General features: G+C 44.3%; 1 long non-coding RNA gene across 1 annotated transcript; it reads left to right on the forward strand.

The window, feature by feature from the left end:
- Nucleotides 1-12,045: 12,045 nt before the first annotated feature.
- On the forward strand, nucleotides 12,046-58,545 carry LOC144768517 (uncharacterized). Its single transcript, XR_013598558.1, has 3 exons — nucleotides 12,046-12,140; nucleotides 57,945-58,076; nucleotides 58,348-58,545. It is a non-coding gene; the product is annotated as an uncharacterized LOC144768517 (long non-coding RNA).
- The last annotated feature ends 13,544 nt before the right edge of the window (nucleotides 58,546-72,089 follow it).

Raw genomic sequence — 72,089 nt, forward strand, 5'->3', positions numbered from 1 at the left:
CCTCTTCTAATTTAAGCAACTGTTTGGCAGCGGTTGCTCAGTGGATGGCTACCTCGCATTTAAAATTAAATGGCGAGAAAACGGAGCTCTTGATGCTAGGCAACTCAGTCATTCCCAGCACTCTACCAGACTGGCCCTCGTGTATGGGCCCCCCGCCCCAACCTAAGTCCCATATAAAGAGCCTGGGCATTTGGCTGGACACTAACCTCAGCTTCCTGCAGCAAGCTACTACTCTGTCCGCCATATGCTTTTGGCTCATGCGTATGCTGAGAAAGGTGTTACCACTGCTCCCTTTTGAAGCTCGCAGAATAATGGTGCAAGCCATTATTTTGTCCCGTTTGGACTACGGGAACTCCCTATACTTAGGGGCTCCCACCTCTACAATAAGGAAGTTGCAGGTGACACAAAACGCTGCAGCCCGCCTCTTACTAGGCCTTAACAAACGACAATCAGGTACCATGGCCTTGAGGAAACTTCACTGGCTCCCCATTAAGGCCAGAGTGTTGTTTAAATCCCTGTGTATCATGCACAAAGCCATGTGGAAGACTGCCCCCACTATGATCTGCTCCCTAGCGGAACCCTGCCTTCCTCACAGATCTCTGCGATCCAGCACTGCTTTCCTAGCTACTGTCAATAAGATCAAACGCACTAGATGGGGTGGACGTTCCTTTTCCTGGAATGCTGCAAAGAAATGGAATTCCTTGCCCACTATCCTTCGCAGTGAACCTAGCCTTTTAAAATTTCGGAAGGATCTGAAAACTTACCTGTTCATCTAATCTTTCCTCCTCTCTCATTAGTATGACGGTACATAGCGCTACGAGGCCTCCGGGTTGTTTGCGCTTTATAAAACCCGATTAATAATAATAATAATAATAATACTCACACAGAAATGGACTACTAATTTAGGAATGCCCATCTCCGCGCTCAATATCTCCACCTTCTTCCATAACAACAACTCTTTAACTCACTCTTCTAGCATAAAACTTCAATCTTACAAGACTGTATGCCAGCTATACTACACGCCGCTTCACTTTTCTAAGTGGTCAGGGAACAATGCATTATCCGAACGTACAAAATGCCCAAAAAGTGACCTACTAGCAGCTGATCTGGTACATATAATCTTCTCATGCCCGGCTTTACAAACACTCTGGGACGAAATAGAAAAAGTGCTAAAATTGAAAAAAATATTCTGCGGTAAACTCTCTGCCGAGATGATACTTTTGGGAATACAACCAAATACTGCTATTTATAAGGACTTAGGGCCAGATGTAGGTAGGGTTTTACCGGTCGGTAACGGCCGAATTCGGCCGTTACCGACCGGTATTTGGCATTTGATATGTAGGGGCAGGTAAACAGGGAAAATCGGTAATTTTACTGATTCGGTAAATATACCGGTCGGTAAATTTACCGACCGGTATATTTACCGAATCGGTAAAATTGATATGTAGGTGGGACTCTTCTGAGTCCCACAAGGCCTACAAAATCGGTATTTTACCATCAAATTGTATTTGATGTTAAAATACCGATTCAGGTGTGCATGCACATGTGTGCATGCACACCTGTGCCATATGACAGGCAGACCTGCCCTTAGGGCAGGTATGCCTGCCATATGGCCCCCGAACCTTTTGTGGGGGTGCTAGAGGGTGTCAAAGTGACACCCCCTGCACCCTTGTCAAAATCGGTATTTACCGAATCGGTAAATACCGACCGGTAATGCCCCATTCATTCCTATGGGCTTCAAAGCCCATAGGAATGAATGGAGCATTACCGGTCGGTATTTACCGAATCGGTAAATACCGATTCTTAACGATTCGGTAAATGGAACATCTGGATGTTCCTACATACCCCCACTTCTTATTTACCGATTCTTAATTACCGAATCGGTAAAATTCGGTAATTAAGAATCGGTAAATAAGTTTTACCTACATCTGGCCCCTAATGTTTATTTTAACTTCCTGTGCCAGATTGATAATTGCTAGGGCTTGGATCTCAGACAAACCACCATTGGTAACTGAATGGTGCTTTTTGATAAATGAGATATATGATATGGAATTCTCATCCGCAAAAATTCGAGGGAATTGCTCTTTGAAGAAATTGGAAAAATTATGGGGTATTTTGTTCCCTACTCTCGAATGAACGACCCCTTTTTTTTTTGCTGTATTAGATCTGTGAATAGCTCCAATCTCCTTCACTTTACTATTTTGGGACCTGGATTTATCGCTTTTCCGTGTAGGATCTTTACTGTTTAGCTCTACTCTGACTATGACTATCAATGAACCCGGCCATTAACATTTGGGAATTCATATTTAATTGATTAACTTTTGGTTTAAAAGCTGGCTGTAAGCCTACACGATGAGCCTTAAGACGAAACTGATATATTTTTTTTTGATACACTGTAAATTCTTTGCCTATTCGCTATTTGATTAAGTCTTTAAGGAATTGTATGTACTATAATTTTTTATTCTTCGAAAATGCTTTATTTTTGTAATGAATGCTTGCTTGTGCTGTCAATAATTTTTTTTTTTTTAAAAGGAATATTAATGGCATCTCCGGTCAGCGGATGGAAGCTAAAATCCAAAGTATTTCAACGGAAATACATAAAATATTACTGCAGGAAACATGGGCAATAGACCCCTTTATGTTAAAACATCACACGGGTTACTTTGAACCAGCTGTAAAACATCAGAAATTTGGTCGGCCCTGTGGAGGATTAGCAATTTTTGTATCAAATGAACTTAATGCGAAACATGAGTTAATTTTCACGAACAATCCTAACCTTCAGGCCTTAAATATCCACTCTAAACCTGGAATAAATATTTCGAATAAAGTTTTAACTCTAGTAAATGTATATTTACCTCCGAACAGGTCTTTAAAGAATACGCTGATCAGTGCCTTAAATAATCTATTACTAGAACAAATATTGGATGAGCCTCTAGCTGACTATATCGTTACAGGGGATTTTAACGTCAATTTGCTAACACCCCTAGCACGAAGCGAATTTGCGAAGCGAATTTGTGCAATCTCAAAATCAACAATGGGCAATCCCTGACCCAATAATGGACCCTAATCACATTAGTCGATCTAATAAAATCGGGGTAAATTTGGTGAGGGATATGAAAGCGTTAGGTCTAAGAACATTGAACAGCAGATTTCCTACTGATTCTCTGCCGGCCTGCTCATTTCATTCAAAAAATTGCTCTTCCCGAATTGATTACACCCTGACGTCTTTATCTATATTTTATAAGGTGATATCCTACTCCTTAATCAAGATGATGGAAAGTGACCACAGCCAGCAAATCACGACATCAACATAACATGTACAACATCTAAATCTTTCCTGACAATTACTGGAGAAATCTGTTCTGCTAATTATACGAAACTAACATGGAAACCGGCAGACATGGACAAGATCACTGATGGATTCCATGGTCGAAAAAAGTTTAAATCCCATTGAACAATGGGAAAACTTTACACACAAAGTAGTCACTGATAATTTACCATCTATAATCACCCAAGAAAGGAAAAGCTCATATTGCAAAAAAGGGGAAGATGCAGTAAATACGATCTTTTTACCTCATGATAAAAGGAAACTTAGAAGGCAACGAAACAGACTGAGAAGACACCAAAAGAGGACTCAACAAAGATATAGGACCCTCATTGGCGAATATCAATTGTAAACTAAGGAAACTGATATGGAATGAAAAGAATAAAGCAAGACAGGACCTATGGACAAAAATATTCCATGCAAGCTGAATGGCAAATTCAAGGGAGTTCTTGAGACTTATTAATTGCTTATCTAGACCAAAGAATCTGGGAATTGGATCAAGTTTATCCAGAGAAAAATGGGTAACTTTTCTACAAACTCATCTCAATCCAAACCAAGGAACTTTGATATAACCTAATGTGGAAAGTTCTCTAACAAAGAATTGCAAAGAAGGAGTGACAGATGTGAGTATAACTCCCGGTCATGTGGCAAGATTGATAAAAAAACAAAAAGATGGCACCCCTGGGCCGAATGGCATTCCCTTTGCATTATTTAAAGAATCGCCCGACTTCTGGTCAGATCATCTTACAGCTGTTTTTAATGATGTGGTCGAGAGAGGGGAAATACCAACCTCGTGGAAAGGCTCGCTTATAATCCCAATATTTAAAAAAGGCAACTGGCAACAGTCAGAAAATTACCGTTTAATTACCTTGCAGGATTCAAATGCAAAGTTGTTTGCCAATATTCTTTTAACAAACCTAACTGAGTGGGCAAAAGAAGTGCAGGTAATACCCCCAAACTAAACAGGCTTTGTCGAAGGTCTTGGCACAACAACAAATCTTTTAATCTTAGCAATATTAATTGAAAAGGCAATAATTGCAAATCTACCTTTATATTTGTGTTTTGTAGATTTGAAATCTGCCTTCGACTGTGTTGATCGTGAGCTTCTTTGGACCAAGCTTGCAAAACAAGGAATTCCAGCCACGCTGTTAAAAATGATTAAACTTTTTCATTCTGATACTAGGGTTAGAGTGAGGATGGGTAATGGCTCAACGGTAACTAAAATTATTTAAACATCGAATGGGCTTAAACAGAGCTGTGTGTTAGCTCCCTTACTTTTTAACTTATTTTTATCCGATCTCACCTCTGACCTTAATGTTATTAATACCCACCCACCAAGGCTGGCTCAAACTCCGATATCAAACCTGCTATATGTGGATGATGTTCTAATGAGCTATACAAAGGTGGGGATGCAACGACTGATCGACGGCATATCTAAATACTCCAAGGAAAACGGTATGCACATTAATGATGCAAAGACTAAAATCATGGTAATCACCAAAAATGTACGTTTAAAGTATGTGCATACCTGGTTTTTGGAATGAAAAAAATTGGAACAAGTAAATGATTACAAATACTTGGGAGTAACTTACAGCGATAATGGTAAGTTTGTTCATCAGAAAAGTGAAATAACAAGGAAAGCGAATTCCATTACCGCCGCATTTAGATCTGTCCAGAAATCCATTGGAGATTTGTCTTACCGCCCTCTATTAAAATCAATATCTGCTAAACTATTGCCTTCCCTAACATATGGGAGTGAGGTGCTCAATGGGAGCGATGCAGAGATGATAAATACTTCGGTAGCAAAAACCTATCGTCATTTATTTTCACTCCGTAAGAATGCCTCACAATCACAAGTAAGGTTGGAATTTGGTCTGAACGACACATCTTGTGCAAGAAAAGGAAACATAATGAAGGTGTGGAACAGAATTAAAAATGATTATGACAACGAAATGTCCCGCCTTCTTTGGCAAGAAGCAAGCACCAACCGTTCCCTAACTATTTTCGCCTATCTAAAATCGGCAATCAAGGACTATGGTTTAGCTCCTATTTGGAACATCACGATCAAACAGGAGAGTTTTAAGAAGACAATAAACAAAATCACGGACTATCTTTCTTTGATAAAGGACAAAGATAATTTTACTAAAAGACACCATGCGTGGCCAATAGTAAATGGTTTTAAGAAAAAAAGATCCAAACCTATTTGCAAACATCATGGCCGAAAAAAAATAAACAAATCTTTATGAATGCTACGTTTGGTATCTATCCAGGTTCATGTCATTTGGCACCATGGAAAAGACCTGAAGAATTTGGGGCGTGTATGCTTTGTAAATCTGGTCAAGAAAACATCATACACTTAATGTGCCTTTGCTCGAACCTGGAAGTCGAAAGAAAAGCTGTTCTTAAGAAACTATTTAATGAACGTGGTATAAGGACCTGTAGACAGGCTCTTATGGCAAGCTTAGATCCCGAAGATTTAGCAATTAATTCAGCATTTGTGAAATTTCTTATATTGGCCAAGAAAAAGTTGGATGCTGGTGTTTGAATTTTTGTGTAATTACTGTCAAGTTGATTAATGGAACCATTTTTATGGGTCAGACTTCTTTTTATTGTTTTATGAGAAGTATTTGAATATATGCAATGCATCAGTATTTAAGTATTGTATACATTTTTATCCGTTTGTAAGATTTTAATTAATTAATCAAACAAATAAATAAACATGAAACAACATAAACATGAAACACACATGACACCTGAACCTTCGGGAGTCCTGTTTTCTTGTCCCAGCCCGTGCCCAGGGTTGGTCGTCATACCATTCTAGGTAATTATAAAATCCATGTGGGTCCGTCCTTGTATTGTCTCCCTTTCTCTACCTTGCCTATGTTGAAATGCTTAATGACAGTTCTTATCAAATCTTCGCACATTTCGCTTTCATTGTTGTTCTTCTAATTGGTCAAGCTTTCATTGAATTTTTGTGGACATTGACATTTACGAATTTTCTTAAAGTGTTTAAACCTTTCCCGAGTTTGTGGGTATTTTAAAGGTAAATGCAAAAGTTATTATAATACCTATTTGTGCTAACTCCTTTGAACCCTTAGGACTTTAGGTACCAGCGACAAAGATTGGTAAGTCAATGGTATAGGTCCTAGTAGGTAAATTAAACTTGGTAGGTGCAGGGAAAGGGTCACCTGTTCAAAGTGTTAATGTTGTTTTATGGGCCCAGGTGAGTATGGTAAAACGAGCAGGTGTACCTGCACGCCCTATCAGCTGCCACCAAACCCTGATCTGGGCCACACTCGAGTGACCTGCCAAGGAGGTGCATGCAGAGGGTTTGAGCTGCCTGTGCCTTGAAGACCATAGTTTGTTCTGCAGCCTATCTCCAGAGCCCACCGCCCCCCAGACCAAGCAAGCGCAGGACTGGCCTCTGAACAGACTAGTGTGTTTATATGTTAATCGATGGAGCCCTGTACCCTGGAACATGAAAGCAGGCATAAACACGATCCCTGTGCATGGAAGTGCTACGCCCCTCCCTGTTGCCCCTCCAAAGTGCACCCCCAGTCTTCTGCCCAGTGCCCACCCTCCTGACCATCAACGTAGCTTCATTTGCCTGCTCCAATGCTGCTGCGCGGAGGCGGGGTAGCCAAGGGGCCGTCGCAATGCCCACCTATACCTACCCAAACTAGAAAAGACATCACATGGCCTAGGTCATAAACATCCTCACAGGGGATGGGGAGGAGAGGGATGTGGAGACCTGGAGCCTATTCAGAAGGGGCAACCGTGCCATTTTTCCAATGGAGAGAGGGCACTCTGTCTCGTGATTAGGTGTCACCTGTGGAACCAGCACACCAAAGTTCTCATCTCAGCTATATCAAGCCACGAAACCATGTGACCCTTGACAAATAGCACCGGCACCCCACTGGAGGGCAGCCGCAAAGAGAGTAAAACATTCATAGCCCCTACTCCTCTGCGCATGGCTACAGCAACTACATGACCTACGGCGCCGAGGTGCCCGCCTTCTACTTACTCTCTGGGAAGTGTGAGGGGTGTGTGCGTGGCTCCGGGCAAGGCCACGGGGTGTGAGGAGGCTGGGCACGCTCAAGAGAGAGCCACACGCTGTCCCAAATCTGAGTCTCCTCCAGTACTGACCTGCGGGGCTGGCAGAGGCCGTGCACATCACTGCATGCAGGCAGGGGCCATCAGATGCCACACTTTTTTTCACAAACCTGCGTCGGCGGAGACAACTGCACGCTATCTAATTTTGAAAAGCGGAAGCCTCAGAGGCCCGGCCGGGCCCCAGCGTGCGCATGCACACCAACCATCTAATAAATGAAGAGGCCGTGGCATGCGCACACCATTTAATTCATGAAGTCTTGAAGAGAATTGCTTGCTGGCTCCGTTGAGTGGGGGTTTCCCCTGGAGCAGGGGCCGCCCACACTGCGGGGGTCTGTGTTACGCCCCTGAATAGACAGCCTGAAAGCACGCATGGAGTGCTTGCAAAACAAAAATGTTACTATTAAAAGAAATGCGTTAAAACACCCAAGACCTGTTCTGTAAGTTAATGTTATAAAAGCAGTACTGCTTTAAAATGAAGGTGCATATCAGCAACAGACGGCGTATCGCGAAGAAAAACTGAAATTTGGGCGGGAAGAGGGAGATTAACACAGACAGAAGCGGGAGGGAAAAGAAGCAAAATGGACAGGATATGGTAGTCGGCCTGAAAACACGCATGGAGTGATTGCAAAAAAAAAATGTTACTATTAAATTAAATGCGTAGACACACCCAAAATCTGTTCTGTAAGTTAATGTTATTAAAGCAGTGACAAGCGGAACTGCTTTAAAATTAAGGGGCATATCAGCAACAGACAGCAATAAATATCTCAAAGCGCTTTTATATTTATCGCCTGGTTAGCGCGTTATCAACAATGCGTTACTCCAGTGCAATAATATTACAGCATTATCCAGGGAAAAAGGCCAACGTCACTGGAAAACCAGCAATGTTGCATTCAAAATGGCAATAACCTTGATGATACGACCCTGCGGTCATATCAGCATAATACACCTCACATGTTAGGTATGCCTTAGTTACAAATTTAACAGATGTGAAGTTCCTGCGTTAAGGCATAGTTAACATGATGATTATTATCGCTAAGGCTCTTTGCTGATATCACAAAGCTGCCTTAGCGATAATTTCCCATGCAGTTTTCCCAGCCACCCCTACTTTGCATCTCATTTGTGATGTTTATCGCTGAGATGCCAGGCATTGGGAATTCGGCAGCTAACATGCGCTAATGAATGTTAGCGCTACCTTGTTGATAGGGCGTTAAAATTATTGCCGCTTTAACGGTAAAAAGTACCGCTAAAACGGCGATAATGCCCTTGATAATAAGCCCCTAAATGCGTTAAAAGACACAAGATCTGTCCTGGGACTTAAGTTTATAAATGCAGTGCTGAAAGCAGCGAGGGGGCAGGAGGTGAACAGCCAACAAAGACCGAATGCAGGCAGCCTTTGGTAGATTAATTGAAGAGAGGAGGACAAAAATAAAACCTCACAGAGCCACCAAATTCGCAGTCCCGAAGGGGTGAGTGTCACTTAGTGATGTGCGGGGAGAAACACACAGGGGAGCACATTAACAGGGGCGTGGGCTCCAGAGTCCACCAATAAAAACAACTGGGCAGATTTACAAGCCCCCGGCGCCACCAGTACGTCACTTTTTGTGACGTACTGGTGGCGTATTTAAATGCTCCATATTTACATGTACATGTACAGGCAAAGCCACCCTCCGTCGCTTTTCCTGTCCTTCTAAATATGGCCCTTTACACGCAGCATTTTACGTAGAAGGGGCGTTCCATGGGTGTTGCTGTGGGAGTTCCCACGCAACACCCAAGGAATCAGACACAGTTCCAGGTTTACGAGGAATCGTTAATCTGGAAATGCTTGTGAAGCGGCGCAACGAGGAGAAATGTTTTCATTTCTCCTCGTTTTTTCCTCTTTCAATGCGTGCTGCATTCTACAGCACGCATTGAAAGAGGAAAATGCCTGTAGTGATTGTTTTTGTGCAGGAAGGTGCCCCTTCCTGCACAAAAACAATCTCTCCATGACGCAGGCATCCCTGCACCATGGCGCAAGGGTGCCTGCGCCGGTGCATGGCAGGAGTTTGTGTACCAGCGCAGGGGGAAGCACAGAGATGCAACATATTCTTGTAAATATGTTGCATCCCTGTGCTTTGAAAGTGACTCAGTGCAGCGCGGCCAAATGGCTTGCGGAATGCACTGAGGGGCAGATTTATGTCGGTAATGCGCCCTGTTTGCGTCACGCAACTGCGGCGTAAACGTGGCGCATCCCTATGACCCATTTACAACGGGACGCATCTAGGCAGATGCGTCACGTTGTAAAGCCCTGCGCCACTTGTGGGCGTTCCGGCGCAGGGTGGGCGTTCCGGGGCAGGTGCGCCTCGCAAAAGTGGCTGAGTGAAATCTATAAGATTTCACTCCGTCACTTTCAGGCCAATGCTGCGTCAAAACCCTGCGCCTGCTTGAAGCAGGCGTAGGTCTTGACGCAGCATTGTAAAGATGGGGCACCCCCGAGCCTTGCTGGAGCTGCGTCGCGCCTGCGACGCAACTCCAGCAATGCGTCACCTTTACGGCACAGATGCGTCACGCAACTATGCAGTTTTTTCCCCATGGTGCACCGCATTGTAAATGCGGCGCACCATGGGTGGCGGAGCAGCAGCACAAAATAACTGGCGCATCCCTGGGGATTCGCCAGTTATCATAAATCTGCCCCTGAGTCTCTTTCTCTTAAATTTGCCCCAACAATTCTAAACCAGAAGCTGAGGCAATCGTAAAAGTAGTGCGCCGAAAGTAATGTATTAGGCTGATCGTGAGATGTTCCATGAATAAGGGCCAGTCTCCAGGGCGTGAACAAAACAGCAAAAGAAGGGACAAATGTAACCTAATCACCAACCAAACCAAGGTATATATTATATATCTCCTGTGCCTCTGTCCAGAACTAAAAAATGAAAGACTAACATTATTAAAAAGCTATTTAATAAAAGAGGGATAAGGACTTGCAGACAAGCATTGATTCGATGTCTTTGCCCAGATGATGTACCCATTAATTCTGCTTTGACAAAATGTTTAACAATTGTATCGAAAAAATTAGAACAATATAACATTGATTATTATAATGATCATATTCTCCATTAACTCTTAAACATATGAATTTGTTTTATTTAAACAGTTTTAATAATGAGTGTATATAATTTTTAAGATTTACCGCTATTTAAAATGGAATTTTAATGACGTATTGTAATTCAAATTTACATAATGGAGTATTTACCCTTTTGTAAAGATTTTAATTAATCAATCAATAAACAGCTACTACACAAAAAAAAAAAGGTAATTTTGAAAGGCACATGAAGGAACCAATCACTAGCCATTGGCGTGCTGCTACTCCATAGAGTATACAATGTCGAAAGACTAGGCTCCACTTAAAAAGAAATTTGAGCGGGTGCTGTTCCACAGGTCATCACTCGGAGTCCCTTATCAAGTCTACCAGGCATGACACTGTATATATACCAAGGATGACACTAGGAGCCAACAGGGTCATGTACAGAGTGCTCTGGTCACTACGACCTATATGTATTTAATTATAAATTGCCGGGGAAGCTGCTTGTGTGCCGTGTAGGAACTTGACTTCTATCGATATGAGAAAGCCTTCCAACATTAGCTTATTCCATGAGATCCTTTCCACCAGGGCTTTAAGTGGGAAAAAAACTAGAGGTGCTCTAAAAGGACCGGGGCAAACCTCAAAGGGTTGTGGCCTATCTAAGTAGGGGTGTGGTCTAAATAAAGATAACTAGTGTACAATGCGACTCTCCTGGCATGATGTCATGGCTGTAGGGACCAGTGTCCCGTATAGGAACAAGCCGGCCCGGCAGGGTACAGGCAAGAACAGTGCAAGCCTCCATCTGGGTGGGAGAGAGGAGCAGAGACCACTGTCCCCAGCGAGGCCGTTCAGGTCCCCTTCGGGCCACGTAGGACAGCCGAATGATACGCAAAGACACCAAAAGGGCCAACATGGCATCTAAAAGACCAGCTCACAACTGGCCCTCAGTCACAGGCCCATCCCTCCCTGCCTGAGTGCCTGCCTTATCAATCCGACCTTGGCCGACAGCAGGCGGACATCTAGAGCCCCATTTGGGGGGGGGGGCTACGTCTTCCTGCCATGGATAGAGTGGCTCCAAGAAGGGGTGAAATCACAACAAAGGCCTCATTAAAAAGTAAATGGTTTTTTAAAGACCTGTGAAGGACTCGGGTGTGGCTGCAATTACACGGTCGCCCGCCCACGACGCTCTCTCAGCCCGGGCTGACACACACGACGGGGGGCTGAAGCCCGGTGAGCCCAATGGATGTTGCGTTCCTGGCTGACAGTCATTCCAGACTCAATAAGCAGCCGGAGGCCGGTCAGTTCTAATGGTACTCAGTATCCCGTTAGTGCACCTGCAGCGTGCACAGTGCACTGAGGGATGGGGTCTATTTCAGCTTCTGTATCAGCTGTCACCACCCCTGCTTACACACTGATGCAGTATATCCCCCTCCCGCACCCCTGGTGACTGGACCAACCAGATAGATCCCAGGTCCAACAGAACAAGCGAGAAGCACCCCAAGAAGCCGGCCCCTCCTTACTAGACAGACGGCAGACACCCGGAGAGGATGGGGCGGGTGACTGGAAGAAACATATTTTTTCATGCACTTATTAAATAGGAAAGCGCATTGGAGGGAAAACGTAAATCCTTTTATTCTGCTCTATAAGGTAAGTGCAGGACGCAACCAGCACCCCAGGGGTTATTATGGCCGAGAATAATGAATAGTGAATAGTGAATTTCTTGCTTTGATTGGGTGAAAGCCGTGAATTGTGAGTGCAGCAGCTGAAGGGAAAGCTCCCTCCGCCCCCAAACCCGTCCCCCATAGCACTGAGCAGGAAGTAATTGAAATGTACGAGGGTCCTTGTGACCTTGAAAAATATATTCCACTTGTCAAATTAACACGACATCCGAGCATGCGCACACCAATGCCCGCATGCGTGGGGAAACATCATTAACAACGAAGGCAGTACTACGCGTAACGTTTACAACGAGGCACTTACCACGTAAACGTCTTTCCAACGCGTATGCCTTCAACGATCGTATTTACCACGAAAAAAAAAACCGAAGGATTAAAAAGGGGGGTTGGGGGGGGTCTCCCCCCCCCCCCCCATAAAAAAACGATCCCGCCGTGCCGAAAAAAACAGTGTCATAAGAGAGGAAGCGGAATAAACTTCCGCTTCCTGAACGACGTGGCAAAGAAGATGAGGGGAAAACGAATTCCGTGGTAACGCATGCGTGGAAAAGGCATGCGTTGCAACGGAATTCGTGGTAACAACATATAACCGCATGCGTGCTCCCGATATCAACAAGGACCTCTGCTATTTTTTACAGAATGTTGGATCTGAACAAAGATCCTCCATAAATTATAAGAAGTGTTGATTATCATCGCCACTCGCAGTGCGAATGAACTTCATCAATCTTGTAAATATGACAATTGTTATTTGGCTATAGTCCTTCTATTTATTACAAGAAATCTTAGGAACATTATGGTGCCTTTACATATGTAACTAAAAGCAGCAACAATATAACGCTGACACGCGCGCATATAGAATAAATACACATTCTCAATCTTACAAAAAAAGATTTTGCCCATGACAATGAAATGGAAGTGTTTGTGGCATTGCAGTGGCTTCTGGGTATGCAAATTTCCCAAAGCGGCTGGTTGTTGTCAGGTAGACTGCCCTCTAGGGACAGCGGATGACACTGCAGCTGCTGCTTAGTGGACGCGTTCAATGTTTCCCTCCTCACTCTCACCCTAAAAAAGAAACGGCGGCAAAGCCATTGGTTTGTCATTTTAATGCTTATTAATTCTTTGGAGGGGGCTCGGGAATGATTACAATATCTTTGGCTGAATCAGTAAACACCGATTGTAATGGGGGCAGTGGTGTTTACTTCATTTACAACATAAGCGCATCAGCGCCTCGTTGGGTGTATCAAGCGCTATACAAAAAGAATTACAATGCAATACAAATCCCAGCCAGGCTCAGCTGAGGAGCCCTTGCAGGTAGGGGGAGTAGTATCGGTCCCATACTCGGTCTGATTGGGTCAGATGAGCAGGAACCCGCAGTCCGAGCAGAGAAACTGGGGGCCTCATTTATGAGGCCGTGCGTGAGTTTTTTCGCATCTGATGCGTCACTTTTTGTGACGCATCGGCGGCGTAAAACATGCGTCGTGTTGCGCACTATTTACAAAGTGACGCATCGAAGCAGATGCGTCACTTTGTAAACCCCTGCGCTACATTTTACCTGCGTCAGGTATAATGTATGCAAAGGGGGCGTTCACACGCAAAAAGCCTCGTAATAGTGACGCAGTGAAATCTGTGAGATTTCACTGCGTCACTTTTAGGACGCTGGTGCGCCAAAATCTTGCGCCTGCCTCACAGCAGGCGTAAGACTGACGCAAGCCCTTTCACATGGGGCTTTCCCCCTGTGAAAGGACGCATTGCTGGAGTTGCGTCACTTTTGTGACACACCCCAGCAATGCGTGACTTTTGCGCTTACAGATACGTCAGAAATACTGACGTATCTGTAACTCCTTGCGACATGATGCGTCATATTATAAATATGATGCATCAATCATGTCGCAGGGAGAGCGCAGTGAAAAGTGATGCATCGCTGTTTTCAGGCAGCGATGCGTCACTTTTCATAAATAAGGCTCCAGATTTGGGGGCTCGGTCGAGGGGCTGCTGCAAGGGGGTGGGGCAACAATGCCACCATCCCTGGCCAGGATCACAAACCCACTTCTTCGCACTTTATAAACAGTAACAGGATTAAATGGAAGAAATCCTTGTTCACTGCTGCAACCCATGACTTCATGAAGGGCACAAACATAAGAAACAGAAATTTGGGCGGGAAGAGGGAGATTAACACAGACAGGGGCGGGAGGGAAAAGAAGCAAAATGGACGGGATATGGTAGACGGCCTGAAAACACGCATGGGGTACTTGCAAAACAAAAATGTTGCTTTTAAATTAAATGCGTTAAAACACCCAAGACCTGTTCTGCAAGTTAATGTTATAAAAGCAAAGACAAGCGGTGCTGCTTTAAAATTAAGGGGCATATCAGCAAGAACCCTGCGTACAATTATTGGTGTTTTATCGGCAGGAAACTGCCGCTAAAACGGTGATAATGGGCTTGCTAATAAGCGTTATAGAATTCCAATAGAAGCCCTGCACATCTAACCTTGGCTTCTATTGGAATTCTATAACGCATATTAGCAAGCCCATTATCGCAGTTTTAGCGGCAGTTTCCTGCCGATAAAACTGCGATAATTTTACGCAGGGTTCTTGCTAATATGCCCCCCAATGCATTAAAAGACCTGTCCTGGAAGTTCAGTTTATAAATGGAGGGCCCGATTCACAGAATGAACTTAAGACTCAATCCTAAACTTACTACTATTTTGGTATTCACAGAATGCACTTACTACTTTTGGCATTCACAGAATGAACGTACTACTTTTTGTATTCACAGAAGTTAGGATTTTGTCTTAAGTTTGTCTTAAGACAGACTTAAGACAGACTTAAGACAGACTTAAGACAGACTTAAGACAAAATCCTAACTTCTGTGAATACCAAAAGTAGTAAGTTCATTCTGTGAATGCCAAAAGTAGTAAGTGCATTCTGTGAATACCAAAATAGTAGTAAGTTTAGGATTGAGTCTTAAGTTCATTCTGTGAAATGGGCCCGATGTGCTGAAAGCAGCGGGGGGCAGGAGGTGAACAGCCAACAAACACCAAATGCAGTGCAGCCTTTGGTAGATTAATTGAAGAGAGGAGGACAAAAATAAAAACTCACAAAGCCACCAAACCCGCAGTCCCGAAGGGGCAAGTGTCACGTAGTGATGTGTGGGGAGAAACACACAGGGGGAGCACAATAACAATGGGGCGTGGGCTCCCGAGGCCACCAATAAACACAATGGCGCAGATTTACAAGCCCCTGCGCCACCAGTATGTCATTTTTTGTGACGTACTGGTGGCGTATTTGAATGTTTCATATTTACAAGTACAGGTAAAGCCACCCTTTCTGGCTTTTCCTGTCCTTGTAAAAATGGCCACTTTACACACAGCATTTTGTGTGGAAGGGGCGTTCCTTGGGTGTTGCTGTGGGTGTTCCCATGCAACACCCATGGAACCAGACACATTCCCAGATTTACGAGGAATCGTAAATCTGGAAAGGCGTGTGAATCCTACACCTCCCCAGGGGAGGCGTAGGGAGGCGCAACGAGGAGAAATGTTTTCATTTCTCCTTGTTTCTTTTTTCCTCTTTCAATCCGTGCTGCATTCTACAGCACTCATTTAAAGAGGAAAATGCCTTGCACCATGGTGCAAGGGTGCCTGCGCCGGTGCATGGCAGCAGTTTGTGTACCAGCGCAGGGGGAAGCACAGAGATGCAACATATTCTTGTAAATATGTTGCATTCCTGTGCTATGAAAGTAACTCAGTGCGGCGCAGCCAAATGGCTTGCGGAATGCACATAGTCACTTTCTTGTGAATTTGCCCCAACATTTCTAAAGCAGAAGCTGAGGCAATCGTAAAAGTAGTGCGCCGAAAGTAACGTATAAGGCCGATCGTGAGATGATCCATGAAATAGGGCCAGTCTCCAGGGCGTGAACAAAACAGCAAAAGGAGGGACAAATGTAACCTAATCACCAACCAAACCAAGGTAATTTAGAAAGGCACATGAAGAAACCAATCACAAGCCATGGGCGTGCTGCTACTCCATACAGTAGAATCACCATGTCAAGAGACAGCGCATGCGCTGCCTAGGCTCCACCTAAAAAGAAATTTGAACGGGCGCCGTTCCAAGGGTCATCACCAGGGGTTCCTTCCATGACGCTGTATATATACCAAGGATGACACTAGGAGCCAGCGGAGTCATGTACAGAGCGCTCTGGTCTTACGACCCATTTATATTTGTTTGTAATGATTATAAATCGCTGGTAAAGCTGCTTGTGAGGCCTGTAGGAGCCTGACTTCTAGCGATACGAGAAAACTTTCCAATATTAGCTTCTTCCACAAGATGCTTTCCACAATCAATCTAGGGCAGAAATTGTGTCTCCCTGAATTGAGCACCATAATGGTTAATTTTTAATATTTTTAGACAATGATTTGGACCTAGACTTTCACAAGATCCTCAAAAAATGTCCTCGAGATATCCTTTTTTGAATTTTTATTTGGATCTACCTGTCTAGCCCTCAGTCAACCGGTCAAGCCAGCTTTGCCACACCTGCCAGCCCGCCACACCTGCCAGCCTCGACCTCCGTCCCGGCCAACTCACTTGGCGTACTAGCCCAGGGGGTACTAGGCATGGCTTATCTTTTCAGCCGCCCCGGTCTGTCAGCTCTGCCCTCCCTCCAGCAGCTGACCAGCCCAGCCCAAAGCGGGGATCCAATCCACAGTCAGCCATTAGCCGGTCAGTCTGCCCGGAACCAATCTGCAGTCAGCCATTTGCCGGTCAGCCTGCGGGGAACCAATCCACAGTCAACCATTAGCCGGTCAGCCTGCGGGGAACCAATCCGGAGTCGCCCATTAGCCTGTCAGCCTGCGGGGAACCAATTTGCAGTCAGCCATTAGCCGGTCAGCCTTGCGCTGGTCGGACCCAGGAGGGTTTCACCACAGGGGGGTCAACTTATTTTATTTTATTTTATTTTATTTATGCGTTTTTATATACCAGAGACTTTACCCGAAGGCGTCAGAGCGCTTCACAATAGGAACAGAAAATTACAAATTAACAAATTACAAAAGCAGACGATAAGTTACATGAGGTAAAAGTGACAATTGTGAGCAAACAAAATACATGAGGTAGCAAACAGTGCAATACAGGAGGAGAGAGTGACAAGTGTGCAGGCTACAAGAGAAAACAAAGTACAAATAGAGGTAATATACTGCAATATATGCTAGAAACTGAGGGGCATATTACCAAGCAATAGCGATAATTATCGCTATTGCTTGGTTAGAGACAAAAATTTACCGCTGAGCTGCGGCGATTTTTATCGCACATAAACCTTGGTATTACCAAGGTTTATCGCAAATGCGATAAAATAAGGCCGCAATGCATGAATATCGCTGAAAAGTCCGCGATATTCATGCATTACCGAGCTAATGCTCTTAGCCATGTTATCCACCTACCATTGGATAACATTGCTAAGAACTGCTCAGGGCAGGTGTTAGCTTTTGGAGATATTCGTGCTTAGCGCAAATATCTCCAAAAGTTGATAATAGGAGATAGCGATGTTAGCGACTGTTTCCAGTCGCTAACATCTTGGCACACCCACTTTGCATGTCATTAGTGATAAATATCACTGACATGCAAAGTGGGGCCCAAGATGGTCGCTATCTCCTACTAGCTGTCGCTAACTGGTGTTAGCAACAGCTAGGTAATAGGGAGATAATTTTATCTCCGCTTTCTTGGCTTTTAAAGCCAAAAAAGCGGAGATAAACCCCCTTGATAATATGCCCCTGAGGCACAAGAACAAACGTTACGTAGGCAATGGTGGCACTTGTGCAAGTATCAAAAGCAAACAAAATGTGAGAGGTAGCAAACAGTGTGTTACAAGCCATGCCAGCCATGCCTTTCGGGCCCGCCGTTCTACCGAGGACGTCAGCCCGGCCGTGAATCATGCTTGACCTGCACGCAAGACCAGCCAGGCCCACTGACCTATGTAAAAAATCGCATAAACAAAGAGATTCTATCAATGTGTGGTGGTTTAAAAAATTTTATATTTATATTTTAGTGGGTGAAAAAAAGTGTAATAACAAACTCTCTCTTCGGGTGGTAAAGATGAGAGCACAATGTGCTTGTTAAAATACCCCTCACACACTAAAAAAATCCTTTAGTGTCATGCTTCATCATTGGGGTCTTCCCGTACCTCTACGGGGCGGGGCGTGCTACGACCTGACGAACTACGCGGGAGCACTTTTAAGGTGACAAGGGCTATGTGACAGTGCAAGGTGAGTGGTGTCAGTGAAGTGTAGGGACCTAATAATGTGTGGGAATTAAAAAGCTAAAAATCCTCTGGCTAGTGGAAAAAAACGATTTATTCACTTCCCTAGCTGGGGACGTTAAGAAGGGGGTTTTGAGGTAGAGCAATTAGCTGACTACCTGGTCTACATGTTTCGTAAGCAGTCCCCTACTGCTTACTCATCAGGACCTTCTAATGGCCCCTACTAGAAAATGCTCGGTTACTAAGTATGATAAGCCTACAGTCCTAAAAACTAGCAGTAAAAATCCACTGTCAGTTTTAGCTTCAGGGCATGAGCTGGCCCAAGGGAAGCAAGATAACATTTATCAAAAAAGTTGACCTAAATGTGGTCTCTGTAAAGAAAAAGGTAAAAAAAAGGGGGAAGAGAGAAAAGCACAAATTTATACAATTGTATCTATAATTTGTCTTTCAGCACCAATTAATATTAGTGCCACTAGTCCCACTTGTCATTCATATTAGCCCAACTGATAAAGAATATACTTGAGACTTTATGGACAAAGAGATGGTTCAATTTGCCATCCCCTAGATGCTCGTGTTTCTTGTTGACCGAACATCATGTAGCCCCCTGTAATTAGGGCTGGTTTCATCTCAACACACGCACGCTCATAACTCAATGCACACATTAGCACCACACAGGGATTTAAAACGAGGGACCCGATTTATGTTCGTGAAATTCAATTCCAACATTATTGTTTAAAAACAGTCATTAAAGTCCCCATTTGGCACACCCCAGTTTTTTCATAGGTTTGAATACATACTGCTGTGGCGCATGTTGTATGCCCCATGAGCTGACAGATGGTGGGTGTTCGCCGCGGTAATCTGTAAGAGAGAAGCCGCGCCCTTCACGTCAAAAAAACACACACACAACACAAACATATGGGTTGCTGTCTCAGGGGCCAATTGTTTAAAGACTTTGGTCAGAGTCTGTTACTCACAGTGTCCGCATAAGTATAATGCCTTACTCCTACCCGTACTGCCGCTCTGAAGATTAGTTGCGTCTGGAGTTTAGCAGTTATATCAGCTCCGTTAATCGCCGTGGTCGCGTTGGATGTGCTGGCAAGACTAGCGCGCTAACCCCAAAATGGCCGCCGTCGATGGAACAGAGGGTGGTGCATTCCCGGAAGTCTTTCTTCCGTTTCTATTTCGTTGCCGAAAGATCGGAGCCCAGACATTCTTATATATGTATATATGCTCTAGACTCCTTGTTAACTATTATCGGTCGATTAGATGAGTCCAGATGACAGTTCTAATGGTGTCTATAGTGGCTGACACTCGTATTTGGCATAAATATACAAAAATATACAACTAGCTTTTATGAAGCTGTATTGACACTGTAGGGGTCAGAATCAATAAAACGATCATGGTTGTGACGATGTCTGAGGTAACTGACCCTAGTGTAGAATCTGGCATTTGGCGGACTGATCAAGGGCTGAGTAGATTTATAAAAAATTATATTTATAAAAAGGTTTACTGCGGACATTGTGATTAAGGTGAATGAACTTTACAGCAATATTATAGTATTGCGTGGTATTTATTAACTGAATGGTGTTATTTAGAAAAAAGGGGGGGTTGTTTCCCTAGACCTAAGGGAGGTAAACTCCCCAGACGTGGCAGCAGAGCTGTATTTGGACTATATCTATGGTCATAATCAAACACGGCTTTATATCCATCGTTGGGCTCTTGGGGGTGGCCAAAGTTTTTAGTAAAACACATAGGGAAGGAAGTGCCCATCAGTGGACAGTAGGTGTACAGGATCTACAGCTGACCCCACGGTATTTCATCGTTTAACCCATGCTTATTGGACTGGACACGAAAAACCCATCTTTGTTCCTTTTCCAGTAGATGATTCTCGTTGTCAATCTGTTCTATCACAGTCCAGGTTATGTCCTCAGGTTTGTGCCCACTCTCCAGGAAGTGATTGGTTAGTTTTGTACTTGACTTCTTGCATTTGATTGTACTCTTGTGCTCACCTATTCTTGTCTTTACCGCCCTGCTGGTCATGCCGATGTACTCAAGATTGCAGGGGCAGGTGACTAAATATACAACATTGGAACTATTGCAGTTGCTGAAGCTTCTCTGCTCCCATTTTGTCCCATTGTTGAAAGTTAGTGTTTTGCTCTTTTTGGTGAGACAGCATACCTTGCATCCTCCACATGGGTAGTGTCCCTGTACAAAACTGGAGTTGCCTTGGGTATTAACCTTGATTTCCTTAGGTCTGGTGTGCACCAGTATATCTCTCACACTCTGTGCTCTTTTGTGTGAAAACATGGGTTTCGGGATTGCAAGACCTCCGCTGTTTAGAATCTTCCAATTCTTATTAATGATCTTGATTACTTGATCCGAACTCGTGTTATACGTGGTAACACATATGGGTCTCTGCACTTCCACTTTTGTCACTTTCTCCTCAAGGAGGCTCTCTCTGCAGTTGTTCCTGGCTCTTTTGTAAGCTTTATCAATGATCCTTTGAGGGTAGTTCCTCGTTTGTAGCTTCTTCCGTAAATCATTGGACTGTGATTTAAAGTTGGCAATCTCGGTGCAATTCCTGCGAAGTCGCAGGAACTGGCCGTAGGGTAAGTTGTCCCTCAGATGTCTAGGATGGAAGCTTTGGTACATCAAAAGACAGTTCTTTGAGGTGCCTTTAAAGTGTGTAGTTGTCATTAACCTGCCATTTTTGGGAAAAATGTTAAAATCAAGAAATACCAGATTGTTATTGGTAGTGACACTGTTAAAATAAAGCTTTGGGTCGGGGACAATCGATATTTGCCCGGCGGTATTGCCTCTGTGACCCTCTAGTTATTTAATCAATGAAGAGGCAGGCGCTGGAGACTGGAAAGCAGGAAACAAGGTTTTTATTCTCTCCGGAGGAGAACACGGCAAAACGGACAGCAGGTATCGTTCTGAGGTGCTCTAACTTATGTTTGAGGCCTGGCCCCTTATATACAGTGTTTGCGGTTTTTATTACAGTTTACATACATATGATAAAGCTTTGATGTACGGAAAGACATTCCCGGAATCCCCCCTTCGGGCCCGTTCCCACACACATTTACAGTTGAAGTCCCCACCCTAGTCACAACAGGTGATGAGTATCGCGCAGCTGGATATTCCGCCGATTCATGGAATGTGGGGGTCGATCGGATCTCATGGGGAGGGGGCTTTGATCAACCCGGGGATCCTTTGATGGGGGAAGCTTTCTATTGTGCGGGGAGGGGCAAGGAATAGTATCGGCAGAGCTGGGTGTCAGCCTGGGAACGGGGAAGACAAACGGGCACACGGGGAAAAGGGGGTTTGCATCTAAGGGCCGGGGATCATGAAAGGGAAGAAGGGAGGTGTCGCGCTGGGAACGGGATGAGGGCCTGGGGCAGAGCAGCGCCGAAGAGGGGTTTATGATTCAAGGCAGGTGCAAGCAGGGGGTTGGTCAGCGTGCAGGCTTAGTGAGGGCGAAGGGCTATGTCAGGGGCCAGCGGCATGCAAAAGGGTTCGTTCTGATCAGGGCATCTTAAAATGGCGGGTGCGCACGACAAAAGTGTGGCATCAGGGGAAGAGGCAAGATGGCGCAGATAATGTTCACCAAACCGTACTAATTTTCAACAACACTGGTAAATTTCAGGAACTCGTCTTGATAGTTGAGCCACGTGAGGAACTGCTGCGCTATGTAAAAAATCACCATCCAGCCGGTTTGACACACTGCACAGTGAGCCACCCAGCAGTCCAGACGTTCATCCACTAAAAACGTGTGACGTTACCGTCATCTCTTCCGTCACTGCTCGAGAGTTTCATCGCCACACAAAGTGCAATGATTGCATCCCAGCTGACCGTTCTCCCTCTAGGGACATTTAAGTGAACTGCACTTGATCTGAGCCAAATGGCTGCGAAGCAATCGCCACACAGAGGGGCATATTATCAAGGGGGTTTATCTCCGCTTTTTAGGCTTAAAAAGCCAAGAAAGCGGAGATAAAATTATCTCCCTATTACCTAGCTGTCGCTAACACCAGTTAGCGACAGCTAGTAGGAGATAGCGACCATCTTGGGCCCCACTTGGCATGTCAGTGATATTTATCACTAATGACATGCAAAGTGGGCGTGCCAAGATGTTAGCGACTGGAAACAGTCGCTAACATCGCTATCTCCTATTACCAACTTTTGGAGATATTCTCGCTAAGCGCGAATATCTCTAAAAGCTAACACCTGCCCTGAGCAGTTCTTAGCCATGTTATCCAATGGGAGGTGGATAACATGGCTAAGAGCATTAGCTCGGTAATGCATGAATATCGCTGACTTTTCAGCGATATTCATACATTGCGGCCGTTTTTTATCGCATTTGCGATAAACCTTGATAATTTCTGGCGATGCTTAGCGTTAAAAAATTCGTTGCTAAGCATCGTTAGCGATAAATATCGCTTAACGTTGGTAATATGCCCCATTGTTCCCAGCAAGCACTCATACAAAGCAATTATTATTATTACTAATCCGACAAGCTTTTTGGACAGATTTGTAGTAGTGCAGATAAATGATGTCCTGTTCCTGTAACAAATTTATATAATGAATTGAATGGATTTTATAGTCCTAATCGTGGTATATAAACTGCTTCCTTGGTAAGTGTTGGGCAGTGGCAGGCAGGGAATCAAGGAGACCGCTATCATTTCATGTTCTGCATAAAAATGCACATTTAAGTCGTTCCAAGCAGATGTTTCTGGCACGTTGTGTAACTATTTCAGGAAGCATCTAAAGGCGCCTAATTCGCCTGGATTCTGTCCCTTTATTTTCATGGTATGGATTGCACGTAGGTGGGAGGTTGTCATTTAATATCGAGTCTATATCATATGCGGGCTGTAAATGCACATATGTATGTGTGAAAACCATTAAAATCAGACCGCTTCGTCCCACTCTGTACATCAGGGGCCTCATTTATGAGGCCTTGCTTCAGTTTTGCGCTGCTGATGCGTCACTTTTTGTGACGCATCGGCGGCGTAAAACATGCGCCTCGTTGCGCCATATTTAAAAAGTGACGCATCTAGGTAGATGCGTCACTTTTTAAACCCCTGCGCCACATTATACCTGCGTCAGGTATAATGTATGCAGAGGGGGCGTTCCCCCGCAAAAAGCCTTGTAATAGTGACGCAGTGAACTCTATGAGATTTCACTGCGTCACTTTTAGGATGCTGTTGCGTCAAAATCTTGCGCCTGCCTCACAGCAGGCGTAAGACTGACGCAAGCCCTTTCACAAGGGGCTTTCCCCATGTGAAAGGACGCATTGCTGGAGTTGCGTCACTTTTGTGACACACTCCAGCAATGCGTCACTTTTGCGCTTACAGATACGTCAGAAATACTGACGTATCTGTAACTCCTTGCGACATGATGCGTCATACATTAAATATGACGCATCATTGGTGTCGCATGGAGTGCGCAGTGAAAAGTGACGCATCGCTGATTTCACGCAGCGATGCGTCACTTTTCATAAATAAGGCCCCAGATGTGTTAGCGCCGACTTAGCCCAGTTACCATGTGCTTTTTGTTGATTTAAGCATAATTCAGAAACTCTTTGAGAAGATGTGTTTGAACTGAGGGGAAGCCATGGTAGTAAGAGCTCCACGCCTCTTTGTACAACAAGAATTTCTACTTACCAATAGAAGTGAAATATTACCTCAGAATGTGACTGCTCGCAGCTGCTGGTTTCCACGGAGGGACCTTCTTCTGGTTCCGACGGCTATTGTAGAAAAAAGGGGGTGGGGGGTTGTTGTTTTTGGAAAGAAAGGCATGGGGCTGCCATTGTCTGCTTCTCCAGGGGAGAAAAAGTGCAAGCCGACTATAGTAAAAGCGTGCCGTGCTTGCAAAATTACTAAATAAGCAATACATATAAAAGGGGCAAGTTCAGAAGAAAATAAAGGCATGCGGTCACGCGCTGCCAAATAAAACAAGTGGCGCGCACGTCACGCCAGTGTGGGCACAATTCTAGCTCCTCCCACGGCCTATTGGTGTCGATTACGTGCTTGTTATGTTATGTTATGTTAAATGGCACTTTTTGAGCGCACTGAAACCCGAAGGTTTCCTGGCGCTTGCTGACAGAGCATGTGTAGAGTGACAAAGAGAGATTACCCAGAGAGAGTGAACAGGAAAGTTTTGAGAAGTTTCCTGAACTGAAAAAGGGAACCACTGGATTTAATGGCCTGGGGAAGGGGGTTCCAGAATTTAGGGGCAAGGAGAGAAAAACGACGGCTCCCGAATTTATTGGTTTTGAATTTGGGAGTGACAAGTAGGTGATGGTGAACTGAACGGAGGGAACGTGAAGGTCGATACAGAGTGAGCAGGGAGTTAAGAAAAGCGGGGCAGGGGCAGTGAAGAGATTTGAAATCCATGCAGCCCGTCTTAAAGGCTGCCCTCTCCTCAACTGGAAGCCAATGGAGCTTGCGGAGCAAGGGCTTCGCAGATTGCCACCTAGGGATCTTAAAGATAAAACGGGCCGCCAGATTCTGCATGACCTGGAGACGACACAAAAGAAATCGGGGGAGTGCGTGATAAAGAGAGTTAGAAAAGTCGAGGTGAGAGAGATCAAGGGACATGACGACCTGACACAGAGCCGCATGTGGAAGTAGGTGCCTGATCTTCCGGATCTTTCGGAGTTGGAACATGCACGAAGAGACCGTGGCACCCACTTGAGCTTTAAGTGACAGCTCCGCGTCGATCGTCACCCCCAAGCTCTTAACTGCCTTGACTGGTGTGGGAGGGGGACCAAGATCAAGGGGCCAGAACTGCGGGCCCCAGTATGCAGCACTCGAACCAGGGAGAAGCAGCTCAGTCTTTCCAGGGTTGAGCTTTAATTGGTTTTGATTCATCCATTGTTGGATATGGGTCATAACGGCGTGAAAGTTGTTGACCGCCTGTGGAGAATCAAGTGGAAAGACGAGCTGCAAATCATCCGCATAATTGAAGACTGTGACATCCCAATTATGGAGCGAGCAAATTAAAGGACGAAGGTATAGGTTAAATAATAAAGGGGAAAGTGAGGAGCCTTGGGGGACTCCGCAAGTGGTAGGAGACTTCGGCGCAGTGAAGGGACCCAAACGTACAGCTTGTGACCTGCCTGTGAGGAATGACTCGACCCACCTAAGAGCTGAGCCCTGAATGCCAGCCTGTCCGACACGGTGGAGAAGAATGTCATGATCCACCGTGTCGAACGCGGCCGACAGGTCCAGAAGTACAAGGGCCTGTGGTCTTTTTGCATCTGCATTCCCTCTCAAAGTATCCATAACTGCCAGGATAACAGCTTCCGTGGAATGGGCCGGCCTGAAGCCGGCCTGATTAGGCTCAAGGAAGCAAGAGCTCTCGATAAAGTTGGAAAAGCACCGGGTGACATGGGCTTCGAGAAGTTTTGACAAATAGGGCAGCAGGGATATTGGTCGGTAGTTAGAAAGTTCGGCAGGGTCCGCCCCTGGTTTTTTCAAGAGCGGCACGAGGATTGCTTCCTTGAAGGAGCTAGGGACTGCGCCAGAGATAAGGGATGCATTCAGGAATGGTAATATGCATTGTGGTAGCTTAAGACAAATGTCCCGCAGTACTGAAGGAGGGCAATGGTCGTTCGGTGAGCCAGATCTTACACGAGTAGCTAATTCCGCTAAGGCGGGAGGATCTATGATAGGGAGCTGAGTGAGGGATAGAAGATTATCAGGGGAAACATCAGGGAATGGTGACTGTGGGATAGGAATGATAGAGTCTTTTATTTTGATGATCTTCTCAATGAAGAAGAGATTGAGGGCATCACAGGTCTCCTTAGTCGGAGTTTGCGCTGAGAGGGTCCTATCATCAGTGGTCAGCTCGTTCATAATCTTGAACACTTCTCGAGATTTATTGGTAGCAGAGAAGATTCTGTCGGAGATATGCTCCGATTTAGCTGAGAGAATAGCTAATTTGTATTCTCTGCGGGCTGCCACGTATCTCCGTCTAGATGACTTAGAGTAATCCCGTCTCCATGTGCGTTCCAATTGGCGGACCTCAAGTTTTAGTTGCTTGAGGTTGTCAGAGAACCACCTGTTGGCGTTAGGATGTCTGGTGCTGGGGAACTTAATTAATGGGGCAAATTGATCACTGGCCCCTTTTAACCAGCTACCGATATCAGTGTCCATCCTATTAACATCATCATGGGTGCCGATAATAGGGCGAGTGGTGGCCAGGGTTGCTAAAAATCCCTTTGAATCGTAGTTGTTCCATTTGCGTGAGGAACCGCCTGCCATCAGGGGGGGCTTAGTCCACCCACTGAGAGTGATGGTAGTGTCAATAATATGGTGGTCCGACCACGCGCATGGAAATATAGAAGGCTGAGAAAGGGTAAGATGTGTAGTCCAAACATGATCTAATATGTGACCTTTGATTTGAGTAGGTGAAGAAATATGTTGAGTCATGTTCAGACTTGTAAGGGTCTCAGATAGTGCCGTGGCATGTGCACCTGCATTGGCATCATTAAACCAGTAATTAAAATCCCCGAAAAGGGCAAAGCTAGGATGTGAGGTCAGAAGAGCAGTCACCTGTTCGCATAAATTCTCGGAGAAGTCCGGCATAGAACGTGGAGGGCGATATAGCAGAGCGAAAGTGAAAGCCCCGGCTTCCGTTCCTAGACTAATGTCTAATCAGATTCTCTACTTGTGATAATGCAGAAGAGGACGAAGAAATAAGATGGAATTGTTTTGAGATGATAGCCGCCACGCCACCTCCAGGGTGACCAGGGGGCCGGTCAGCGTGGAGGATAAAATAATCTGGAGGGAAGGCAGCCAGGATGTCGGGAAGGGAATCCTCCGTAAGCCAGGACTCGGTCAGCAAAAGTAAGTCAGGTTTTTCCTGCGTCCACAAGATAAAAATATCTGTCTGGTGTCTCACCATAGAGCGGGTATTTAGATATAACACCCGAATGGAAGTGTGGTTCTCTGGTGGAACTATCGGAGGAGTGCGGGGCCATGAGGGAAGGGGGAGGTGCGAAGGATACCAAAAGCAGTGAGCTTCCCCATGGTGGATAATGAGGGTACATGGCAGGGTAAATTAAAATCCGAGAGTTGCCTAGCTGAGTATGAAATAAAATGACTAGCATCCCCTGCCCCTTGGCCCGGCCGGCCGCGGACGGGCGCAGACGGGCTGAACTCAGGCGCAACTCTGGCGCGCCTACGACACGCCCGCTGCGCTCATCCGCTGCGCTGACACATAGTGGCCGTTTAAATAGAGGAGTAACGAGGGGGGTGTGGCAAAGATCCAATGCGCCGGCCAACCCAACCCAAGATGGCGCCCGCTGAAAGCCCGCCCCAACAATCAGCCCTCAGCCGGCCGCGTAGCCTCTGTAAAGAGAAAGCAGGGTAAGTAACCTATTAACTTTGAAGTCAGGTTAGTTAGGAGTCACAATAATAATGGCCAAAGATAAAATAAACGCCGCTGCTCGCAATCAGCAGGACGAAGGGTAAAATGACACAGCAGCTCTCCAGCTATCGCGCGCTAGCCCTCTGCCACCGGGCAGGGTCGCAATCGCTGGGAGAAGGGAATGCTTGCTCCTAAATAGAGGATTAACGAGGGGGGTGTGGAAAAGATCCAATGCGCCGGCCAACCCAACCCAAGATGGCGCCCGCGGCCACTGAAAGCCCGCCCCAACAATCAGCCCTCAGCCGGCCGCCTAGCCTCTGTAAAGAGAAAGCAGGGTAAGTAACCTATTAACTTTGAAGTCAGGTTAGTTAGGAGTCACAATAATAATGGCCAAAGATAAAATAAACGCCGCTGCTCGCAATCAGCAGGACGAAGGGTAAAATGACACAGCAGCTCTCCAGCTATCGCGCGCTAGCCCTCTGCCACCGGGCAGCGTCGCAATGCAAAAGATTGAAGACTCCTGCTGTACAGGGACCTCACTCTGCGGGCTGTACATTTTGCATCTGACTACAGGGACACCTAGTAACGAGCTGGGGTACTGCACCCCACGCTTCTAACGCAAGGCTGCAGCCTGTTGTGCTCATTTTCCAAACAAAATGAGTAGATGAAGAAATCATTGGTGCGGGAGAAGAGGAAATGTTGTTATGTTTTCAGTTCCACATTCATGACGTTTTTAATTATGATGAGAACATTTTATTATAATGTAGTTTGGAAACTTAAGGGGGCATATTACCAACGATTAGCGATATTTAACGCTAACGAGGCTTAGCAATGAATTTTTTAACGCTAAGCATCGCCGGAAATTATCGCAGAGATAACTTGCTATTAGCAAGGTTTATCTCAGAGGTGATAAAAATCCTCACGCTAACTGCCAAATGAGAGATTATCACTGGAAAACCAACGATAATCTCTCAAAGTTTGGAGTTAGCTTGATGATAGGGGCTCACAAACTTAGCCATGATATCCACCTTCCATAGGATATCATGGCTAAGTCAGGAAAATAACAGGTGTAAAAAAAGCAGTGCTAACCGCGGTTAGCACTGCTTTTTTTATCACTAACCGGGTTAGCGAAATCCTTGATAATAGGAGAAATGTCGCTTAACAACATTTCTCCTATTATTTTTCTCGGGAACGCCCCCTTTGCATCTCATTAGAGATGCAAGGGGAAGCGTAGAGAAAAAGGGTGCTAACATGCGAATTTGCGTGTTAGCACCCTGTTGCTGATAGGGAGATAATTTTATCTCCGCTTTCTTGGCTTTTAAAGCCAAAAAAGCGGAGATAAATCCCTTGATAATATGCCCCAAGGTTCGTGGGTGGCACCACCCGCGAAGCCAGAAAGCACAAATAAATGGACATATTTGTCAACAGGTGAGAGAGATTTTGGGGTATATTATCAAGGGGTTTATCTCCGCTTTTTTGGCTTTAAAAGCCAAGAAAGCGGAGATAAAATTATCTCCCTATTACCAAGCTGTCGCTAACACCAGTTAGCGACAGCTAATAGGAGATAGCGACAATCTTGGGCCCCGCTTTGCATGTCAGTGATATTTATCACTAATGACATGCAAAGTGGGCGTGCCAAGATGTTAGCGACTGGAAACAGTCGCTAACATTGCTATCTCCTATTACCAACTTTTGGAGATATTCGCGCTAAGCGCGAATATCTCCAAAAGCTAACACCTGCCCTGAGCAGTTCTTAGCCATGTTATCCAATGGGAGGTGGATAACATGGCTAAGAGCATTTGCTCGATAATGCATGAATATCGCTGACTTTTCAGCGATATTCATGCATTGCGGCCGTTTTTTATCGCATTTGCGATAAACCTTGCTAATAGCAAGGTTTATCTGCGATAAAAATCGCCGATGTGCGGCGATAATTTTTGTCTCTAAACAAGTTAGAGACAAAAATTATCGCTAGTTGTTGGTAATATACCCCTGCGTGTATAACGCACTGGACACTCGGAACAGGCATGAATCCTTTTTTGCAGAGCCAAGTAACAAAACAATTCAACAAAAAAAAGAGAGGGGCGCCCTTTATGCAGCCAATCAACAAGAAGGCTAGGTTCCATTATAGGATATCCGTGCAGGAAATGACGTCTGAAGGGATAACAATCCTCTTAGAACTTTGCATGCCCAGAATCCTTTGCGAAGAAAAAAACAATGGTTTTATTCTCGTCTGAATGCATACGTTCTTTAAGAATAACATATGTTATTAATGCTACCTTAATTCATTATATGTAATGATGTTTTCGTAAGGTGCAATTAAACAACCATAATATCAGAGTGGTATAAGTTGTGTTCCAAACCTTCTTCTATGATGTTATTATTGTCAAAATGGTTTAGTTTCCCTCTCGTTTCTGGGTTTCTGTCACTGTACTGCGTGTGATGGTGTTGAACCTCATATATAGAGAGAAATTTTTGTAATGTCTCTGCGTGGTAGAGACTCGGTTCATTGATGATGAAAGTGGAGCTTTGAACGATGTGTATAGTTTAACTCGTACTGTAAGGTGCTAATCTCCCCGTGCCTTGATGTATAAACGGAACCGGGGGTCATGTAAGGCGCTCCAATACCTTCAGGTCGAATTCGCGCTATATAAAATATGCACACAAAAAAAAATTATAACATGGCTCTGCTATGTTTGTTCAGGTCTGACCTATGGCGCTTGTGCCCCAGGATCGTCTGTTGTATGTACTTTGTGGGCACTGGAGTATTGTTACAGAATTGTTTGCTTCTGCGCTTTCTGATTAGGGACTTTGGGGCAGATTTACAATAAAGTGACTCATGGGCATGTTACCAAGGGTGGCGATAGGCAATTATCGCCGGTTTAGCGGCCGTTTTCGGCCGCAAAGCGGCGATGATTCTATCGCTGTATTGGCAAGCTGTCGCTAACTGATGTTAGCAGCAGCTTTTAGGCGATAGCGAGCGGTTTGGGGCCCGCTTTAAATGTCAGCGATATTTATTGCTAATGAGATGCAAAGTGGGCGTACCCAACCTGTTAGCGACTGAAAGCAGTCGCTATCGCCTATTAGCAAGGCAGGCGTAGCGATGGAAATATTGCCCCTGTCGCCAAAAACTAACGCCTGCTCAGACCAGTTCTTAGCCATGTTATCCAATGGGATGTGGATAACATGGCTAAGATCATTTTGTTGCTAATGCATGAATATCGCTGTATTCTCAGCGATATTCACGAATTTTGCCGCTATCGCTGGATATTTTAGCACAATGGAGAAAAACGTTGCTAATAGCATGTTTTCTCCGCTAACATATCCAGCGATAAAAGCAGCGATAAAAAAATCGTCGCTAAGCCTATTTAGCCATAAATAGCGCTACTTGTTGGTAATATGCCCCTCAGTGTGGAACACATGCCATTTGGCCGTGCCGCACGGAGTCACTTTCAATGCACAGGGATACAACATATTTACAACAATATGTCGCATCTCTGTGCTTCTCCCTGCGCTGCCGCAAAACTGCTGCCATGCGCCGGTGCAGGCACCCTTGCACCATGGTGCAAGGATGCCTGCGTGGTGGGGAGATTGTTTTTGAGCAGGAAGGGTTCCCTTCCTGCACAAAAACAATCTAAAATGCCGTTTTTCAACTTCTATGTATGCTGCATTAGCATACATAGAAGTAAAAAAAGTCATTGTTTCAATGATTGTTTATGTGCAGGAAGGGAACCCTTCCTGTACATAAAACAATCATTAAGGTGATTTCCTCTTTTTATGTGTGCTACAGAATGCAGCACACATGGAAAGAGGAAAAGAAAACTAGAAGAAATTAATACATCTCTCATCGTTTCGCCTCCCTACACCTTCCCTTGCAAGGCGTAGCATTCACACACATTTTTTCAAGATTTGCAATTCCTCGTAAATCAGGAAATGTGTCTGGTTCTATGGGCGTTGCACGGGAACACCCACAGCAACACCCATGGAACAACCCTTTCACGCAAAGTACTGCGTGCTAAGGGGCCATATTTACAAGGAAAGGAAAAGTCATGCAGGGTTGCTTTTCCTGTCCTTGTAAATATGGAGCAGTAAAAAGGGCCACCAGTGCATCACAAAAGGTGACACACTAGTGGAGCAAAGGGGCTTGTAACTCTGCCTCTTAATTTCACCATTTTTAGGTCAAGCTTAGATCGACCTGTTTGGCAAACCCACTGATTGCTATTGGTTACTAATTACGGCATTCCGAAATGCTGGCTTCTTATTGGTACTTTTCTGTCAAAGTCCTTTGTGTGTTTACTTCTCTTTCCGATGATTTCAATCTGGAACATATTAGTTGGCCATTGTTAGACTTGTCAGCCCTTTGGGTGGTCCCTCCTCATTATTATTTATTTTATCCCCTTTTTGGCCTCTGAATTTTACCTGGGTGTCCACTATATATTTTTTTATCTGGATGTTGACTTTTAAGTCTCTGGGCGCCTTATTTACACTTATTGGCAGTGAGGTGCAGGTGCTCCTTTAAAATGGAGGTAGAGCAGTTACCCTCACAAAATGGTGGCCTGTCAACTGTCAAAATTTTACCTCAGAGTCATAGGCTAGCATTAGGTAGATCTCGAACCTTCTGGTCTTTTCTGGTGACGTGGGCCTAGGTTATACAAGGGAGTTCTTTTAGTCGGCCATTTTGGGTTCATGATAAGGCTGGCCGGAGTGCAGGCTGTGGCGTCAGGGGGATAGGGCCGTGAGTGGGTTGACTTCTCCTGAGGGTTGCTTCCTCACCGCTGCCACTGCCCCCCTACGCCCCCCTACTCATAGACCTGGCCCTGCCTAGAGATTCCCTGGTGATCCTTGTCCCCGGTGTCTCCACAGAAAAGGGAAGAGTGGTCGCTTTTGCTGAAAGGTTCTTGAGTAAAAGTTGGGGCTCTGACTGAGCGAAAAGTACTGCCCATGGGACCTGTGGGAGTGAGAGCTTCCTGGGGACACTGGTCGTTTTCAAGGGGGTGGGAAGGAAGAACAAGGAGACTGTGAAACTTCGATCCCTCCCACGTCCTCAAGTTATCCCCTCTCCTTTGCCAACTTGCCCCTCTCACCTGTTACATTGGGGCTGGGAGTGGCTGCGTGTGTGTTGCGACCCCCCCCTTCGTAGAGTGAGGAGCCACTAGTCTGCTGCCTCTTCCTGAGGTGAAGGTGACAGAAGCAATAGTGTGGCCTTCCAGCGTCCCCTCATATGCGCAGGCCCAGAGGAGGGCTTGATGGCTTTTCCGAGGGGGTGGGGCCGCACCACAGACGCTTCTTCCCCGGGCAGGACCAGTGAAGCGCGGCTGTGCGGAAGAAAGGTGCGGTAGCTGTGGTAACGTAGCCGAGCCGTATCAATTTCAGCTGCGGAGTACCATTGAAGCGTCCCCTTTGCAGCGCAGGCCCAGTGTGTAAGTCGGCCTTGTCTGTGAGGGGAAGGAGACGCTTAATCCAGTGACTGCCGGGGAAGGTGTGAACTCTCTCAGCTGCTCGTGTCGGCTGAATCCGAGACAAACAACACTAAACGTACAAGTAAGCCGGGAACTGGGGCCTAGTGTGGGACACAACAACGGAGGAATTGCCATGGGCTGGTGGATGGCCTAATTTCTGGAACCCAAGTGGTAGATGTCAGGCGGGCCAAGGGAGCTCAATTTGACAAGACAATCCTATTTGCATTAGGGACCTGCCATCCATAAGAACTGCCACGGGCCCAATTTTGATGCTTAACAGAAATTAAAACCTTACAAGGGCTAAACTCAAATTCCTGACTGACTGAATTCAATGGCCGTACTTGATTTGCCGAGAGTATGTAGTCCGGGTTCCTGCTATCTCATTGCATAGATCGGTTTAGTAAGAGAGATGCGCAAAAAGGTGCCCTAATTGTAGTATTGCAAAATCTAGTGCCTCTGAATAGATGTAATGTGTACGTCCTGTTAATTCTTAATTAATCTGCAAGAGAATCTGCTTGAAAACTAGCGTAATAAGCAAATGTATTAGCTTCATTTCTTCTGGAAGGAGTAACGAGATTCTTGAACCAAATGTAACATGAAGTTTTAATTGATGCGGATTGTCAAATGAGGAAATGCTCGATCTGTTTAAATGAAACATGCCAAACAGAATAAGCTAACCAAATCAATCATAAAGCAGTATTCGCTTATTTTACTAAAGAAAAGGTGTGGTGTCTTCTTTTAGTGGATGGGCGCTGGGGTACTGTGGTAAGTGTGATGCAAAGCATAGCACAAATTGCATTTGAAATAGGCCTTTCCACTCTGTGCCAGGCTACCCTATGTGGACTGGTAACTCCAGGTCCAACAGCCATCACACAGTACAGTGTCTTCTCACCTGGCTATTGAAGGTCAGCGAGCTCCACCCAATGGTATTGAAGCACTGTCCAAGAAGAACACCAGTTACGTTGCAGATGGACACATTCATTTTTGGATAGGCACAGGGAGATTAAGGGGCATATTTACAGGGGCTTTATCTCTGCTTTTTTGGCTTATAAGGCAAAAAAGCAGAGATAAAACTATCGCCCTATTTACAAGAGGGTACTAATATGCATAATCATATGTAAGCACCATTTTTCCCCAACGCCTCTCTTTGCTACCTTGCAAATATCACTGATGTTCACATTGTGATATTTACAAGGCTGCCCCAGCATTTTAGCACACATTAGATTTTGCAGAAAACCGATCTTTTCTTCAAAAACTAAGGGGCATATTATCAACAGCCAGCAATAATTATCACTGGCCATACATAGCAATAGAAATATTATTGCCAGCTATCGCTGAATATTATCGCCATGATAACGCTATATTTACAACGCATAGCTCTATGGCGATAATATTTCAGTGACAGCGGTAAAACCAGCGATGTTCCATTGAAAACAGCGATAACATCGCTGATACGACACTGTGAATGTATCAGCATAATCCATCTCCCATTAAAAGTATGCTTTAGTCAGGAATTTCAAAAAACACAAGACGATGGATGAAATGTTGCACGATAGCAAAACATTCACCCCCACTCACAGATATGGGTTTAATTCCTCACTATTTTGCTCACCAAGCCTCCCTAGTTCAAACACGGCCATATGCAAATCAGTCTTGACCCTGCGCCTCATGTCTTCCCTGGACCAGAATCAAGCATCCTAGAACCAGTTTCTGGCTATCAGTCATCTTCAATCAGGATCTCTTGACTCCAATGGTGTACTGAGCAAGGGACCCACATCTGGGCATACCCTTCACACATAGGGTGAACAGCAAAACACACAAGATGATGGATGGAATGTTGCACAATGGAAAAACATTCACCCCCAGTCACAGATCTGGGTTTAATCCATCGTTATTTTGCTCACCAAGCCACCCTAGTTCAGACATGGCCATATGCAAATCAGTCTTGACCCTCTGCCTCATGGGAACAGTCCAGACCGAACTACCAAGCCATGTCTTCCCCGGACCGGAATCAAGCATCCTAGGACCGGTTTCTGGCTATTAATCGTCTTCAGCCAGGATAGCTTGACTCCAGTGGCGTAGTGAGCAAGGGTTTCCAAAATCCTGGAGAGAGTCATTAATATCTCCTATTTTTAAGAAAGGAAATTGACAATTGCTGGAAAACTATCGATTAATAACCCTGTAAGATACTTAAGCGAAATTGTTCGCAGGGATCTTACTGTCAAGCTTAACAGATTTGTTAAAAGATAAGCAGATACTGCCCCCGAATCAAACAGGATTCAAAAAAGGTCTAGGAACTTCTTCAAACATATCAGGCCTATCGGTATTAATGGATAAGGCCATTTTAGCAAAAGAGTCCTTGGGCCTCATTTATGAGAAATGACGCATCGCTGCATGAAAGCAGCGATGCGTCACTTCTCAGTGCGCCTTCCTTGCGACATACCTGATGCGTCATATTTACTGTATGACGCATCATATCGCAAGGAATTACAGATACGTCAGTATTTCTGACGTATCTGTATGGCGCAAAAGTGACGCATTGCTGGAGTGTGTCACAAAAGTGATGTAACTCCAGCAATGCGTACTTTCACATGGGGCAAGCCCCATGTGAAGGGCCTGCATCAGTCTTACGCCTGCTGTGAGGCAGGCGTGAGATTTCGATCAACGGCTTCCTAGAAGTGATGCAGTGAAATCTCATAGATTTCACTGCATCACTTCTACGAGGCTTTTTGCGGGGAACGCCCCCCGCATACATTATACTTGACACAGGTATAATGTAGTGCAGGGGTTTACAAAGTGACGCCTCTGCTTAAATGTGTCACTTTGTTAATAGTGCGCAACCAGAGGCATGTTTTAACGCCGCCGATGCGTCACAAAAAGTAACGTATCGGAAGCGCAAAACGGACGCAAGGCCTCATAAATGAGGCCCCTTGTATCTTTGTGGATTTTAAATTGGCTTTCGATTGTGTAAATAGACACTGTTTGTATAAAAACCGAAAAGAGCAAGAAATTGAAGCCTCATTATTAAATTTGATTCAACTTTTGCGTACTGATACTTCTATTAGGGTGAGGATTGGAGATGAACGGACTCTAACAAAAGAAATACCTACGACTGGAGGATTATCGCAAGGGTGCGTTCTGCCCCATTGCTTTTTGACTTGTTTTTAGCAGATTTTTCAACCATGCTGAATGAAGTAAACACAGATCCCCTTGGTTAGCTGACAAGCAAATATACAATTTGTTGTATGTAGACGACGTTATACTTTTAATTCAAACTAAAATTGGGTTGCAGCGATTAATCCAAAGTAATGGAAATTACAAAAAATACAAGACTTTTACATAAATATAAATAGTCATTGGAACAAACCCAATTAGAGCAAGTTGAATCTTACATATATCTTGGTGTAATATTTAATGACAATGGAAACTTCCTCCCGCAAAAAAAGGATATTTACGGAAAAGCAAATGCTTTGGTAGCAGCATTTAGGATTCTACAGAAATCAATAAGCGACTTGTCTTATGGTCACTTCCTAAAGGTGATTTCATCAAAACTGATACCTACTCTGACATACAGCAGTGAGGTACTAAATGGGAAAGATGCAGTAATTATTAATAATGCGGTTGCAAGAACTTATAAAACCCTTTTTTGTTTGCCAAGCACAAGTGAAGCTTGAATTTTGGTTAAACAACCAGTTAAATGTGAGGAAAGGACAAGCTCTCAAAGTGTGGAACCGAATAAGAAACGATCAAGAAAATCAAATGTCCCAGCTACTATGGCATGAAGTAAATTATAATAGAAAACTGCAGGCCTGGACGTTTTTAAATGCAGTGATTGAAGAATTTAGCGTAATGCCTATCTTGGAAACTACAATTACTCAGGAAAGTTTTAAAAATACAATCCACAAATTACCTAATCATCTATCGCTGATAAGAGATAAAGATATATTTGTAAACAGAAAACAGGCATGGCCAATAATAAATGGATTTAAGAAAAAAAAGGTCCAAGAATATTTAGAAACATCGTGGTCATTAAAAACAAACATATCATTATTAAAGCACAATTTGGCTTACTGCCGGGTTTATGTCATTTGCCTCCATGGAAGAAATCAGAAGAGGATACCCAAATGTAGGTTATGTAAATCGGGACAAGAGAATATTATACATTTACTGTGTCTTTGCCCTGAATTAGAAAACAAAAGGAAAATTATACTTAAGAGGCTTTTAACGATCGTGGAGTAAGGACAGGTAGGCAAGCTTTGATAGTATGTCTAAGCTCTGATGATATATCTATGAATTCTGCATTTGTAAAATATTTGTGGAGGGTTGGAAGAAAATTAGAGGAGTATACATTGAAATCCTTATCTACTATATTTTAAATATATTGGGGCTTATTTACAAGCCCCTTGCACCACTTTTGCGTCACTTTTCCCCAGGGCACAAGTCCTAAAAAAAGAAGTGGGGGGACGCTGTCACCGGCAGTGACGTCACGAAAGGTGGCTTGCACCATCGGGCTCATTGCCTCCCCTCGCTCCCCCCTTAGATGCGATTGCATCTGAAAAGTCAGCGCGTGAGCAGCGTGCTGTGAGCTCCGATCTCATCACAGAGAGGTCAAAGAGTGAAGTCCAGCTGTTTGGCAGGGGGGACGGCATCCACCCGATAAAATAAGTGGGGGGACGCCGTCCACCCGTGCGGTATCCCAACTCGAGCCCTGCCTCTCCCATGTTAAAAGTGACGCAAAAGTGGCGCAAGGGGCTTGTAAATCTGCCCCATTGTGTACTGCATTTTAAAGTATAAGTTTGCATATTTAAGATGTGGTATCAATCATATATGTTCTTTTAATCTTTTATATTTTATCCCATTTTTGGAACGTTTGTAAGATTATAATTAATCAAACAAATGAAATAAATTGAAATTGAAATCCTTGTCTGACTGTACCGCAGTGTTCTTCAATCTGTGGGGCGCGACACCTTCCCAGGGGGGGAGCACACTCCACTTAAATCTCACCTTTGTTCCCGGCGTCGCTCCATTCTTCTTGTAGGATTCTGGTATATCTAAGGGGGAGGGAGTTGTGTTGAGCAGGCCGGCATCCAGGGCCTGGCCTCTGCCTGGCTTAAATCTTTCTTATCGGGCAGAACCCAAGCAGTTTGCTTAGGCCCTTTCACGGCCGCCAAGGTGCCATCTACTTGTGGAGTGCCTCAGGGATCCTCCCTGTCCCCTCTGCTTTTTAACCTCTACCTTCAACCACTCATTCACTCCCTGAAGAGGTGGGACATCACCGTCCTTAATTAGGCAGACGATCTGCAAATTATCTTCCCTCTCAACACCCCAAACGCAGCCACTGACTGTCAAGCGGTGATGCTATACATCCAACAATGGATGAACTTTAACCAGCTCAAGCTGAACCCGGGGAAAACAGAACTAATTCTCCCAAACAACAGCTCCACCTACTGGGGCCCACAGTTCTGGCCAGTGGAATTCGGCTCCCCACCCGCTCCAGCCAAGTCAGCAAAATGTCTTTGGGTCATTATCGACACTGAGCTCTCCCTCAAGCCCCAGGTGGGTGCTGTAGTGTCATCATGCATGTTTCAGCTCAGAAAAATCAGGAAAGTCTCCCACCTCCTCACACCTGAGGCTTTGATACAAGTCCTGATCGCCCTGGTACTGTCCCGCCTGGATTTTTCAAACTCTGTACCATGGCCTACCAAAATTCCTTCTATACAGGCTTCAAATAGTACAGAACCAGGCGGCCAGATTGGACTACAAGACCCCGAAGTGGCAGTCTGCGGAGCCATTACTTCGCAAACTCCATTGGCTACCGGTTGAACGGAGGGGTGCATTTAAGATCGGCTGCCTGGCATTCAAAGCTGTCTCTGGGACATCTTCCGCCTTTCTTAAATCCCTGGTTACCCTCTACCGTCAGGCACGCAACCTATGGTCCTCTCATCACCAGCTCTTAGCTACCCCCCTAGTTAAGCTTAAAAAATTCGGTGACCGCAGATTTGCTCACTTAGCCCCCAACCTTTGGAACCCTCTGCCTCTTCCGCTCAAATTCTCTAAATCGCTTCTGGAGTTTAGAAAACTCCTGAAAACTTTGCTTTTTACACAGTCTGGCTAGACCCCCGTGCCTACACCTCTCAGCATTCAATCAGCGCCAGGAAACTTATGGTGACAGAGCGCTATACAAAACACCCTTAAGATAAGATAAGATAAGGGAGGGGAGATCGATGGGGCAGGAGGTGCCCGTTCTTTTGTCATGTTAACTCTCCCGGGAGGGGGTTAATTCACAGAGCTGACAGCTTCAGCTGCAGTGGGAGGCACGGAGCCTTCTCTGCTAAAACCAAAAGCAAACAAGCAAACAGACAAGCTTTCGGTTTTAGCAGTGGAGACCCCTTACCTCCCACTGCAGCTGAAGCATTTCAGCTCCATGAATTAACCCCTTCCTGGGAGAGTTAGCTCTTCCCAGAAAGACAGAGGGGCAGATTTATGTTAACTGGCGCATCCCCAGGGATGCGCCAGTTAACATGCGCCACGGTGCGCCACTGCTACGCCACCCATGGTGCGCCGCATTTATGATGCGGCGCACCATGGTGCAAGGAAGTGAGGATGCGTGACGCATTTCTTGACGTACGGGCGGCGCATTGCAGGAGTCATGTCGCAAGTGCGACATGACTCCTGCAATGCACAGGAGCCACCTATTCTATGCATTGTGCGTCACCCTTACGCCTGCTTCAAGCAGGCGTAAGGAAGTGACGTAGAAAGTGACTGAGTGAAATCTCATAGATATCACTCAGCCACTTTTAGGAGGCGTTCCTGCGCAGGAACGCCCCCCCCTGCGCAGGAACGCCTCCTTATGGCGCAGGGCTTTCCAACGTGACGCATCTCTTAGATGCGTCACGTTGTAAATAGGGCGCATTGTTTGCGCTGCCGTTGCGTCACATTTAGTGACGCAATTGCGGCGCAAGGCCTTCATAAATCTGCCCCAAAGTTTCCAGAGTTCGAGTCTCGGCAATGAAGCTGAACATCCTGTGATTCTGGGCGAATCACAATCTCCCCGTGCCTAACAAAACAATCCAACTATCAAGTTTTCAAGTTTCAATACTTTATTCGACAGCATTGTGTTGTGGTTATTTCTGGATAGATGACAAGGTGTAGCCAAGTGGTATTATCATGTAGAGGTTTATTTGTAGTCCATAGTTGTTCCACAGACGATCTTAAGAAGGTAACTTAGTTGGTAAAGGGAATCCCACCAGGAGCTGCATGACTGCTGCTCAGCCCACTCTCTCCAACTGTCATTCTCTCTCACTAGCAAGCACTCTCACACATTCCAAACACACTGTCATCAGGCATCCTAACATTCTACGCATAACTCATTCATCCTTGCTGAGCAGCTGTCAGAGGGGATGTACTAAGATAAATTAGATTACTACATATCCTCTTCCCTTAGAGTGAACAAACAATAAAGATTGCAATAATGCACCAATACAAAGATAAATGATGAACAAGATACATAGTGCATTGTACATCTAAAGCTATAGATGAAAATTTAAATGTAGTAAAAGCTAAGGAAGAATTAGCACAGCTCAGAGATCAGAAGGCAAGGTAGATGAGAATTTAGAAGCTGCAAATGCCCACTCTCTCCAACTGTCATTCTCTCTCACTAGCAAGCACTCTCACACATTCCAAACACACTGTCATCAGGCATCCTAACATTCTACGCATAACTCATTCATCCTTGCTGAGCAGCTGTCAGAGGGGATGTACTAAGATAAATTAGATTACTAAACATTGTCATAAAAGCATTCTATCCCTATTCTAAACAAAAATAAATACTATACCAAATTTAAGATCAATTTAAGATACATATTAAATACAAATTGCTGGCGAATTCTTTGAGCTAAAAAGGATTTATACAATATAAAAAACAGGATATCTATACCTGGTACATAAGAGTAAGTCTCGCTTAATGCGACATACTATACTTCATTCTTGATTAATTGCAGTTAAAGTGCGAGTGCGAATAATCCAGGCCCATCCCAAATATTTGGCTAGGGCAATTGCAAGATTGGGAGCACAATTTGATTTTATTATTCTTAGTGCTTCTAGATATTTTCTTAAGCCCAAATTCTTGCAGACTGGTTTTAGCCATCTACTTCTTGGAGCAGCATACAAGGGGCATACAAACAAAAAGTGAGGAATATCTTCAACGTGAACCTTGCAGTAACAACATGTGTTTACATTACTTGATGACCACTTTAGAGTAAAAGCATTTAGAGGTAAGCAGCCAACTCTGAACTGGAAATACAGCTTTCTGTCCAGGGGTTTTGTGATCAAATCCCAATACTGTTCACAATTTGGGGTTAATTTGGACTCCAAATACTGGGCTGTCAATATAGAGGGTTGATTGGAAATTAAGACAGATTCATGTACCATGTCCCAATACATTTTTTTCAACGACGCCTTAGATGGAAAGGCGGAAGGGTCAGTAGTAATCCATAAATGGTCTAGATGCAGTTTTTGTAGCAGGTTCCTAATTTCTTTAAGCCAGGATATTTTATGGAACCGATCAGAGCTAATAATATCCATAAGAGCAGATGCAATATGGCCCAATTCAGGTGTAGTCTTTATGCGCCTCCAGAATAAAAGTGGGCGCAATCGGGCCATATCCAAGATCTTTTTCCTCCCAAGATCATATAGGAGAGGAATCAATGGAGTGCTCTGCGGGACCCCAACCAACCAGCGAAGAAATTTGTTCTCTGCAGTAGCCAAGACCCCCAGATTGGCGAAGCCCCATAGCTCTGATCCATAAAGGCAGGCGCCCAGCACTTTCATACTATAAATCTCCATAATAGGCTGGATGGGTTTTGTTAATGAAGATCTATGTTTTTGTGCTATGGTGCCAGCCAGCTGGTGGTACTTTAAAAACACAGTATCAATGTGTGATTTCCAATTCATACTGCCCTGCAGGGAAATTCCAAGGTAGGTGAAAGCGTTCACCTCTTCCAAAGCAGACCCATTAAATTTTTCCCTTGAATTGCTTAGCAGGGTTCAAATTCATAAACTTGGTCTTTGTGGTGTTTAATTCCAGGCCACGAATCCGACAGAAATCTCCAAATGCATCAATTGTCTTTTGTAATCCGCTAGGGGTCCGCGTGATCAGTAGAGTGTCATCAGCAAACATTAATACTGGGACCCGCTTCCCATCTAGCGTAGGAGCATCAGTTGGTGATTTCTTTAGATAGTCTACAACGCCGTTGATATAAAGAGAGAATAAGGTGGGGGCCAGAACGCATCCCTGCCTCACACTACGCTCCACAGGGAAGGAATCTGTGATGTCCCCCTGTTCACCCCACCGAATCCTGGCGTAGTTGTTTTCGTGCATACGCACTAACAGTGTCAATAATTCGGGGCTAATTCCAAGCTCACTAAGAACAATCCATAGTTTTTGTCGAGGTACTAAGTCAAATGCAGACTTTAGGTCGACAAAAACAGCGTATAATGGGCCATTTGTCAAGGTCACGTTTTTCCAGTAAAGGGTTAAAAAATGGAATACCTGGTCGACGGAGCTAGTTAGGGGGCGGAAGCCAGCTTGGTACGGGGAAAGGATATCCTTATCTTCTATCCAGGCTTGAATTTTATTTTGTATCATTCTTCCCATCAGTTTTTGCGCTGAATCGATAAGGCTGATGGTCTATAATTACTTGGTAAAGCCTTTTCCCCTTTTTTAAAAACTGCAATGATCTCCGCACCCTTCCATGAGGCTGGTAACTCAGCTCCTTGAGCGATGGAATTTGCAAGCCAAGCAAAATATTGGCACCAATTCGTCCGGTCAGATAAAAATACGTTTGCCGGTATTCCATCAATTCCTGGGGCCCTACCTCTTGTCACCCCGTCCAATGCTACATTTACATCCCCACATGTGAATACTTCATGGCTGTAAAATACCATTTTGGGGGGGCGGGTGGAAGCCCGCAGGCGAATTTTCAGCATATTGCGGTTTAAAGAAATCCACCCATTCTTCCTTGGCCACATGATTTTTTGGACACTCTGCAATTCCCCTCCTGCCCCATTTTAAGATGGCCCAAAACTCTTTCTGCTGTTTGGCTGCACACGCTTTTTTAAGATCTAACCATTGATTTTCATCCCATAACCTTTTTGCCCTAGCTTGAACCTTTCTATAGTCGTCCCTGGCCTTCAACACTCCAACTTTACTCCTCAGCGCCAGGCTGAGCATCTGCCGTGCCTTTCTACATGAATGGTCATACCATCCTTTATTTCTCTGTAGACAGGCACCCTTTCCCTGCTGAGCTTTTTTTAAGAAGAACCCCTGTATGTTAAGAAAGAATTTGGAGTGAGACTCTTCAATTAGTTTATTAAAATTAGGTTTATGACAATCTGCAATCCTGCAATCTGCTAACCTCTTTTACAACAACCTCCAATAGAGCCTGCATTTCCCCTGGCTTATCCAACAAAGTTGCCCATTTAACGTGGCGAAGGTTATTAGTTGAAATAATATCTAGTGGCATGACACCCCTCACAGAATTTGATAATATTACTCCTTGGTCCAATTTGAAGAGCAAAGACAACGGATTGTGGTCACTCTCCAATCTTGGTATCACTTTCATGTCTATCGTCTTATGCCAATCTCTGACATCTACAAGGAAGTAATCTATCCTACTGGTTGCCCTTGTGTTGTCAAAAGTATGAACACCCTGGAGATCTGAGGGGGTGCGGCCATTTGCTGCCCTCAACCCCCTAGCCAAACACAAACTCTTTATTTGTACTGCCACTTCGGACCATTTCTTTACCATAGGTAAATCCAGTTGAGGGATTCCCCATTTAGTGTCTTTCTCTGAAGATATTTCATTATCCTCCTGGCCTAGTGGTTCGAACGTTGTATTCATGTCACCCCCCACTAGAATGGTGACATGCGTTGGAAGATTCTCTAGATCATTATCTAGTGCTACTACCACCTCTGAGACTTTGCCCCCTAATGTTCCCCTAGCATAAATGTTATAGAGGGCCATCTCGTGGCCATCAGCCCAGGTTATCACAATTGGGAGTAAGTCACAATTGTTAACGGGTCTCGCTCTAGTAGTACATTGGAGTGATTGGCGTACCCATGTAGTTAGTCCCCCTGAGGGCCGCCCTTTTGGGTTCTTTTTCGCGGGAACAAAGAAATTAAAAAAACCCTGACGATAAACAGGATTCACTGCCCAAGTTTCCTGAAACATAATTACATCGTGGTTGTCAACAAATTTACCCCATTCTGGGGACTCTAGTTTATGGGAAATTCCCGCCAAATTCCAGGATAGGAATTTAAGACCTACCTTCGGCGGACTGGCCCTCTCATTCAATGATAATACATATTGGGCTTGCGGGAGTTGAGCCAGAATGGGTGGGAGGCTCGATACCCTGCAGTTTCCAAAGATACGGGGAGTAGGAGTCAAATACCCCTTGTTGTGAAAATAATCCCCGTTACAGCAAGGTGTCCTCAAGTTACTAGAGTTAGTGGCAATAAGTTTCTTACCAGTTCCAGTACCCCTCTCTTGAATCCCAGCTATGTTACCCTTAGCTATGCTCATCCGCCCTTTCAGTCAATCACACTCATTGAGATCGGAAAGGGCAGCGTATCTATTATCCGTCGGTATGCCCCAATTACAACTTTTACCAAGGGGTTTGCCTTTTCTTACCACAGAATTCCATTTTGTTCTGAGTACTGTGGGATTTAAAATGTTCCCTTTCTTTGCATAGAAAAAATCTAGCGTTAGAGGAACTATCTCTGTGGATCTACGCTGGGGAGGGTAAATGTTTGCTAGAATGTTTGGCAGCACTTCAGGATCAGAAAAGTGTAACACCACACAATCCCCTCTGCATTTTTTGCTACTACCCCCGATCCATTCTACTCTTCTAGCCTTCACAACTTCTTGTGCCAACTGCTCCATCCCCCCCAGAGAAAAGGCCATGTTCCTTGATAGCCAATGCAATGATTTATTTATTAGGGATGGTGGATTCTCTACTTGCCCAGATTCTAAATGGGGAACATTCGCCAGGACCAATACCAGGGGGGATGCCTCTACGATTAGTTCTACTGGTCCCTTCTCTATATTAGAATCCACCAGCCTGTCCCCTTGTCTTGGCCTTTCGAAATCACTGTTATTATTATCCAGTCCCCTAGGGCCCCCCCCCTATATCATTCAGCAGCATAGGGATGAGGGGAGTATTTTCCAAGAGTTCTAGCCTGGGGGTTGTCTGTGTATTTTTTGACTCGACTCTAAGTGTCCCCTGTTTAGCAATTTTTGCTGATTCCTCTAATGATTATTGCAAACTCCCTCCAACCTGTTCACCTCATCAGTGAGGTGATCTATTTTGCATAGGAGAGGTTTGGTTATGGTCTTGATTTTACTATCTAGGGCATTTAACAGTTTCTTAAATTGGTCTTCGTCCAAGAGTAACTTCCCCCCAGAGATTCCCCTTGCATCTTCTCCAGTGCTTTTTGGTGGGGATATATCTAGGCGTTTTTTACCTGAGTGAAGCCCGCCCCGTTTTGAAAGACTCTCCCCCCCCCCCCCTGGTTGCTCTTGGAGCTGGTACCGGTGCCGGGGGCTCCTCTTCTAGCAGTTCAATATCTTCGTCAGGTATACTCTCAGTGGCAGAGTCGGCTATGGCTACTAATAGCTGGGTTAAAGGGTTGTTCTCAGGTTGCAAAAAGACCTCATTGCTAGTGTCCAGGGCAGGTGTGTCAAAAGACATATTATCAAGTGCTGGCAGTACGGGAGAAAGGCTCAATCTCAGTGAAGATCTCCTATCACTGTTTATTTTCGCAACAACTTGAACCATATAATTGTCAATGGTATTAACAGCTTGAGTCGATTTTGACTTAGACATAATGGGGGGCTGTAACGCTAATTTCCCCCAAGTTATATCATACAGTGCTTTAGCACAGGATAACTTTCCTGTAGTTACAAAAATGGGTATGAAAAACTGGAAACTCACTAATGATTTTTTGGCCAGCGTTCCAGGCCCTGTCCCTGTCTCTTCCTGCCGATGAGGGCCGTAGAGGGCTCGCCCTTTGCCCGGGCTTAGCCCGGCGTCCCGCTCGTGTCCCGCGAGGCGATTCCTCTTCTGATTTTATTGGTGGGAGGGCGGCTGTGGGCGGGGCACGCAGGGGCCGCTGACCGGATGTTGGTTGGTCATGCAGGGACTCCTGGGAGAGTGAGTCCCTGCCGCGCGGCTCCCCTGCAGCCTCTCAGCACCTCAGCAAGCACAGGGCAAACAGGCAGCGTTGGTGGGCAAAGCTTCCACGTAGCGGCAAGAAGTAGCACTGATGCAGGTTCAGGTAGGAGCAGGCGAGAAGTCCTCACGGCGTCCCGGGAAGATTTTTAGAGGTCACCAGCTATCATGAAACTGTGGTGCTCATATTTAAAATCACCTAATTCCGCAAGGGGCCCTTTAAGCAGTATAAATAATTTAATAAACATTTTAAAACATGCATTGAACATCTGCCAAGCAGTGGACATAATTGTCAAATATTTGTGTGCTCTATTCCCATTGGAATGTTGCTTCCTTGCAAATACATTGTTGCTATTAGCTCTTCTTGTCGGTCTTTTTGATTTGAGAGAAGTAAGGCTCGGCTGCCAGCATATGGTGCGAAGAAACGTGTATGTGTTTGAGTGCGTGTGGTAGTTGCCTGATTGGAGTTTAAGTGTTACACAGTGAGAGGGTGGGATGCGGATGTTTCAAAGTAGTTCATACTTTGAGGGCGTGTTTGTTTTAAGTGGGAATATTGGGGCATATTATCAAGGGGGTTTATCTCCGCTTTTTGGCTTTAAAAGCCAAGAAAGCGGAGATAAAATTATCTCTCTATTACCTAGCTGTCGCTAACACCAGTTAGCGACAGCTATTAGGAAATAGCGACCATCTTGGGCCCCACTTTGCATGTCAGTGATATTTATCACTAATGACATGCAAAGTGGGCGTGCCAAGATGTTAGCGACTGGAAACAGTCGCTAACATCGCTATATCCTATTACCAACTTTTGGAGATATTCGCGCTAAGCGCGAATATCTCCAAAAGCTAACACCTGCCCTGAGCAGTTCTTAGCCATGTTATCCAATGGGAGGTGGATAACATAGCTAAGAGCATTAGCTCTGTAATGCACGAATATCGCTGACTTTTCAGCGATATTCATGCATTGCGGCCGATTTTTATCGCATTTGCGATAAACCTTGGTAATACCAAGGTTTATCTGCGATAAAAATCGCCGCACCTCAGCGGTAAATTTTTCTCTCTAACCAAGCAATAGCGATAATTATCGCTATTGCTTGGTAATGTGCCCCAAAGTCACTAAGGTAAATGGATCAACTGATGATAACTAGACATGAATAAACAAGACCTGCTTGTTGTTTCAAAATCTAATTTATTAACTCTATATTTCAAAGATTGAGCATTTTAAGTTAATCTTTATTTTATTAATAAAATATCAGCAGCTTTTAATTGAAGGAAAGGCACATTAATCTGGCATTTGTTAAAGCAAAATCAGATGACATGAAATAAAGCAAATAAAGGTTTCCATTCCCTAAATCCTAATTTCCCTGTCTAAACTCGCTTCACCTAAAAAATAAGTCATAAAAGTCTATAATCCTTACGTGCGCCAAAAGTCCGTCAGCACGTCACACTCTTCAGGAATCAGAAAATGAGCAAGTAAGCAGCCCCCACTTGTCCACGGGGCAATTTTTATACCTTTCTGTCTAACTAATCTCACTAAAAGTATATTTTTCTCTGTCATCCAGCGTTCTAATTGGCTGACTGATGTCAGCTCATATGGTGTCATCAACTCTCCCGAAGCCTAGATCAGACTTTTCTTAGAGTCCATTGTCTCTTATTCACAAGTCACGCAGCTTCCTCAAAACGAAACATTTTGCAAATCACAGACTGTGACTTCCTCAGCTTGGCAATCTTTGCCAGTTCCTGTCCTTGATTTGGTCCTTCCAAGAGCACGTATAATACAATTTTCATTTGAGCTTGCAAATATTTTCAACGTGATAAAAGTTTCCATGCAGGGCTCTTGCTTTCTCCGGACAGGACTCAAGACACCATCTTTAAAAACGCTAGGCCTTAAGCCTTTCCAATTCGAAACTAGTATTGAAACAAACACAAAACAATAATTAATTAAAGAATTAAGATTCATTCTGTTACCCACCCCCTTTGCTAAATATTAACCCATTAATCAATGTTACCTAGCACTCAGCACAAAGAAAGCAGCGTTTTATATTTACTTTTTCTTTTAGGCCGCAGAATCCTCCACGAGCTTTTGCCACACAAAAAGACGTAAAATACATCACATAAGCACACAAAATGAGCACATGACATTTTTATTCAGCCGCATTTAATACTGACAAAGACAATAGACAAGGTTAATTTATTTTTTTCCAGATACTTGCAGTTGCGGTATAAAGCACAAATATTAGTCCCATATGTCGTGTAGTGCACTTTTAATCTAGGTTGGTTAATATTTCCACTCCATGCTGTTAGTACTGTTATTCAATTATGGAAGTATAACTTTGTGAGTCAGAACAAAATATTATTCTGAACCTCGCTCCATCACCCCAAAACAGCTGGTTGTTGTCAGGCAGACCGCCCTCTAGTAACAGCTGAAGACACTGCAGCTGCTGCTTAGTGGACATCGTCTATGTTTCCCTCCTCACTCACTCTCTCACACACACACACATTCTCTCTCACACACACTCTGGGCCCGATTCACATAATGAACTTAAGACTCAATCCTAAACTTACTACTATTTTGGTATTCACAGAATGCACTTACTACTTTTGGCATTCACAAAATGAACTTACTACTTTTGGTATTCACAGAAGTTAGGATTTTGTCTTAAGTTTGTCTTAAGACAAACTTAAGACAGACTTAAGACAGACTTAAGACAAAATCCTAACTTCTGTGAATACAGGCCCAGCATTTTTTAGAAGTATTACTGTTCTGTAGTGTGAAGTTCAAGTACTTTGTGTTATACCTTTGTAACGAACCTGCACAGATGTCACTTTTTTCCTCCTATAATTGTACCGTTTGCTACCTCTTGTAATTTGTTTGCTCACATTTATCACTTTTCGCCTCATGTAACTTAACGTTTGCTGTTGTACGTTGTTTGTTCACTTGTAATTTTCTCCTCATGTGTAGTATCATTACTGTTCCTATTGTTGGGGAGCACTCTGAGACCATCGGGTAAAGTCCGCACAGCGCGCTGTATAAAAAAGCATAATATCTTTTCAATTTGGGCGGGGGCAGGGCGGGCATGAATCGAATGGAGGCCGAGGCTTTCCGCTTTAGTTTACCAATGTTACCATGATGGCTAAGGGACAGGAGGATCCCGGAGAGGGGCCGGGGGCTGGATGGAAAGGCAGCTGGGGGGAATAGACAGCACCAGGCAGAAGCTGCTTTGTGCGCGGTCAGGGGGTGTCGTTGCCTGGCTGAAAAAGGCGAGTGTTTGTTTGTACCGTGTGATTGCCCCCTGCTGCTGGCTGGGACAGGCCCAGTGTCGTGGTGTCGTTAGGGCTCGTGTGCTGCGCAGTTCGACTCACTACGTGGCTGCCTGCAGACAGACACTAACTCTCCGTCTCCGTTCGTTCCCTACCTGGCAGAACTGGACACAGGCCCAGCATTTGTTAGAAGTACTACTGTACTGTAGTGTGAAGTTCAAGTACTTTGTATTATACCTTTGTAACGAACCTGCACAGATGTCACTTTTTTCCTCCTATAATTGTACCGTTTGCTACCTCTTGTATTTTGTTTGCTCACATTTATCACTTTTCGTCTCATGTAACTTAACGTTTGCTGTTGTACGTTGTTTGTTCACTTGTAATTTTCTCCTCATGTGTAGTATCATTACTGTTCCTATTGTTGTGAAGCACTCTGACACCATCGAGCAAAGTCCGCGCAGCGCGCTATATAAAAATGCATAAGTGAACAGCAAGGTGTCTGACTCGACTGTAGGCTGCATAGATAGCCTTCGTTTCAATTTGACCTAACATCATTTTGGTTCAGATTGGGAATCGAATGCGTCAAAGCGCTGATTGTCCCAGCCCGGGCTGCTTATGTACTGGAGCCAAGGGGGGGAATTGTTGACTTGGAATGAGGACGTGTAGCGCCTTGAATCCTAGTTTGAGGGGCACAGTGGCGGGGTTCGAGATCCCCGGGGCCAGTTGTTGAGTGCATTCAGCTGGGGTCTTGGGTACTCTGTCAGCCTCCTGTGTATTTCAGCTCACTGTGAGACTGAGACATCCTGGCATCTGAGTCATTCTGTTCAAACTATGATAAATACATTCACTCCACTCACTGTGCTGCAAAGCGCACTGAAGTATCTTTCAAGGCGCACTGCGGCCACTAGCAGGGCAGCTGTTAGAAGGGAGAAACCTTGTGGTGTGCGAAGGTTTTGCTATAAACAGACAGATACCTTCTCTTTCTTGTTCAGAATTTCTTTTGATTTTTGAGCATTCACCTGTGTTACAACTGCCTGTATAACGATTTATGTGACCTTTTTTGTTTATTTCCATTGCAGTATATGCATTGATCATCTGGGAAAGCTGCAATAATACTCCCAAATCTATACTAATATAATAAAGAGAGAACCCAAACCTTTGGGGCGGGTAATCTCAGGAACCACAGCACCAATCACAACACCCAATACAGCGTTGGAAAGGGCAGTTGCAGCAGAAGGACATAGGCCATGCAGACACCCACCATATACATTTAAAAGATAAAAGAACCATGCCAGCAAAGTAGTCCCTTGCGGGCGTGTCTGCATTGTGCTGTGGGTGTGTGCTGGGGGCGTGACAATCTCTGGGGGCATTCCATCACGTGTGTTGTTTTTCTTCCCAGGTTCTATACATTCCTGCTCCCTTTAAATAGTAATTCAGTGGAGGTCCCATTCTCTCAGAACCACCCCAAGCACAGTTATGGGCAAAAATACAACTAAAAGGCCCTGCAAAGCATTATGGGATAAGATTAGCATCATTTTTAGCATTCATGAAAGGGTTTCAATGTTTTTAAATTTTACTCATCAGGGACATCTTGGGACAACGAGGTGAACTGCAGCTTGATGTGTAATATGTTAAATGCTATTGCATTTGCCTCATGGGGACAATGAGGTGAACTGCAGCTCTTTGTAGAATTATTTGGATACTATAATATTTAACCCTGGGCTTGAAACTTCACTACACTGATGGAACTTGGATTCACAAAAATGAACTTTTACAATGAAAACATTAGGTAATGAGAGAGCTGATGAATGTGGGGCTCCCCCTGCACCAAGCAGATGCCTTGAACACAAAGGGGCATGTTTCTGAAGGCCTTGCGTCACCGGTGCGTCACTTTTTCCCATGTTAAAAATGACGCACCGGTGGCGCAAGGCCTTCATAAATCTGCCCCAAAGAGCATAAACAAAAAGCACATTTTGTTGAACTTCAGGGGTGATCCCATCATTTTAGGACCACCCCAAGCACAGTTATTGGCAAAAAACAATCCCAACCAAAGGCCCTGCAAAGCATTATGGGACAAGATTAGCAGTGGCAGTGAATATTATAGTATCCAATATCAAAATAATTCTACAAAGAGCTGCAGTTCCACGGGTCGTCCCTAGATGTCCCTCACAAGTCAAATGCAAAGCATTGAAATTATTCTTACATCAAGCTGCAGTTCCACTGGTCGTCCCTAGGTGTCCCTCACGAGTGAAATGCAAAACCATTGAAATCCTTTCATCAAGCATTTGCATTTGACTCGTGAGGGACATCTAGGGACGACCAGTGGAACTGCAGCTCTATGTAGAATTCTTTTGATTTTGTATACTATATAATATTCACTGCCCACTGCTAATTTCACCCCATAATGCTTTGCAGGGCCTTTGGTTGGGAATGTTTTTTGCCAATAACTGTGATTGGGTTTGTCCTAAGAGGACGGGACCACAACTAAATCGTTCAAGATGTGCTTTTTTGTTTTCAAGGCATCTGTTTGGTACTCTCCCGAGGTTAGGGAGGATCCCAAAATCATCACATCTCCCACTGCTTACCAGTTTATTACTTACTACATCTTGAAAGTACTTTATGCACTTTAGCATAAAAAGATAGAGAAACTTATTTGCTTATAGCTGGTCATGTACAGGAACCTTCTTGCAGTTAATTGCAATTGTAGCACAGCACAATAGAAACAAACACTTGGGGGCAGATTTATGAAGGCCTTGCTGCATCTATTGCGCGATTTCACTCAGTCTAAAGCCTGCAGGCGTAGGTCTTGACGCAGCATTGTGGAGATGGAGCACCCCCGAGCCTTGCTGGAGCTGCGTCGCGCTTGCGACGCAGCTCCAGCAATGCGCCACCTTTTCGGCACAGATGCGTCACGCATCTGTTCCGTTTTTGCCCCATGGTGCGCCGCATTGTAAATGCGGCGCACCATGGGTGGCGGAGCAGCGGCGCAGGATGACTGGCGCATCCCTGGGGATGCGCCAGTCATCATAAATCTGCCCCCCAGTGTTTTTAGCTATGTGCTTTTGTGAAATGACTATCTGCATTTTAACATGTAGAAATACTTATGTCACCTTGAATATATGAGGATTCTGTTTTAATAATTGGAAATCTGACAGAAGGAACCCTACTTTAAATACCCCTGCACCCCATAATTATACCCCATCCTTACTCTATAAAATACCCCAACACCCTTAAACACTAACCCATTTTAACCCTATAAATATACTCTGTAACCCAAAACCCAAACCTATCCCTAAACCCTAAAAATACCCCTGTACCCCAAACCCAAACCTAGCCCCCAACCCTATAAATACCCCTGTACCTCAAAACCCAATCCTACCCCATAACCATAAAAATACCCCTGACCCCAAAACCCAAACCTACCCCATAACCCTAAAAAAAACCTGTACCCCAAAACCCAAACCTAACCCATAACCCTTAAAATACCCCTGTACCCCAAAACCCAAACCTGCCCCTGAACCCTAAAAATACCCCTGAACCCCAAAACCCAAACCTAGCCCAGAACCCTAAAATACCCCTGTATCCCAAAACCCAAACCTAGCCCTGAACCCTTAAAATACCCCTGTGCCCCAAAACCCAAACCTACCCCTGAACCCTAAAAATACTCCTATACCCAAAACCCAAACCTAGCCCTGAACCCCAAAAAAACCCTGTACCCCAAAACCATTACCTATCCCTAAACCCTAAAACTACCCCTGTACCCCATAACCCAAAACTATATCTGAACCCTTAAAATACCCAAACACCCTAAAACATACACCTCAGTACCCCAAAACATATACCCCTATACCCATACTTACCTTATCCAAACATAAAAAAAAACCATGGGCCTTATTTATGAAGGCCTTGCGCCGCCGATGCGTCACTTTTTCCCATTTTAAAAGTGGCGCACCGGCGGCTCAAGGCCTTCATAAATATGGCCCCATGCTTTTACCATTCATGCATTTACAATGAATTTCGTTGTAAATGTATGCGTGGTAAAAGCATATAAAATGTAATGCCATGCGTTATAATGGCATTGCGGAGTCATGGTACTTTTCGTAATGAAAGTATGCGGAGTGATGGTATGCGGAAAGAAAGTTGCGGAATAATGGATGTTTACCCTCCCCCTTAAGTACATTGGTGGCACGGCGGCCCACATCTCCAGCAACATACTCATATTTTTTCACCACAGATTCGAAAAATGGACAGGTCTCTCTCATTGATGCCCAGCACCGACATACACTTTTAGACACACCTCCCACCACAAGTTCTAGAATTGCGAACTTTAGAGATGGGGAGCTACGTTAGAATCTCGGCATCAGCTCAACATCCTGTGATTCCAGGCAAATCGCTTTGTCTCCCTGTGCCTACCACAAATGAATGTGTTCTTCTGTAATGTAAATTGTGCTCATGCCATGTTGTCGAGTTTGCGCTATATAATATTGCAAGGAAAATAAAGTAGGGAAACTCGAGTTCCCACACTACTGAATGCGCACTCTTAAGTGCATCAGCAGTGCACTGTGAATCGGAGCGTTTCTCAGGCCTGTCACAGATAAGAAATGCTATCAAAACGAAATCCTACGAAACAATATACTACTGGCCGGCAGCAATTCATACCCGGATAACGTTGGGACAGGCTGCTAGTATTTTATATAAAAGTAAAGTATCTCAGTGTGTTACTATAATGCTGCAGGGATCTAAGTATAGTCTGAAGGTCACGGGTTCAAAAACAGTTGGCGCGGCTTAGCATTTCATCTTTCCAAACATGATAAAATTAGTACGCTGAATTGGGTAATAGTGATTTCTGTTACACAAAGCCCTTTGGGGTTCAGATTATAACGTCTTAGGGACCTGCCCATTGTCAATATTATTTCTATTCACTATAATGTAAGGTAGTCCTCCGCAGAGCCTGAATATGTTTCCAAAATGATGATAGGTTTACAGAAAATGTGAGATTGGTATTCTAGAAGTGTGCCCAACACCTGCTGGGGTGGGACCCTGCCTCGCCCACACACAGAATGTGTGGCCACACAGCAAGAGAAATTAAAACATGATGGCTGCTTTTGTTTATAAATGCGAGTTTGAAATACAAGTGCCTTCACAACAGTCCATGATGCTCCACCGCTTTTTTTATTGCGCAGGTTTTATGTGCCCGAACCAGTGATTGTACGCACTCTGCAACAGATCTATTGGTAAGTTTGCAATTGTACTTTAAGAGGAAGTTGGCAGGCTTTGGAGGTTTTTTCAGCAGCATACATCAAATATTTGCTTCCTTTGACTCTGGTGATAGACTGCTGAGCAATCTATACTAATATAATAAAGAGAGAGCCCAAACCTTTGAGGCAGGTAATCTCAGGAACCACAGCACCAATCACAACACCCAATACAGCGTTGGAAAGAGCAGTTGCAGCAGAAGGACATAGGCTATGCAGACACCCACCATATACATTTAAAAGGTAAATAAATCGTGCCAGCAAAGTAGTCCCGTGTGTGTGTGTGTCTGCATTGTGCTGTGGGTGTGTGCTGGGGGTGACAATCGCTGGGGCATTCCGTCACGAATGTTGTTTTTTTCCCAGGTTCGATACATTCCTGCTCCCTTTAAATAGTAATTCATTGGAGGTCCCATTCTCTTAGAGCCACCCCAAGCACAGTTATGGGCAAAAATACAACTAAAAGCCCCTGCAAAGCATTATGGGATAAGATTAGCATAATTGTTAGCATTCATGAAAGGGTTTCAATGTTTTTGAATTTTACTCATCAGGGACATCTTGGGACGACGAGGTGAACTGCAGCTTGATGTATAATATTTTAAATGCTATTGCATTTGCCTCATCAGGGACATCTAGGGACGGCGAGGTGAACTGCAGCTTGATGTGTAATATTTTAAATGCTATTGCATTTGCCTCGTCAGCGACATCTAGGGACGACAAGGTAAACTGCAGCTTGATGTGTAATATTTTAAATGCTATTGCATGTGCCTCATCAGGGACATCTAGGGACCATGAGGTGAACTGCAGCTTGATGTATAATATTATAAATGCTATTGCATTTGCCTCATCGGGGACAACTGGGGACGATGAGCTCTTTGTAGAATTATTTGGATACTATAATATTCATTTCCCACTGCTAATCTCGTCCCATAATGCTTTGCAGGGGATTGATCTCAAATTCATCACCTCTCTCACTGCTTGCTGGAAGCTAATTTCACTTTTGTGAAATGACTATATGCATTTTAGCATGTAGAAATACTTGTTATTTTACCTTGAATATATGAGGTTTCTGTATTAATAATTGGAAATCTGACAGAACGAAATATTGCGGATTTATTGTACTACGTTCGCACCAATTGCACCCACCCCTACTTTAAATAGCCCTGCACCCCATAATCATAACCCACCCTTACTCTATAAAATACCCCAACAGCCTTAAACACTAACCCATCTTAACCCTATAAATATACCCTGTACCCCAAAAACCCAAACATATCCCTAAACCCTATAAATACCCCTTTACCTCAAAACCCAAACCTACCCCATAACCCTAAAAATACCCCTGTACCCCAAAACCCAAACCTACCCCATAACCCTAAAATACCCCTGTACCCCAAAACCCAAACCTAGCCCAAAACCCTTAAAATACCCCTGTACCCCAAAACCCAAACCTACTCCTGAACCCTAAAAATACCCCACTACCCCATAACCCAAAACTATATCTGAACCCTTAAAATACCCACACACCCCAAAACATATACCTCAGTACCCCAAAACATATACCCCTATACCCATACTTGCCTTATCCAAACATTAAAAAAAATATGCTTTTACCATTCATGCATTTACAACGAATTTCGTTGTAAATGTATGCGTGGTAAAAGCATATAAAATGTAATGCCATGCGTTATAATTGCATTGCGGAGTCATTGTACTTTCGTAATGAAAGTATGCGGAGTGATGGTATGCGGAAAGAAAGTTGCGGAATAATGAGTGTTTACCCTCCCCGTAAGTACATTGGTGGCACGGCGACCCACATCTCCAGCAACATAGTCATATGTTTTTCACCACCGATTGGAAAAATGCACAGGTCTCTCTCATTGATGCCCAGCACCGACATACACTTTTAGACACACCTCCCACCACAAGTTCTAGAATTGCGAACTTTAGAGATGGGGAGCTACGTTCGAATCTCGGCATCAGCTCAACATCCTGTATTCCAGGCAAATCGCTTTGTCTCCCCGTGCCTACCACAACTGAATGTGTTCGTCTGTAATGTAAATTGTGCTCATGCCATGTAGTCGAGTTCGCGCTATATAATATTGCAAGGAAAATAAAGTAGGGAAACTCGAGTTCACACACTTCTGAACGCGCACTCTTAAGTGCATCAGCAGTGTACTGTGAATCGCAGCGTTTCACAGGCCTGTCACAGATAAGACATGCTATCAAAACGAAATCCTACGAAACAATATACTACTGGCCGGCAGCAATTCATACCCGGACAACGTCGGGACGGGCTGCTAGTGTTAAATAAATGATTGGACTTAGGGGTTCACTTTCCTCTTTCATCTGCCCCCAGCACGTGCTTTTGATAACTGTGCCATTTAATGTCTTGCCTGGTTTTATCTGATTTCTGGTTTTCACGTTCCTGACAATGTTGGAGCTAATTACCCCGGCATGGATTTTAAGCTTTATTCTAAGGTTTATTTAGGCATTATTGGTAATATAACGAAACTGGTGCTCATGTAAAGCGCACTGATAGTGATACCCGATGTCTAGTTCGCTATATAAAACAAACAATAGAAACATCAGTTGTTGGCCTATATATGTAGGTGCGTTGGCAGTCTGGCAGACTATGTTTGTGGTCCCAGTAGTGAAATAGCAGCAGGCGGCAGCGCAGAAGGTTAATGTGCCTCCTGCAAAGAACATGTACCTGATGCAGATCACAAAAATGCACATGATGTAAATAGGTCAATGAGTCTCTGCTTTTGTCAGAGAGATCCTTTTGTTACTTGCAGTTTGTACGTTAAAATCGTAACATACAACAGTAAGCTATTAACTGTCATCTAAGAGCTGCATGCAAACTGCAAGAAAAGAATTTGAGCGTTATGTTTTTTGCCCACAGTCTTTGTTTCATTACCCTAGTGTTTCAAAAATAAATTGTTATCTTTTCATTTTCAGCACCTGGTAAAGCCTGACAACCTGAAACATTACCGCATTTTGGGGCAATTTTTTGGAAAACAACAAGAGGACCCCAACCTCCTTTGCTGCTCTTTCACCCCAGCTACTACCCAGCAAACACCAGTGTTAAAGGTAAGGAAACTGATGCTATATTTTTTATATGGGAGTTAGGGCTATGTATGTGGTCACTCTCAAGGCCCTCAAGCAGTGTCTGTTTCAGTGCCTCCAGCAACCACTATGGCACAGTGAGGCAGGAGGCAGTAAGGCTGTATTTTTAGCAGTCTTTTTGTGGAAAGGGGAGCTGTTGGAGATGTATTACGATACTGCACAAGATATATGTATTTATACTAAAATTTTATATTATTGCACTGCACCTTATACGTTGTACTTTGATTATTGACAGGTTTCTTTAATATATATATTGGGAAGGCCAGCAACACCATCATGAAAACAGTACAAGAGCTGATTGAAAGGTCATTCCAGGCACGGCCACTTGAAGAAAAACTACATTTAAAGCAATTAGGACCTCATCAGCCTGAAATTAACCTACAGAAAACTTCCCAGAACAGAGGGAAAATGGCAAAACGTACATTCTCAAATGCCTGGTACACAAAAGCTGATTGGCTTACAGGATGCCCTATAAGAAATTCTCTGTTCTGCTTCCCCTGCTTGCTGTTTGGTGGTGACTTTTCTTGGACACGTCAAGGAATCACAGACTTGAAGCATTTATTTGAAAAAATAAAGAAGCATGCATTCACAAGAAATCATATGGAAAACCTGACGAGACTGGGAATGTTGGGGGAAGACGCACCAATTGAGCAGCAGATAAATGATGCATATCGCGAAACCATACAAAAACACAATAAGGCCGTTGATAAGAACAGACAAATTCGATCCAAGATCATTGATTGCATTTGTTTCTGTGGTGCTTTCGAACAGGCATTGCGAGGCCATGACGAATCAGAAAGTTCCTCAAAACCAGGGATCTTTAGAGGCCTAGTGGATTTAATAGCAAGCATAGACAAGGATTTGGAAACACATTTAGCACATGCTACAGTCTTTAAGGGCACCTCTAAAACAATACAAAATGAACTCCTTGAGTGTATGCTCGAAATTATAAGAAGCCATATTGTGCAAGAGTTGCGAAACACAGACTTTGTGGCTATTCAGGCTGATGACACCACTGATGTGGCCACTAAAACACAGTCCGTCTTAGTGTTTCGGTACCTTGACAGTGACAGAAACGTTGTGGAGAGGTACTATGGTTTCACACATTTAAGAGACTCTAGTGCAGCAGCCATTACTGAAGCTATACTGTATCAACTGAACTTAATTTTTCCGGACCTGCCTCAAAAACAAAAACTTATGGCACAAAGCTATGATGGTGCGTCCGTAATGAGTGGGAGCCTTGGTGGAGTACAGAAACGAATTCGAGATGTGTACCCTAATGCTCATTTTGTGCACTGTTACGCCCACCAACTCAATCCTATTATGCAACAGGCAGTATCAAAGATCAGAGAGACACGAGTTTTCTTACAGGATATAGGAGGCATAGCAGCATTCTTCTCACGTTCCCCCAAAAGAACAGAAGCCCTTCAAAAGATTGTGGACAAAAGCGTTCCAAGGGGATCCTCAACTCGTTGGAACTTTCACATTCGTACAGTCAACTTAATCTTTGAAAATAGGGAGGGCCTTGAGAAATGTTTTGTCGCCATAGAAGCCAGTGAAGACTTTGATCACACAAGTCAGAATGAAGCCCATGGCTTTATTAGAACACTACAAGACAAAGAGTTTCAGTTCTTACTGTTTTTATTTCATGAAATAATGCCAGTCAGTCAAAATACTTTATTTCGATAAATCAATATCAAAAAAAGGCGCGGTACAATAAATACACAGTGTCAATAATTCATACAAAACAAAACACACATCATATCACATTCATAATTTGAAATATACTTCAATGATTTTCTTTAAAAAGTCAATCGTGTTAAAAGCAATGAAAGGAGTAAAATTTAAAAAATACATCATTAATTTCATAAAATCAACATTTATCACGATATAAAAAGATCACTCCTCCATTGTCCTAAAATCAACATTTATCACATTATAAATTAATCTCTCTTCTGTTGTCTTTACTCCCAATACACGGTATTCTTTGTGTAACAGAATGCAAATTTCATAGGGATGTTGTCAATCTCACATTTCCCACGAGCCTATTCTTTGAGCGCACAGCGCCCACCAAGTAACTGGCTACATGGAAGATGACACTAAGGTTATTTAATAGCTGCAGATGAAGAAGTGCCGGCCTGACCTGCAGAAACCCTGCCTTTTTAAGAACAGGCACAAGAAACTTTCTCCTCTCCTTTATGAAATGGCCACAAAACATTATGAAGTGCATGGTGTCCTGCGAAGAAAAATTATCGCAGGAACTTGGTAATGACTGTTCAGGCTTACACCATGTTGGGTATTGACCTAATATCAGATGTATCATATTTAAATGGAAGCGAGTTAAAAGGAACCTATGAAAGGGGCGGTTAACCAAGGTAAGATAAAATTCTGGACCAGGGGGATTGGCAACCAAAAGGTTAGCTCTTACAGTTGATTTTATGAGCTCCTTTTCCTCTCTTGCTGAGGTCAACCTCGTATACATGTCCCTTTTGATTATGGCTATGTCTTTATGTGTTATTAAATCTGGTGAAGAAAAAAGTTCAGGTCTTCCCAGTACGTTGAGCCCTTTTTTTTACATAGGTCAGCCACTTGATTTTATGTGCTTTATCATAATGCGTGATGTCGATGTGTTATACGATCAGTTACAACGAAAAGACTAGATATTGTCTTTGTGAAAGACGCTACCACTACATTTGTACAAAGCCTAAGGAAAGTGAGAGATGAGGTTGACGATTTAGAGAGCAAACTGCCGGAGCATTCTACTTTTCCAAACCGCAGGCAAAACATCACCTCTCTGGTTCGAATTGCAAAGGAGATATGTGACATTGTAATTGTGCAGGCACAAGAACGTTTTTCATTCACAAAACATTTGGTGAGTGCCACATTATTGCAAAGTCAAGAGTTTGCACAATATGATGAATCCTTCCCGGAGCGTGCTCTGAATCAGGCTGTGGAAGCATATCCTATGCTCAAAAAAGAACAGCTGAGAACTGAGTTGACTGTACTGTACAAAATGCCTGTGTACCGGAAGGCCACAAGTGCCTTGACTTTGCTGACTTTAATGCATAAACTGCATATGGAAAAGTCACTTACAGAGACAGTGTGTTTACTAAAAATTGTCATTACCACTCCAATGACAACAGCCGAAGCTGAACGATGTTTTTCAGCCTTAAAGCGCATTAAGAAATTCCTCAGGAACACCATGCTAGAGGAAAGACTCAATGCTTTGGCGATGCTCTCTGTAGAGAGCAAGCTAGTCCAAAAAATGCCGGACTTCAACAAAAAAGTTATTGACATGTTTGCTACAATGAAAGAGAGACGTGCTGATTTACTTTACAAAAAGTGAATGCTGCTACTTGTTTGTTAAATAAAAAAATATTGTGAGTGAGGTACTCAGAAATGCATTGTTATCTCTGTTTTTTAATGTTTTCTAGTGTTTATTCTACTTGGGGACAAAACAGATTTTACTGATCAAATGGCATATTATTAAGTACATTCTGTAGCACCTAAGCACTATAAACTGTGTGGAAAGACATGCGTGATAAAGTCACATGCTGGTTGTAATGGAACCGTGGTAAAGGTAATGCGTGGTTCCCAATGCTTTGTAAAGGCTGTTTCCCAACTGCTGTGCACCTTCTGCTACTCTTAGAGCTGAGATTTTCATGAAAGTCTTATAGTCTGAATTCAGCAGCGTAATAGGACGGAATGTATGAAGCTCTGTGGTTATAATTAAAAAGCAGCTACCTATGTTATGACATCTATTAATGTAATAACTGCACTTTCACAATTGCTTTATTAACCTTCCTGCTTTCTCAAATTTGCTTGAAAATGCACCATTTGTCCACGCTTTTTTCAAAATTTTCTCGGGGGGAAAACCCCCGGACCCTCCTTTGGGGGTTCGGGCTCACTCGCTGCGCTCGCTCTCTACGGTGCAGTATGATTATCATTTTACGCCTCACCACTTTCAAATGTCACCAGCCGCCCCTGCTGTGGAGACCCGCGGCCGCTCAGGGTGGGCTCTCTCGTCATAGTGACTGCACCACTGTCCCTCACTGACACCCGCAAGAATACACGCTAAGATGGACTGGTAGTCCCGGTGCCACAATAACGTGAAATGATCCAGAGGTGAGGCTGCGCAACAGAGAATGGGGCCCAGTGACAGCTGCGGGAATCTGCGGGAGGGGGAGCAAAGTGCACCGGCTGGCTTCCCGTTGTGGAGCTACTGCTGCGACCCGCGAACACTTAGAGACATACCACCGGCCCCTTCTCAGAATAGGTACCGGGGTCAGAACACCTGGAAATTGAGGGAAAAACGGCTGAGGGGACCCTGCACGTGAGGAGGTCTGGAGCCCGGGAGGCCAAGGAGCTCAGGTCCACATGCAGAGACGAGAGACCCCGATAGACTGGAGCCCCATTATCGGGTTACTGTGTTTGCTTGAGGCCAGAGAGAGACACTCACATGAGCCACAGCTGAGGCATCAGAGCTGAAGAAGGATGGAGGCATCCAAAGTGTTGACACTCGCTACTTGCCAATCGAAGGATAGATCACTAGTAAATTAGTAATACCCAGCCTGAGCACCAGAATGAAGGACTACGCGAGCCATAGCACGAGTGGACTGAGCCCCACTCCATTACCGACTGCCAGTGGGGCCTGTAGATCTCACAGGGTCACAAGCCTTGGGTGCGCTTCGGGTGGGGAACAGGTGAACCAGTGCCTGTTCCCCACCCGAAGCGCACCCGCTTCAGGTTCTTTCCAACGGCAGACCCGCCGTTTCACCGATTTACAGGCGCTCAAGTTTGGGGATCACCGTTACACCAGTGGTTGAATGTAGACCGTTTATTTGAATCCTTTTTACAACGCCCTTTTGTACTGGGATCTCCAGCATTCCGGAGCTTCTTTTTTCACACTTTTCAGAATTATGAGGACTTTCCATTGGACCCACCAGTCAGGTCGGAATTATCACCGGCAGAGTGACCTCACCAGACACCTACGCTTTACGTACAGCCCTGAAGAAGTCACAGGATACTTCCCACTGTTAAAAACACGTTAGCTGGTTGTGTTCATAAAGATAAAACTATTTGAAGAGATCATAAACAACTTGCGTGGATCTTATATACTAACATTTTGAATGCAAGAGACTTTGGCAAACAGTGCATTTACCTAGTACCGTGAGCCCGGGACTTTATTTTTCTGTAAATTGTGCGGGTTCCCACCCACACACACTTATGGGTTTTTGGGTACTTCCTCTCTCTTGGTTGCACCGTGCCATGCGGCATAGCGAATACACTTAACGCAAACATAGCATTGGCGCCAACACTTTCTGGTATATCCTAAACCCTATCTATTGAACATGTTATACCAAAACCAGGCAAACCACAGGATAGGTGTGGATCTTTCTGTCCCATTTCACTACTAAATATTGAAACTAAGATCTTAGCCTCCATTCTGGCAAAGTGATTTCTAACAGTTATTACATCCCTGATTCACAGAGACCAGTCAGACTTTATGCCTAAAAGGGCCACGCTCCTTAATCTCCTCAGACTTGCGATTTGGCTTGACACATTGACAGAAAGCCCTATTCCGTTGATGCTGCTGTCGTTAGACTCAGAGAAGGACTTCGACACAGTCCACTGGCCATTCATGAGGCCAGTACTCCTAAAACTGGGTTGTGGGAGTAGCTTCCGGATCTGGGTTGGCCTTCTATGTACAAATCCCAGGGCAAAAGTCAGAGTTAATGGAGAAAAAGTCAGTAGAATTTCCCATTCAGAGAGGCACTAGACAGGGCTGCCCATTGCCCCCCCTCCTCTTTGCACTAGTTCTAGAACCACTGGCGTGCCTAATCAGAACTAACCCAGAAATAAAGGGTTTTAAGAACGCCAGGCGACAGATGATACAGGAAGGGATTTTGGAAAAAGCAGGGTCATGGACATACATACCAATAATTAACAATATTCCTGACACCCAAACTCAGGAGCACAAGGAAGGAAACGATTGGGGCAATGGAAGATATTGATTGGGAAATGGCACTAATGCATTCCAGAGAAGTAGCGATTAAACTTAGGTTACACCTAATACAGTTCGAAGTCCTACACAGAGTATACTATGACCGAGCGAGACTTTATGCTATGGGCAGAGCACAGACTCCAGAGTGTCTGCGTTGTAAAATGAATAGGGGCTCTTATATCCATACTCTGTGGGAGTGCCAACTAATACATAGGTATTGGTCACAAATAGTAATAGAATTAAACAACATATTAGAAACACAGATCCCAATGGATCCAAAATACATTCTTCTAGGTATTCACACAGATGTTGACATTCCCAGATATAACCTCCTATTCAGCAGCATAGGACTTGTAGTCGCTGAGCGAGATATTGCCTTGAACTGGGGAAGAGCAGTCCTGCCCACCATGACGGAATGGCGAGCTAGCATGGACCAGTATATGGGAGAGGAAAAAACTGTACATTCAGCAAGAGGGTGCCCTAGGAAGTTCACGAAGATCTGGCAGCCGTGGCTGAGTTATTATGGTTCAGAGATGATGGAGGAGGGCATGAACAGGACACAGCCTAGTCCACAGGGGCCTGCATAAGTTGAGTAAGATACCCTGGGATCGCCGAGCAGGCGAGTTACACAAGACACTTCTAATGCACAGGAAGTTGGGGGGGAGGTCAAGAAGAATTGTGTTATTGTTATGCCTGCAATTCTCCCAATAATGTTTAATGATTATGATGCTAATTTTTTAATATCTGAGATATACCTGCTGGTGTTTTGGCTGATTCTTGGGAAAATAAATAAAAGCAGTTTAAAAAAAAAGAAATAGCTTTACAACATTTAAAATACACATATAGTGCTAATAAAAAGTTGATCATCAAAATCCTTTCCCAGCATGAGCGCCCAAGAATTTAGAAATGTAAATCTAGCTTCAACTATAATATGTATCTGGCCTGAAGGTCAGAAAAAACTGTAGAGGAGAGCTATGAAATACGATTGTATGTATTCTCCCATATTTCCATTTTCTTTACTCACTGTATGGTCATCTTTGTATTCACCATCAATAGTAGCCGCTCAAAGAGTTTAAATTTGTCACAAATGTTTGAGTTAACATACACGTCTTGGTGATTTACATGTGTGGAATGCAGAGATTTAAAACCAGTAAATCCCAAATTAGTCACCAGCAGGCAGAATAGCTTTAGAACAACATTTTGGGCTACTAAGGCAGCTCAGCATTAAGGCTGGGGGGCTTCCAAGGATGCTCGGGAGTGAGGCTCTGAGGATAAAGAGGCTGGTGGGAGGCGCTGTGGGTAACTGTGGTTGCCAGAGGCTGCTATCTGGAGGGCCCAATTTGAGGCAACGGTTTTTCTTGTGAACTGGCCCCCCTCTCGTCAGATTGATGTGAGGTGTCAGGGATCCCCAGGCAGGTAGATGTCTCTTTAGGCATAGCGCTCACACACTGTGCTGGATGTGACCCTCCCCTCACAGTAAGAAGCTCAGTGCATATTGTAGGCACAGAGGCCAGCCGGCGGATTCCTATTTTGTCTTTTTACTTCTTCTTTGTGGATTCCACACCCTGAAATTCCCAGCACCGTTGTCTAATGCGCCCTCATACCCAGAGGAACCCTTGGCATATGAATTAAAAATTAATACCATCATCAAAATTGGATGAAAGTTATGTTTTATGGCATTTTGTGTACTATGGGGCAGATTTAAAAGAACTGACGCATCTGCATAGATGCGTCAGTTTCCTTGTGTCAGCACCAAATGTCCTTGCTCCATCATGGATGCGCTGTATTTACAGTACAGTGCTCCTTGGCACAAGGATTGACAGATGCGTCAGGAATTCTGATGCATCTGTTGGGCCAAATGTGACGCTTTGCCGGATTTGCGCATGAAAGTGATGCAACTCAAGCAATGCCCCGCAACAGAAAGGTGAGTCCCATTCAAAAAGCCCTGCGTCATTACACCTGGTCTGAGCAGGCATAGGGATTTTGACGGAGTGAAGGCGTAGAGTGACGCAGTGAAATGTTCTAAATTTCACTTTGTCAGATCTACATAGATTTTTTGTGTGGGAGCGCCCACCCTGCATACATTATACCTGACGCAGGTATAATGTGACGCAGGGCTTTACAATGGGACACATCTCCCTAGAGGTGTCACGTTGTAAATTGGCCACATTGTTGGTGCCACCGTTGTGTCAAAAAAATGGACACACTGGCGATGCCAGGAGGTGCAAGGGGCTTGTAATCTGCTCCTAGTTTTTTCCAGCTGGTGTTGACTTTAAATGCCATTCTAATACTGCATGGCTGGCTGCTTGTGGCCTCCCTAAAATGGAAACTTGGGGACTCATTTACGTGATTCTTGCCCCGCAGTGGCACCACTTTTTCTGACTCTATTGCGGCGCAAACCTCTCAACCTCAATCTATGGGGCCACGCAAAGCCACTTTGCTTGATTTTGAATGGTCTCATAGATATGGAGTAAGACAGAGCAGCAATGTGAAGAAACATCAGAATAGTTTGTAAAAAAGCATGCTTTGGATATATTTTTTAGATCTCACGGGGTTACAACAAAACACGTGTACGGTGAATTTTGTACCAATCAGTGCTTTAAATGGGCCGATACTCACCGGTTCTCAGTACCGGCACTTCTTAAATTTATCACTCTGAGTACCGGCACTTCTCTACTGCCTTGGAGAGTACCGGTACTCATGACAAGGTAGGCTTAGTGGCTGTGAGTGCTGGCGCAGTGGGGAGTGGGATGTGTCTCTGGGAGCAAATGCGCAGTATCTGTCTCCCGATCTGAGCTCCAGCTGAGCTGTTCAGCAGGGCTCATCTGAATAATGTCCGGTGATCACCATCACGCTGTGCTTGACAAAGCAGGGTTGAGGTTACTTTTACCTGCTAGTGTGCTCGTGTGATTTTCTAAGCACAGAACTTCAGGTAGGGAAAAGTCCGTGCAGGATAATGCTTTAAACATAGACATTTTATCAGGGGCAAGGGCAGAGTCTCACACTTCCCATACTTCCTCTGGATCAGAGGGTTAATGCCCAGACAATGCAATCGAAGAGGCCCCTGGAGCGCTAATTTTACTGCTTTCTCCACTGAGGCACCCACCTTCCTAACGCCACATGCCTAAATTACCCGGGGGCATATTATCAACAAAAGGCGATACATTATCACCGCTTTTATCGGCAGAAAACTGCAGATAAAATGGCGATAATTTGCTTCATAATATGCCCTTGAGAATTCCCATAGAAGCCCATGTTCTGGTGTGAACATGGGCTCTATGGGAATTCTCAAGGGCATATTATCAAGCCCATTATCGCCGTTTTATCTGCAGTTTTCTGCCAATAAAAGCGGCGATAATGTATCGCTTTTTGTTGATAATATGCCCCCCGGTCTCTGCATAGAAGGCTTTCTTATAAGCCAAAGAAGCTCAAAAATAGCACCGCCAGCCCTGTGCTTCCACACATTCCTAAAACTCTCCTTTAGATGCGCCGGGATCCCTTCTTGCTCTGTCACACTGTTGCCATGGCAGGATGTTGCATTTCCTGCCTGCCAGCCGGGCCCCATGGCACCCAGAAATTCCCTTGCTACATGAAGTTGAAGGAGGAAGCCGGTGTTCGAGAATCAATCACCTGCTCACCTCCTCCTGCCCTCCACATGATGGGCTATTGCTGTGCCCAGCCCAGAGCCCATCTTCAGCCCCACATGCACCATGCCATCCCAGTGCTACCTTTTTGTCTAAACTAGCAGTTTTGCTGATTTATTAGTAGTGCCAAGTGTTTAACACCCCTGTTTGACAGTAACACTACGAAGCAGCACCCTTTATTTTCTCAGCATAGTTAGACTTGATAAGTCAGAGATAAGTCATGTGATTATTGTTCCTGCTGGAGAGAGGTCAGAGTTTTCTCCAATAGTTGTTTTCACTCACACCATTGAGTAGCGTAGAGGGTCAATATGCCGCCTTCAAAAAAGGATATTGTATTCTACTGTTTTTTATGTGGATAGCTCAGTGAATTGCTGCTTGTGTCACAGAGATCACTTTGTTGTATGTGGTTTGGCCGCACCTGAAGCTGAGGTTGGGGTGGAGGGTGCTGATTTTTAAAAAAAATCTAATAATGGCTTAAATAGCACCTGCTGCAGAGTTTGACTTCCTTGTTGCTTAAATGAGTGTGATTTCTAATATTTGTCTATTTCCATTGACTTCATACCATGATTAATGCAGGCAGGAAAGTGCCACTCTAAGTGTTAAACATCTATGGCCTCATTTATGAGGCCTTGAGTCAGTTTTGCGCTTCCAGTGCGTCACTTTTTGTGATTCATCGGCGGCGTAAAACATGCCTCTTGTTGTGCACTATTTACAAAGTTACAAAGCTTAGATGCGTCACTTTGTAAACCCCTGCAGTACATTATACCTGCGTCAGGTATAATGTATGCAGGGGGGCGTTCCCTCGCAAAAAGCCTCGTAGAAGTGACGCAGTGAAATCTATGAGATTTCACTGCGTCACTTTTTGGATGCCGTTGCGTCAAAATCTTGCACCTGCCTCACAGCAGGCGTAAGACTGACGCAGGCCCTTTCACATGGGGCTTGCCCCAAGTGAAAGGATTCATTGCTGGAGTTGCGTCACTTTTGTGACACACTCCAGCAATGCTTCACTTTTGCACTTACAGATATGTCAGAAATACTGACATATCTGTAACTTCTTGCGATATGATGCGCCATACATTAAATATGGCGCATCTGATATGTTGCCAGAAGTGCGCACTGAGAAGTGACGCAACACTGCTTTAATGCAGCGATGCGTCATTTCTCATAAATGAGGCCCCTAGTTACTGCCTGACTCTCTTAAATCCACTAAATCTATGAAAATGTCACACATAAGCAATCTGAAGCATTAGCAGCTATACTCAAATGGATGTCGTTTCTGATATTTATATGATTCCCTCGTCTTCATTGCTTAATTTTGTAAGCGAGAAAGAAAGTGTCACTCATAGTCGTTGAAATGTCACTCACATTTACAATGAAAATATGAAAATGTCACACAGAGGAATCTGAAACTTTGGCAGCTCTGGGGTCCATTCAGGACCTGTGCTGTCAACCCCATTCACACTACCCTCTGCATTTGCGCAAACACAGAAATCATGGCAGTCCCCTGGCACTGGCAATTACAAAAGCCATGGTGAAGAGTATAACATGGGTTTTTAACATACCGGAGTCTTTTGTGTGTCTGCTTATGTTTGTATATTTGCCTGCATTTGTGTGCCTGTTTTTTGTAAGCAAAATGGGTGGCACTTTGTGCGTACATGTCTGCTCAGCAACAAAGGTTCATCAATAACGTAGTAGGGAGGGTTGGTGGGTGAGTGAGTGGATAGATGAGTAAGCAAGGGTGGATGGATGAATGGATGGATGGATGAGTGGATGGATGGATGAGTGAATGCATGGAAGGGTGAAAGAGGGTAAATGATTGGATTAAAGGGCGGATATGGGTGGATAAGTGAAAGATTGGATGGGTGAATAAAAGGGAGGGGGATGGATGAAAAGGTGGATGATGGATGAGTGAAAGGGGAGATTGAGTGAAAGGGTAGATGGAATGAAAGGGTGGATGGAATGAAAGGGTGGATGGTATAATGGAGTGAAAGGGTTGATGGATAGATGAGAGAAAGGATTGATGGATGAGTGAAAGGGTGGATAAAGAGATGGATGAGTGAAGGGATGAATGGATAGGTTTAAAGATGGATGGATAGGTTTGGATATGAAGGGTGGACAGACGGGATGGTGAAACACTGAATGATGGATGAAAAACTGAACAGACGACAGAATGTAAAGGGTAAATGGTTAACATTAGCAGGTAAATGGCAGGATAAAAGGATGAATGGATAGATCGATGTAAGAGACAAGAGATATCTACGGTGGAGGGTCATGATGATTTGGTTCATTTGCTTGGTGCCATAAGAGCTTTGGTTCGAAGTGGGGACATTTTCAGTTTCTTCCTACTCACATGCTCAAAAAAATATAGGATTGTGCCAAACAGCAACATTTAACAGTATGGCATTAAGAAGGTGTAACTATTGCAAAAAAAGGAAATGTTAACATATGATAGCATTTCTCTTTCTTTTTGTGTAATGAGTTAACCTGCTTTGTTTATATACACACATTTATCATGTGTTTTGTTGTGTGCTGCAACTATTATAGAAGTCGTTAAGTATCATCATGTCTTGCCCTTAGCCCCGCCCCTGGCCCCGCCCACTCACTACACCTCTAGCTCATGTTAATGAGTACCTGCACTTATTTCTTCCCATTTAAAGCACTGGTACCAATATTGTATTAATGATCAACAAGATATTAAAAACACGTTATTCAATGTCATTGTTGTATAATTGTACACAATTAGACAGCAGCTATCTAATTACTCAAACATCCCACCATTTATATCCTCTTGCATTCGTGTCACCCAAACACTATTGCAATGAAACAAAAATCTGTGCGTTATGGGATTCTTCATTGGTTATTATATACCGTTTTGATACTGTTTGCAGGAATCTTAATAATGATTTTTCATTAAGATACGTTAATTGAATTTACTAGAGGCTTGGAACGTGTCCAGTACCATATGCTGTTACTAGAGGACAAATGGTTACTAGAGGAGAGGCAGCCTCACAACAGCCAGCTTGTTTGAGGAAATTTGAATACCCAGAAGCCACTGCAACGCATCAAACACTTCGGTTTAATTGTCAGGGGTTAAAACAATCTTTTTTAGAGTTGTGAATTAGAAATATATTTAAGTATGTTCGTGTTTTGGTAAGACAGCATTATATTTATTTTTCCAATCATATTTGAAAAGTCACCGTAATTTACATGTTATTTATAATACCATTCATAAATAACTATTCATTTCATTTAACCACATCATCATACTCAGGTCTAGATTTCTTTGCACTTTGTGTGGCGATGATTATCGACTGTGGAAGATTATTTGGAAGATCTAGGGGTATATTATCAACACAGGCGATAAAATTTAAAATTATTGCTGCTTAAAAGCAGCAATAATTTTATCGCCTGTGTTGATAATATGCACCCTAAAGATCCTAATGATTGTGAAAGGATTATTAGAACATTGGAATGTTGGGAGCTCCATTGAAAACAATGGAGTGCTCTGGGCTTATAATGGCTGGTATAAGCCTGGAGCATCAACATTCCAATGTTTCTTTGTTCACAGCGCTGGCTGTGAACAAAGGCTTCAGGGAACCTGAGGGGATTCCAATCCCCTCACGCTCCCAAAAGGCTTTGTTTTTTTTGTGAGAACATTCTGTCCTCTAGTGACATAATGTTCTAATAGCCTTATAGCCCTTCGTAGATGGGCTATACCGCTATTAAAGTCCCTCTCCCTTGTTAAAGGCCCTCGCCTTCGGCTCGGGGCCTTTAACGCTGGAGAGGGCCTTTAATAGCCGGTATAGCCCTCTACGGCGGGCTATAAGGCTATAATAAAAAGGTACATTTAACTGCAAGCCAGTGAAAGTTAGTGGGGTAAGATTAGTATTGATGAGAATGAAGTTGGATTGTAAAGAAGTCGGATTATAAATCAGCGTCACTAGAGGGGGTGAATTTACATTAGATGGATTTATTTTCGTGCTTATCTGAGGAAACGCAGCTCGAAGCGCTATGGGTAAACACTGACGAGCGCCTCGTTAAAGGAGCGGGAGGTGCAAGGCTCCTTCTAGCCGCTAGAGGTCAGGCTCCTCCAGAGCGAGCGATCAGCGTCACCGGCAAATATTACATCGTCGGAAACTGCTATTTTTTGTGGTACAGTGACCCAAGCACTCTGGGGGAGATTTATGATGACTGGCGCATCCCTGCGCCGCAGTCATCCTGCGCCGCTGCTCCGCCACCCATGGTGCGCCACATTTACAATGCGGCGCACCATGGGGCGAAAACGGCACAGATGCGTGACGCATCTGTGCCGTAATGGTGGCGCATTGC

Source organism: Lissotriton helveticus, chromosome 1_1 (genome assembly GCF_964261635.1).
Source record: "Lissotriton helveticus chromosome 1_1, aLisHel1.1, whole genome shotgun sequence".
NCBI classification, from domain to species: domain Eukaryota; kingdom Metazoa; phylum Chordata; class Amphibia; order Caudata; family Salamandridae; genus Lissotriton; species Lissotriton helveticus.